The 70816-nt window shown below is 47.0% G+C and overlaps 3 protein-coding genes across 4 annotated transcripts; 2 read left to right on the forward strand and 1 right to left on the reverse strand.

Moving 5' to 3' along the window:
* Nucleotides 1-16541: 16541 nt before the first annotated feature.
* Nucleotides 16542-20517, reverse strand: CFAP97D1 (CFAP97 domain containing 1). 2 transcript variants are annotated; one of them, XM_008012516.3, is made up of 5 exons: nucleotides 20394-20517; nucleotides 19786-19856; nucleotides 19072-19190; nucleotides 17059-17115; nucleotides 16542-16605 (listed from the first exon to the last, which is right to left on the reverse strand). In XM_008012516.3, exons 1-5 carry the CDS (start codon nucleotides 20515-20517, stop codon nucleotides 16542-16544), a joined length of 435 nt encoding a protein of 144 aa, XP_008010707.2. The 2 variants fall into 2 exon arrangements, with proteins under 2 accessions (XP_008010707.2, XP_008010706.2); XM_008012515.3 differs by lacking the exon at nucleotides 16542-16605 and adding an exon at nucleotides 17651-17774.
* Nucleotides 20518-21755: 1238 nt separating this feature from the next.
* On the forward strand, nucleotides 21756-36248 carry DUSP3 (dual specificity phosphatase 3). The gene is made up of 3 exons (XM_008012514.3): nucleotides 21756-21955; nucleotides 26094-26320; nucleotides 32567-36248. Exons 1-3 carry the CDS (start codon nucleotides 21831-21833, stop codon nucleotides 32770-32772), a joined length of 558 nt encoding a protein of 185 aa, XP_008010705.1. The 5' UTR covers nucleotides 21756-21830; the 3' UTR covers nucleotides 32773-36248.
* Nucleotides 36249-44160: 7912 nt separating this feature from the next.
* SOST (sclerostin) lies at nucleotides 44161-49229 on the forward strand. The gene is made up of 2 exons (XM_008012517.3): nucleotides 44161-44408; nucleotides 47193-49229. Exons 1-2 carry the CDS (start codon nucleotides 44189-44191, stop codon nucleotides 47612-47614), a joined length of 642 nt encoding a protein of 213 aa, XP_008010708.2. The 5' UTR covers nucleotides 44161-44188; the 3' UTR covers nucleotides 47615-49229.
* The last annotated feature ends 21587 nt before the right edge of the window (nucleotides 49230-70816 follow it).

The following is a 70816-nucleotide window of genomic DNA, read 5'->3' on the forward strand; positions in this document are numbered from 1 at the left end:
GAGGCTGAGGCACAAGAAACGCTTGAACCTCAGAGACAGAGGTTGCAGTGAGCCAAGATCATGCCATTGCACTCCAACCTGGGCAACAGAGCAAGACTGTGTCTTAAATAAATAAATAAATAAATATAAATAAAAATAAAAATTTAAAAATTAGCTCAGAGGGGAGGTTCCAAGATGGCTGAATAGGAACAGCTCCAGTCTGCAGCTCCCAGTATGAGCGACACAGAAGATGGGTGATTTCTACATTTCCAGCTGAGGTACTGGCTTCATCTCACTGGGGCTTGTCAGACAGTGGGTGCAGCCCATGGAGCAGGGCAGGGCATCACCTCACCCGGGAAGCACAAGGGGTCAGGGAATTCCCTTTCCTAGCAAAGGGAAGCCGTGACAGATGGTACCTGGAAAATCAGACACTCCCACCCTAATACTGTGCTTTTCCAAGGCCTTAGCAAATGGCACACCAGAAGATTATATCCCATGCCTGGCTTGGAGGGTCCAACACCCATGGAGCCTCACTCACTGCTAGCACAGCAGTCTGAGATTGAACTGCAAGGTGGCAGCGAAGCTGGGAGAGGGGCATCCACCATTGCTGAGGCTTGAGTAGGTAAACAAAGTGGCCTGGAAGCTCGAACCCGGTGGAGCCCACCGCAGCTCAAGGAGGCCTGCCTGCATCTGTAGACTCTACCTCTGGGGGCAGAGCATAGCTGAACAAAAGGCAGCAGAAACTTCTGCAGACTTAAACGTCCCTGTCTGACAGCTTTGAAGAGAGTAGTGCTTTTCCCAGCACAGAGTTTGAGATCTGAGAACGGACAGACTGCCTCCTCAAGTGGGTCCCTGACCCCCAAGTAGCCTAACTGGACAACACCTCCCAGTAGGGGCCGACTGACACCTCTCAGCCGGGTGCCCCTCTGAGAGAAGCTTCCAGAAGGACCAGACAGCAACATTTGCCGTTCTGCAATATTTGCTGTTCTGCAGCCTCTGCTGGTGATATCCAGGCAAATAACGTCTGGAATGGACCTCCAGCAAACTCCAACAGACCTGCAGCTGACGGTCCTGACTGTTAGAAGGAAAACTAACAAACAGAAAGGACACCCACACCAAAACTACATCTGTACGTCACCATCATCAAAGATCAAAGGTAGATAAAACCACAAAGATGGGGAGAAACCAGAGCAGAAAAGCTGAAAATTCTAAAAATCAGAGCACCTCTTCTCCTCCAAAGGAACACAGTTCCTCGCCAGCAACGGAACAAAGCTGGATGGAGAATGACTTTGACGAGTTGAGAAAAGAAGGCTTCAGACGATCAGTAATAACAAACCTCTCTGAGCTAAAGGAGGATGTTCGAACCCATCGGAAAGAAGCTAAAAACCTTGAAAAAAGATTAGATGAATGGCTAACTAGAATAAACGGTGTAGAGAAGTCCTTAAATGAACTGATGGAGCTGAAAACCATGGCACAAGAACTACGTGAGCACAAGCTTCAGTAGCCGATTTGATCAAGTGGAAGAAAGGGTATCAGTGATTGAAGATCAAATGAATGAAATGAAGTGAGAAGTTTAGAGAAAAAAGAGTGAAAAGAAATGAACAAAGCCTCTAAGAAATATGGGACTATGTGAAAAGACCAAATCTACGTCTGATTGGTGTACCTGAAAGTGACGGGGAGAATGGAACCAAGTTGGAAAACACTCTTCAGGATATTATCCAGGAGAACTTCCCCAACCTAGCCAGGCAGGCCAATGTTCAAATTCAGGAAATACAGAGAACGCCACAAAGGTACTCCTCAAGAAGAGCAACTCCAAGACACATAATTGTCAAATTCACCAAAGTTGAAATGAAGGAAAAAATGTTAAGGGCAGCCAGAGAGAAAGGCCAGGTTACCCACAAAGGGAAGCCCATCAGACTAACAGCAGATCTCGCGGCAGAAACTCTACAAGCCAGAAGAGAGTGGGGGCCAATATTCAACATTCTTAAAAAAAATAATTTTTAAACCAGAATTTCATATCCAGCCAAACTAAGCTTCATAAATGAAGGAGAAATAAAATCCTTTACAGACAAACAAATGCTGAGAGATTTTGTCACCACCAGGCCTGCCTTACAAGAGCTCCGGAAGGAAGCACTAAACATGGAAAGGAACAACTGGTACCAGCCACTGCAAAAACATGCCAAATTGTAAAGACCATCAATGCTAGGAAGAAACTGCATCAACTAACGAGCAAAATAACCAGCTAACATCATAATGACAGGATCAAATTCACACATAACAATATTAACCTTAAATGTAAATGGGCTAAATGCTCCAATTAAAAGACACAGACTGGCAAATTGAATAAAGAGTCAAGACCCATCAGTGTGCTGTATTCAGGAGACCCATCTCACGTGCAGACACACACATAGGCTCAAAATAAAGGGATGGAGGAAGATCTACCAAGCAAATGGAAAACAAAAAGATGCAGGGGTTGCAATTCCCATCTCTGATAAAACAGACTTTAAACAATAAAGATCAAAAGAGACAAAGAAGGCCATTACATAGTGGTAAAGGGATCAATTCAACAAGAAGACCTAACTGTCCTAAATATATATGCACCCAATACAGGAGCACCCAGATTCATAAAGCAAGTCCTTAGAGACCTACCAAGAGACTTAGACTCCCACACAATAATAATGGGAGACTTGAACACCCCACTGTCAACATTAGACAGATCAACAAGACAAAAAGTTAACAAGTATATCCGGGAATTGAACTCAGCTCTGCACCAAGCAGACCTAATAGACATCTACAGAACTCTCCACCCCAAATCAACAGAATATACATTCTTGGCCGGGCGCGGTGGCTCAAGCCTGTAATCCCAGCACTTTGGGAGGCCGAGACGGGCGGATCATGAGGTCAGAAGATCGAGACCATCCTGGCTAACATGGTGAAACCCCGTCTCTACTAAAACTACAAAAAAAACTAGTCGGGTGAGGTGGCGGGCGCCTGTAGTCCCAGCTACTCGGGAGGCTGAGGCAGGAGAATGGCATGAACCCGGGAGGCGGAGCTTGCAGTGAGCTGAGATCCAGCCACTGCACTCCAGCCTGGGCGACAGAGCGAGACTCCGTCTCAAAAAAAAAAAAAAAAAAAAAAAAAAAAAAAAAAAAAACAGAATATACATTCTTCTCAGCACCACATCACACTTATTCCAAAATTGACCACATAGTTGGAATTAAAGCACTCTTCAGCAAATGTGAAAGAACAGAAATTATAACAAACTGTCTCTCAGACCACAGTGCAATCAAACTAGAACTCAGGATTAAGAAACTCACTCAAAACCGCTCAACTACATGGAAACTGAACAACCTGCTCCTGAATGACTACCGGGTACATAATGAAATGAAGGCAGAAATAAAGATGTTCTTTGAAACCAATGACAACAAAGACACAACATACCAGAATCTCTGGGACACATTTAAAGCAGTGTATAGAGGGAAATTTATAGCACGAAATGCCCACAAGAGAAAGCAGGAAAGATCTAAAATTGACACCCTAACATCACAATTAAAAGAACTAGAGAAGCAAGAGCAAACACATTCAAAAGCTAGCAGAAGGCAAGAAATAACTAAGATCAGAGCAGAACTAAGGAGTTCAAAAAACCATTCAAAAAAATCAGTGAATCCAGGAGCTGGTTCTTTGAAAAGATCAACAAAATTGATAGACTGCTAGCAAGACTAATAAAGAAGAAAAGAGAGAAGAATCAAATAGATGCAATAAAAAATGATAAAGGGGATATCACCACCGATCCCACAGAAATACAAACTACCATCAGAGAATACTGTAAACACCTCTATGCAAATAAACTAGAAAATCTAGAAGAAATGGATAAATTCCTGGACACACACCTCCCCAAGACTAAACCAGGAAGTTGAATCCCTGAATAGACCAATAACAGGTTCTGAAATTGAGGCAATAATTAATAGCCTACCAACCAAAAAAAATCCAGGACCAGATGGATTCATAGCTGAATTCTACCAGAGGTACAAAGAGGAGCTGGTACCATTCCTTCTGAAGCTATTCCAGTCAATAGAAAAAGAGGGAATCCTCCCTAATTCATTTTATGAGGCCAGCATCATCCTGATACCAAAGCCTGACAGAGACACACACAAAAAAGAGAATTTTAGATCAGTATCCCTGATGAACATTGATGCAAAAATCCTCAATAAAATACTGGCAAACTGAATCCAGCAGCACCTCAAAAAGCTTATCCACCACAATCAAGTTGGCTTCATCCCTGGGATGCAAGACTGATTCAACATATGCAAATCAATAAACATAATCCATCATATAAACAGAACCAAAGACAAAAACCACGTGATTATCTCAATAGATGCAGAAAAGACCTTTGACAAAATTCAGCCCTTCATGCTAAAAACTCTCAATAAATTAGGTATTGATGCAGCATATCTCAAAATAATAAGAGCTATTTATGAGAAACCCACAGCCAGTATCATACTGAATGGGCAAAAACTGGAAGCATTCCCTTTGAAAACTGGCACAAGACAAGGATGCCCTCTCTCACCACTCCTATTCAACATGGTGTTGGAAGTTCTGGCCAGGGCAATCAGGCAAGAGAAAGAAATAAAGGGTATTCCATTAGGAAAAGAGAAAGTCAAATTGTCCCCATTTGCGGATGACATGATTGTGTATTTAGAAAACCACACTGTCTCAGCCCAAAATCTCCTTAAGCTGATAAGCAACTTCAGCAAAGTCCCAGGATACAAAATCAATGTACAAAAATCACAAAGCATTCCTATACACCAATAACAGACAGAGTGCCAAATCATGAGTGAACTCCCATTCACAATTGCTTCAAAGAGAATAAAATACCTAGGAATCCAACTTACAAGGGATGTGAAGGACCTCTTCAAGGAGAACTACAAACCACTGCTCAATGAAATAAAAGAGGACACAAACAAATGAAAAAACATTCCATGCTCATGGATAGGAAGAATCAATATTGTGAAAATGGCCACACTGCCCAAGGTAATTTATAGATTCAATGCCATCCCCATCAAGCTACCAATGACTTTCTTCACAGAATTGGAAAAAGCTACTTTAAAGTTCATATGGAACCAAAAAAGAGCCCGCATTGCCAAGACAATCCTAAGCCAAAAGAACAAAGCTGGAGGCATCACGCTACCTGACTTCAAACTATACTACAAGGCTACAGTAAACAAAACAGCATGGTACTGGTACCAAAACAGAGATATAGACCAATGAAACAGAATAGAGCCCCCAGAAATAATATCACACACCTACAACCATCTGATCCTTGACAAACCTGACAAAAATAAGAAATGGGGAAAGGATTCCCTATTTAATAAATGGTGCTGGGAAAACTGGCTAGCCATATGTAGAAAGCTGAAACTGGATCCCTTCCTTATATCTTATACAAAAATTAATTCAAGATGGATTAAAGACTTAAATGTTAGACCTTAAACCATACAAACCCTAGAAGAAAACCTAGGCAATACTATTCAGGTCATAGGCATGGGCAAGGACTTCATGACTAAAACACCAAAAGCAGTGGCAACAAAAGCCAAAACTGACAAATGGGATCTAATTAAACTAAAGAGTACAGCAAAGGAAACTACCATCAGAGTGAATGGGCAACCTACAGAATGGGAGAAAATTTTTGCAATCTACCCATCTGACAAAGGGCTAATATTCAGAATCTACAAAGAACTTAAACAAATTTACAAGAAAAAAATCAAACAACCACATCAAAAACTGGGCAAAGGATATGAACAGACACTTCTCAAAATAAGACATTTATGCAGCCAACAGACACATGAAAAAATGCTCATCATCACTGGCCATCAGAGAAATGCAAATCAAAACCACAATGAGATACCATCTCATACCAGTTAGAATGACGATCATTAAAAAGTCACAAAACAACAGGTGCTGGAGAGGATGTGGAGAAATAGGAACACTTTACACTGTTGGTGGGACTGTAAACTAGTTTAACCATTGTGGAGACAGTGTGGCGATTCCTCAAGGATCTAGAACTAGAAATACCATTTGACCTAGCCATCCCATTGTTGGGCATATACCCAAAGGATTATAAATCATGCTGCTATAAAGACACATGCACACGTATGTTTATTGTGGCACTATTCACAATAGCAGAGACTTGGAACCAACCCAGGTGTCCATCAATGATAGACTGGATTAAGAAAATATGACACATATACACCATGGAATACTATGCAGCCATAAGAAAAGGATGAGTTCATGTCCTTTGTAGAGACATGGATGAAGCTGGAAACCATCATTCTGAGGAAACTATTGCAAGGACAGAAAACCAAACACCGCATGTTCTCACTCATAGGTGGGAACTGAACAATAGAACACTTGGACACAGGAAGGGGAACATCACACACTGGGGCCTGTCACGGGGTGGGGGGAGGGAAGAGGGATAGCATTGTATACCTAATGTAAATGACGAGTTAACAGGTGCAGCATACCAACATGGCACATGTATACATATGTAACAAACCTGCACGTTGTGCACATGTACCCTGGAACTTAAGGTAAAAAAAAAAAAAAAAATTAGCTGGACATGGTGCCATGCCCCTGTGGTCCCAGCTACTCGGGAAGCTGAGGTGGGAGAATTGCTTGAGCCCAGGAAATGGAGGCTTCAGTGAGCTCTGATTGCACCACTGCACTCCAACCTGAGCAACAAAGTGAGACCCTGTCTCAAAAAAAAAAAAAAAAAAGTGATCCTTGCTTTATTTCCTGTCAAGGCAGCCCCTAATCCCCAAGACAAGCTGTGTCTACAGCTGTTTGTTGGCTACCAGATTTATGGGAGTAGGAAGGGTAGGGCCCCAGAGACAGAGGTCATTTGGAAGGCATTTTTGCAGTTCATGCAGAAAACTTGTTAAAAAATGCACCTGTGTTCAAATATTTATTGGTGGAATGTGTGTAAATGTAATTCCAAGCCCCATTTCAACTAGCAGTCCATATGTTCTGAGCCCCTGGGCAAAATTTTGGAAAAAGTCCATCACTCTGGGCCCAACACTAATAAATCTCCTTACTACAAACCCCTCAAGATGGACCTTTTTTAATCCTTTGGTCTTCAAACAGATAAGTTGGCTGCCTGTATCTACAGCCAGAGAGGATGTGCTCTCTAGAGGAATTTTCTAGGTCAGAAGTGTTAAATAGGTGGCATATGTGCAGCCAATGCCCATTCCTGCACCTGTGGAAAACATTACTAATTGATCACAGCACTCTCCTATTGTGATCACAGCACTCTCCTGTTGAATTTAATTAAATTCAACAGGAGAGTGCTGTGATCAATTAGTAATGTCTTTGGCTCTTTCAGGACAGTGTTCAGTATCAGTTGGGCAGAATTAGTGAGTTTTTCCTGTTTGCCATTCTCAATCCACTGATTTGTAACCTTCCCTGCTATCCACTTCATTCCCTGTGAATGGGTTTGAGAAAGTTAGAACCACCTGTCATTTACAGGCAGTGCTCAGATATATTACCCAATTGTATGTTGAAATACGTGCTTTAAAACATGTGGCCAATCAAATTGTGTATCCACTTATCCAGTATCATATCATTTATGCTACCAATCACAGGACCATGCATCCAGACAATAACACTTGATGATTTCTTTAATAACTGCAGAGTTCAGCATTATGCACAAAGCCCATTTTTAATCAGATAGTTAAGAACCAATAAGCAGCATTTCTCTATTTAGTGGAGTTAATATTAATCGATTTCTTTCTTTCTTTCTTTTTTTTTTTTTTGAGACAGAGTGTCTGTCGCCCAGGCTGGAGTGCAATGGCGTGATCTCGGCTGACTGCAACCTCCGCCTCCCAGGTTCAAACAATTCTCCTGCCTCAGCCTCCTGTGTAGCTAGGACTACAGTAGGATTACAGGCACCTGCCACCACGCCTGGCTAATTTTTTTTATTTTTAGTAGAGACGGGGTTTCACCATGTTGGTCAGGCTGGTCTTGAACACCGACCTCAAGCAATCCACCTGCTTTGGCCTCCCAAAGTGCTGGGATTACAGGTGTGGGCCACCGCGCCTAGCCACTGATCAGTTTCTTACTCCATTTTTCCTGCCTTTTGAATACAGTCACCAACCACTGCTTCCTTTAAAAGCCAGGCTTATGGTTTCAGAACAAGATGGTATAGAACCACTTTTTCCTCCTCTTCTCCTCTAAATACAACAAAATACTTGGAAACTATTCGACAAACAATGATAAAAGGACTCTGAAAGCTGGAAAGAAGATGATGAGCTGACTGGGGACCTCAGGACTTGAGGAAAAGCAATGTCGTGAGTTCGCTGGGTTTTCTTTATCTCTGTATACCCCAGACTGGACAATGGAGGGGGTTCTGCCAACAGGCCTAGACAGAAAAAACAAACAACATACAAAACAAAGCAAAAAAACAAGCTTGCTTTCTCTGGCCAAAGGGTGGGAAGGAGGAAGCCCAATGGAGACCCACATAGGGATTCTCAACCCTACCTCCATACTGGGTCACTAGCAGGTTTCTCAATTCATTAGTAGCAGCAGTGGGATCCTGTGTCTCTCTACCCTCCAAACCAGTGGCAAAAGGAGACCCAAGTTCAGCAGAAGGTGGCGAAGTGACACCATGCACCCCAAGGAAGCACCTTCTGAATCAGTAGAAGACATCAGCAGGGATTGGGTGGGAGTCCCAGCAGCTCCCCAAGAACAAAGCAGACCAAAATAGCACTGCGAGGGCTCTGAAAATAACTTTCATTGGAACTAAAAACAACAAAAGGCAAGAACCTCCACACTGCACCTTAACAGGACTACTGCTTGCTATAATAGAAGATTTAAATAGGAAAAATAACATCATAACTCGAATATTTGGAATGCAATAGGAAATCACTATACCAAAAACCAGAAGAATCACAGTCTACACATGATCTAAGGCAAAAGGCCAAGAAGCAATAGAGAACCACAGTCTAAACAGCTGGTAGCAATACCAATGTGATTCAGATGCTGGAATTTATCTGTTAAGGATTTTAAAGTAGTTGTAATAACAATGCTTCAATGATTAATTGTAACTTCTTTTGAAACAAATTTAAAAATGGAAAATCTTAGCAATGAAATAGAAGATATGAAAAAGAACCAAATGGAAATTATGGGAATGAAAAATACAATAAGCAAAAGAAAAAGCTCAAATGAACTCAGTAGTAGAGTGAAGATAATAAAAGGTAAAATCAGTGTACTTGAGGACAGATCAATATAATTTACTCGAGGTTTACCTTGGCCGGGCGCGGTGGCTCAAGCCTGTAATCCCAGCACTTTGGGAGGCCGAGACGGGCGGATCACGAGGTCAGGAGATCGAGACCATCCTGGCTAACCCGGTGAAACCCCCTCTCTACTAAAAAATACAAAAAACTAGCCGGGCGAGGTGACGGGCGTCTGTAGTCCCAGCTACTCGGGAGGCTGAGGCAGGAGAATGGCGTAAACCCAGGAGGCGGAGCTTGCAGCGAGCTAAGATCCGGCCACTGCACTCCAGCCTGGGCGACAGAGCGAGACTCCATCTCAAAACAAAAACAAAAACAAAAAGAGCCTCAGAGACCTGTGAGACAGTAACAAAATATCTGTCTCAGGCTCCTAGGGTGTCGCTTTTCTAGCTGCCCAGCTGCAACTGCAGACCCAGGCATCCCTGTGCTCTCAGGGGCCCGGGGTCCGGGTCCCCCTGCCCCTTCAGGCTTGGAAGTGCTGAGTCCCACTGCCTGGCCTCTCCCCACTTCCAGTGCCTGCTCTGATTTTGCAGCAAAGTTGTGACTGAGCCTGGGTGTTGTGACCCAGCCAGGTGTGAGCACACTTGGGGCAGCGCTGACATGCCAGCCCCCTGCCACCTCGGCCCCCTCCAGACCTTGGGCACTGAAGACCAGGGACAGCCTGAAGCATGGGGACTGGGCTGTTAGTTCCAGGTGGAGTCCACACCACAGAGTGTGAACTTATGGTGCTTTTTCCAGGCTCACCTATGGCCGCCCATGGACCAATCAGCACATACTTCCTCCCTTCTGAAGCCTATAAAATCTCCAGACTCAGCCAGACTCATGGATATGGCAGGATGACCTGCCTATGGATAGGAGTTGCCCACTCCAGGTCTCCTCTCCACTGAGGGCTGCAGGCATTGGGACGATCTGCCTGCAGATAGAAGCTACCCACTTCGGGTCTCCTGCGAGCTATACTGCCACTCAATAAAGCACCTCTTTGTCTTGCTCATCTTTCAGCTGTCCTTGCATGTACCTTGTTCTTCCTGGACGCAGGACAAGAACTTGGGGGTCTGCCAAATGGCAGGGCTAAAAGAGCCGTAACCCAAATAGGGCTGAAACACTGCCCCGTCACCACCCCTGCTCTCCATGTTGTGGGTGACGAGAAGGAGAGAAGAGCTGCAGCTCCCTGAGCTAGGGCTGTGACACCCTCTTTGGGGCTCTGCGATTTCTGGCATCTCCAAGCTTCCGAGTGCCACTGCATTCCCCTCATCCAGACGTGGATGCCTGCAGTGGAAGCCGTGTGCAGTACAGCCTCGCATGGAGCTGGCACCTGTGCCAGCACCTGAGCTCCCCACCCCACCACAGCAGCCAGCATGCCTGGCTGTGCATAGTGGCCAGACCCTGAACTCACTTGCCCACACACGCCTTGCCACTCCATGCCTGGCTCAGCCCGGCAGGTGTGGGATCTGGGCCTGTAGTGTGAGCCGAGCGCAGCCTGCTGGGCTGAGTGGGTGGAACAAGCCCAGCGGGCACAAGCAATACTCAGGCAGAAGGTGCCACTAGCCACAGAGGTTTCTGGCTGGCGAAGTGACACCCTAAGGATCCCGTGATAGAGCTACTAACATTTGTATCATCAGAGTCTTTGCAGGAAAGGAGAAAGTGTGAGACTGAAAAGTATTCAGAGAAATAATGGCTGAAAACTTCCCAAATCTGGTGAAAGACAAACACAGATTCAAGAAGTTGATTGAGCTCCAAATAGAGAAAACAGTCCAAAGCCATACTGGCACATCATAACTAATCTTCTAAAAACTGGAGATTAAGAAAAAAGAAATCTTTAAAACAGTCAGAGAGAAACAATCAGGAAGGAATGCTAATTCAAACTATTTTTGCAGTACCTATAAAAGAAATGATAGAGGCCATCTAGAAGTGGTCCAACATTTATCAAGTGCTGAAAACAAAACCGTCAACCTTGAATCCTGTATCAGGTGAAACTAGCCTTCAGGAATAAAGGGAAAAATGAAGACATTCTCAGATGAAGAGAAACAGTTTGTTGAGACCTACCCTTAAAAAATGGCTAAAGGAAGCTCTCCAAACAGAAATAAATTAACAGAAAGAGGCTGGGACCTAAGAAAGAGAAAGAAGGTAGAAGGAAGGGAAGGGGAGAGGAGGGGAGGGGAGGGGAGAGGAGAAGAGGGGACGGAAGGGGGAGGAGGAGAGGAGGGTTATGCATGCAAACACTGATTTTAAGAATGCAGTACTGAGTATGTTAATATCAGATAAAGTAAGTTCAGAGAAAGAAAATTACTAGGGACAAAGAGGGACATTATATAATAATAAAGAGATCTCATGTCTATAATCTCAGCACTTTGGGAGGCCAATGTGGGCAGATCACTTGAGCCCAGGAGTTCGAGACCAGCCTCGGCAATATGATGAAACCCCATCTCTACTAACAAAAAACACAAAAATGAGCTGGGCGCGGTGGTGCATGCCTGTAGTCCCAGCCACTCAGGAGACTGAGGTGGGAGGATTGCTTGAGCCTAGGAGGTGGAAGTTGCAGTGAACTGAGATCACACCGCTGGGAACTTCAGCTTGGGTGACAGAGTGAGACCCTGTCTCAAAAAAAAAAAAAAAAAAAAAATTCAATAACTCAATCCACCAAAAATATATATCAGTCTTTAATGTGTATGTGCCAAACACCAGAGTTTCGAAATATATGAAACAAAAACAGAGTTAAAAAGAGAAATAGACAAATCCACAATTACAGTTGGGGATTTCAACACCCCACCCTTAGCAATTGATAGAACTACTAGATAGAAAATCATCAGGATGTAGAAGAACTGAACACCATCAACCAACGGGACCTAACTGATATTTATAGAACACTTCGCCCATTAACAGCACAATACACATTCTTTTCAAATGTCCATAAAATATTCACCTTGATTAAAACAAAAAAACCTTAACAAGTTTAAAAGAATTGAAATGATGAAGTATGTTCTCTGGACATAATGGGATCAAATTAAAAATTAATAACAGAAAGATAACCAGAAAATCTCCAAACCTTTGAAACTATAACTAATATAACCTGAGCAGTTAATGGGCTGGATCATGAAAAGCCTTGTATACTCTATTTAAAGCTCCAGCCCATTATGCAAGAATGGCAAATCACTGAAGCCATTAAGCTAGAAAGTAATATGGGCATATTTTTGCATTAGTAATACAAGTTATAAATCACAAATGCCTGAGATATGGGCAGTAACTCATATAGAGATTGAGACATAAGCCTTGTAGCTTTTAGACCATAGCCTGGGCAACAGAGTGACTCTGTCTTAAAAAAAAAAAAAAAGAAAGAAAAAAGAAAAGAAAAGATATGTAGGGAGGGGGATAGGAGGAAAGAGAAGGAATGAAGTAAAAGATGACCTCAGGTTTCTACCCTGGGTGTCTAGAAGAATGGTTGTTAGTTAATAATGAATTTGTATTTAGACATGTTGTTTTTTTAAAGCTTTTTATTTTGAGATAACCGTAGGTTCACATGCATGTAGGAAATAATACAGAGAGATCCTGTAAACTCCTTACCAGATTCCCCCAGTGGTAGCATATTGCAAAACTATATGGTACAGTATCACAACAAGGATATTGACATTGATACAGTCAAGATATAGAACAGTTTCATCACTGATATATTGGATGTCATCAAAAATATTTTGCTCTGTCAAAGACCCTGAGGATGAAAAGACAAATTATAGACTGGGAGAAAAATACATGCAAAGTGCATAGCAGGCGAAGGACTTATATCTAGAATATGTAAATAACTTTCAAAATTTGCTATTTAAAAAATCAGGCCAGGTGTGGTGGCTCATGCCTGTAATCCCAGCACTTTGGGAGGCCGAGGCAGGTGGATCACCTGAGGTCAGGAATTTGAGACCAGCCTGGCCAACATGGTGAAACCCTATCTCTACCAAAAATATAAAAATTAGCCGGGCTTGGTGGTACATGCTTGTAATCCCAGCTACTCAGGAGGCTGAGGCAGGACAATTGCTTGAACCCGGGAGGCGGAGGTTGCAGTGAGCCAAGATCGTGCCACTGCACTCCAGCCTGGGTGACAGAGCGAGACTCTGTCTCGAAAAAAATAAATAAATAAAAAATTAAAAAAATTTAAAAATCAGATTAGGAAATGAGCAAAAGACATGCACAGACATTTCACTGAAGAGGATATACAGATGAGATTTCACTACACACATATCAGAATGGCTAAAGTAAAAAAAGTGATAACATCAAATGTTGATGAGGATATGGAGAAACTGGATCACTCATCCATTGTTGGTGGGAATATAAAATGGTATCATAGCTGCTCTGGAAAATTGTTTTGTAATTCCTTTTAAAACTAAAATTGGACTTGCCATACAACCCAGCAATTGTACTCTTGGGCATTTATTCCAGAGAAAATATATTTTTGTGCAGAAACTTGCACACAAATGTTCACAGCAGTTTCACATGTAATATTCAGGCCAGGCACAGTGGCTCATGCCTGTAATTCCAGCACTTTAGGAGGCTGAGACAGGTGGATCACGAGGTCAGGAGTTCAAGACCAGCCTGTCCAATATGGTGACACCCCTTCTCTACTAAAAATACAAAAATTAGCCAGGTGTGATGGCATGTGCCTGTAGTCCCAGCTACTCGGGAGGCTGAGACAGGAGAATTGCTTCAGCCTGGGTGGTGGAGGTTGCAGTGAGCCGAGATCGTGCCACTGTACTCCAGCCTGGGCGACAGAACGAGACTCCATCTCAAAATAAAAATAATAATAATAATAATAATAATAATAATGTTTGAAAATCTAGAAACTACCCCAATGTCCTTTGATGGATGTGTGGTTAAATAAATTGTAGTACGTCCATACCATGGAATACTACTCAGCAATAAAAAGGCACACACAACTTGGATGAACATCCAGGAAATTATCCTGAGTGAAAAAAGCCAGTCTCAAAAGGATAGACATATACTGCATGATGCCATTTATGTAATACCATGAACTAACAGAGAGGTGGAAAACAGATTGTGATTGCCAAGAGTTAGGCTTGAGGGTCTGAGGTGACTGTGGCTAAAGGGTAACACAAGAGTGTCTTTTGATAATAGTGCTTTTAAGTATCTCGAATGTGGTTGTGGTTACACAAAGCTATACATGTGAGAAAAACTGCATAGAGCTATACACATATGTACAAAAATGAGTGCATGTATAACTGATGAAGCCTGCATAGGTTCTGTGCATCATCCCAATGTCAGTTTCCTGGTTTTGATATTGTACTCCAGTTATGCAAGATGCTAACATTGGTGGAGACTGGGTGAAGGTTGCAGGAGGCCTCCCTGTTCCTTTATTTTCAACTACCTGTGAATTTTCATTATTTCAAAATAGAAAGTTTAAAAAATCAGTGCGATGGTTAATTTTAGGTGCCAACTTGACTGAATAGAAAGCTGGTAAAGCATTATTTTTGGGTGTGTCTGTGAGAGTGTTTCCAGGGGAGATTAGCATGTAAGTCTGAGTGAACTATGTGGGAAGATCCACTCTCAATGTGGAGAGGCATCAGTCAACTTGCTGTGGGTTCAGAGAGAACAAAAACAGACAAGAGGTGAATATGTCAATCTATCTGCTGGAACTAGAATACACTCTTCCACTCCTGTCCTGGGACAACAACTCCAGGCTCCTTGGCCTTTGGACTCCAAGACACATACCAGTACCCTTGTCCCCCCTGGTGGGTTCTCAGGCCTTTGACCTTGAACTGAGAGTTACACCACCTTCTTCTTTGTTCTGAGGCTTTCAGGCTTGGACCAAGCCTTGCCACCAGCATCCCAGTGAGGTGGGAGGCAGAACTTGACTCCAGAGGCGGGGCTTGGACACAGGATCCAATTGAGGACTAGCTAAAACAGGGAAGGGGTGGAAGCAGCTTTCCATAAGACACTCCCACTAGTGTGTCCATGTCAGTTTACCATTACCATGGCAACACCTAGGAGTTACCACCCCTTTCCACAGCAATGATCTAAGGACCCAAAAATTACTACCTATAGGCTGGACACGGTGGCTCACGCCTGTAAACCCAGCACTTTGGGAGGCCGAGGCGGGGTGGATCACCTGAGGTCAGGAGTTCGAGACCAGCCTGACCAATATGGTGAAACCCTGTCTCGACTAAAAATACAAAAATTAGCTGGGTGTGTTGGCGTGTGATTGTAGTTCCAGCTACTTGGGAGGCTGAGGCAGGAAAATCGCTTGAAGCCGGGAGGTGGAGGTTGCAGTGAGCTGAGATCGTGCCATTGTACTCCAGCCTGGGCGACAGAGTGAGACTCCATCTCAAAAAAAAAACAAAAACAAAAAAAAAAACCTACCCTTTTCCTAGAATTTCTGCACAAACTGCCCCTTAATCTACATGTAATTAAAAGTAAGTATAACTATGACTGCAAAGCTCTCTGCCTATGGGGTAGCCCTGTTCTGCAGGAGCAGTCATGGAGCTGTAACACTGCTGCTTCATTAAAACTGTGTTCTTCTACCCTACCACTGGTTCACCCTTAAATTCTTTCCTGGGTGAAGCCAAGAACACTTGCAGGCTAAGTCCCACTTTGGGGGTTATCTGCCCTGCTGCATCAGGGTCTGCAGCTTGCAGATGGCCTGTGGTGGGACTTCTTCAGCTTCCATGATCCTGTGAGCCAATTCCCCAAATAAATCCTCTCTCTGTCTCTCTCTCTCTCTCTCTCTCCTATTGAATCTGTCTCTTTGGAAAATGCTGACTAATATAATTGGGCTAAAAACTAGCACGACCAGTCATAGCAGGCCTGCAACATTGTCACACCATATGTTTTGAGACATTTTCACTGCTGCTGCTCCCTATAAATGAACAGAGTCCCTGGAAACTTCAATGAGGCATTCTTTTCCAATTGTGTATATTCACAGAGGGACTAAAGGCACTTGTTCCTTGTGTTTTCTGAACCTTGATGTTGTCATGTGATTTTGTTTTCCATTTTGACAGTGCTGTACTTGTGGCTGGATGATCTCACCCCAGCTTTTCTTCTTCCGTGGGATGGTGATGATGGTGTATGTTTTAAAGAGTTCTCTGATTTCTCTCTCTCTTTCTCTCGTTAAAACTTCTTTTCATAGCCCCAAATAAAAATGCTCATTGCATCTTTCCTTCTGCCTGCCCCATTTTGGAATGAGAACGTAAAGCCTTTGGGTCCCCTAAATGTAACTTACACATTTTATGTTCCAGGCTTTATTGAAGCGTCTGAAGATTGAGCATTCAGCCACTCAGGAGTGTCTCACGATTCTAAGCAGCCAGGAAATCCTAGGGCCTTCTTTTGTACCTTTTCCATGGTGAATAACCTTGTATTCAATGGAGAAGAGAGGAGACACATCAATTACACAGAACTATTCTTTGGGACACCTGAGTGTCCATTTAGTCATTACTAATAATGTTAAATAATACAAAATGACAACATGCAGGTACTTTTGAATACTGAGAGACCTGGAATGTAACTTTGGCACAACTTCAAAGCCACAAGTGCTCCAGTTTATGTCTTATTGGAACAAATCACTTCCCCTTAGACTCCCACAAAGCCTCAAAGATGATGACAAAAAGCAATATCATTTCCTTCTTGTCTGGAGAGAAGAAATAAAGTCAGAGAGCCCCATGTTTCCCGAATGGATGACTAGTCAATATTACATGAGAAGAGCAAAATCCGTCTCCTTAACTGAGCCCCTCATTCGCCATTTATGGGGTTCTCAGTGCTTTGGTATCAGCTCTGGTCACAATGTTTGATAGTGAGAGAGACATACCTATTCATTTTGGGAGAGAAGATATCTCGTAGTATTTCTGATATAGCGCCTTGAATTCTTGAAGGAAAAAAAAATTGGTTTATGTCAATGCCAGGGCATTGGTGCTATTACTGAAGTTCTAAATCCTAGGGATGACTTAGAGAAGATTTAAAGACCAAAGTCAGTAAGTGGAGGTTTTTTAAAACACCACAGATGGCTTCCCCTCCCCTGACCTTTTTAAGGGTCATTCCTAAATGAAGCAAACTAACCACATACTGAGTGATTCTTATACCCTAATCCCTGTACATTCAGCCTTTCTTAATGAATTAAGGGATGAGAGAAGATGCTACTAGATTATTTTTCTGGAACTGACACATAATTGTTATGTTATGAAACTGATACATAATAGCTTTGTTACCAAGATGTTTTAGCTGTTTGTTTGATGGTTTGTGCCTGTTAGTTTTGTTTGCTTTGGATGGTTTTTCCTTTAATGATTGTTACATTTCAAGTGATCTGACTCTAGCTGTTTAGGGATCTTTCTGAGACTCTCTCTAGGCTGAACAGGGACAAACTCTTGTGTGTGTCTGGGAGTATAACATAAGTGCCCACGTGCCTGCCAGTCTATCTCAGATGCCCTGCGGTCATAGTGGGGTTTGCGATCAACAAGCCTCTTCAGAATGCCCTGGTTTTCCATGGTGATTCTCACTAGCTCGCGGTTCCTCGTTTCTCTATTTAAGCTGAAAAACACAAAACCCTGAGACGGGTGAAGAAGAAAATGCTCATCTTAACAAGTGGGGGAGATGAAGTCATGAGATCATAAATGCCAGGCTGTCTAAGTGCAGGGAGTAACCTGTCCTGCTGAGCCCACAGGCCACTGGGGCAGCCTGTTGATCCGCACTGCACTCCGGGAAATGTACACAGCATTTGGAGGTTTATATCAGTGGTCCTCAACCCTGTTGCCCATGAGAAGATTCTACTTCATTGATCTGAGGTGAACCACGCACACTGGCATTTTGTTAAAATTCCCCAAGGATTATAATGTAAAACCAGGATTGAGAACTTCTGGTTGGGGGAAGGTCTCCCTGTGGATAAATCCCTGGCGACAAGTTTTGGGTCACCTCGCTTGCTCCTCTCAGCTTTCAACTTATACCAGAATATAGCAGGATATAGGAATGGCATCTTGACCATCTCCTCCCCCCACACCAAGTTCTTTCTCTTGCATGTGCTTCTTTTGTATCCTAATCACACTGCATTGTCATTATTTCCATAAATAGCTCTCCTACAAGACCTTGAGTTCTTTGAGGTTAGGAAATATACATCTCATTTCATCTCTGTTATTCCTGGTGCCTAGCACATAGTAGTTGCTCAGGAAAGATTTCTGGAACCAGTTTTAAGAATGTCACATCATAGCCCCAGCCATGGTGCTATGGTCCAGATGTCTGTGTCCCCAAAATTCTTATGTCCAAATCCTAACCACTAAGGTGATGGTTAGGGGGTGCGCCTTTGAGAGATGATTAGGTCACCCTAATGGAATTAGTGTCCTTATGAAAGACGCCTGAGAGAAACCCCTTGCTCCTTCTGCCGCATGAGGTTACAGTGAAAAGATGGCTGTTTGTGAAGCAGGCCCTCATCAGATGCCGAATTTACTGGCACCTTGATCTTTGGACTTCCTTGCCTTTAGAATTATGAGAAATAAATTTTTGTTGTTTATAAGCCACCAGTTTATACCATTTTGCTATAACACCCTATAATGGACTAAGACACATGGCCACCATCTTATAAAAGTGGGCAGTACATTCTTGTGACAAACTGAATAGGACTCTGAAAAGTCTCTTAGATGAAATAAAAGCTCTTTAATGCTAGAGAAAGGTCCCCATTTTTAAAGTTTTCATTCTGTGTAACATGGTCTGTTTGGTTCTCCCTCAAGATAACTTTCCTTAAGTACTCCTCTGGCTTGGGAAAACCTCACACTAAAACCCAAGAGGAAAGTCAATTTTGACTTTTCAAAACTGAAATGAAGACAAAGAACATTACCTCTTGGAAAAATATTCATTCCAGCAATCCACCTTGGCAGGGCCACGATGGGCATTTGCGATTTTCTGACACAGTTGCTTGTTTTCATACTCGATTTTGTTGATTTTCTTTTGTTCACCCTGGTAAGAAACCACACCTCACCGTGGTGACACCATCAGTACACTGCTCCCACACACAATGACTTAGTGTCCCCCTCCTCTGAGATCGTGGGAAAGGGGTGCATTGAGGGCCACAGGGGAGACTGGGAGCAGAACTTAAAAGACTGGGACACTGGGTGCGGTGGCTCACTCCTGTAATCCCAGCACTTTGGGAGGCTGAGGCAGGCGGATCACGAGGTCAGAAGACTAAGACCATCCTGGCCAACATGGTGAAACTCTGTCTCCACTAAAAATATGAAAAATTAGCTGGGTATGGTGGCATGCGCCTGTAATCCCAGCTACTCGGGAGGCTGAGGCAGGAGAAACGCTTGAATCTGGGAGGCGAAGTTTACAGTGAGCTGAAATCATGCCTCTGCACTCCAGCCTGGGCGACAGAGTGAGACTCCACCTGGAGGGTGGGGGGGGAAGACTAGGGGTGACGTGTGTGGGAAGGAGTGTTAACAAATCTTTGAGTAGATGGGTATTTAGAAGGCTCTGAGAAATTGAAACTCTTTAGGAAATGGACTGGAAGTCAATAAAATACATCTGCACATCTGCAAGCAGCGAGAACAAATACCTGTAGTTTGCTCAATTTTAAAATGTGATGTGTGTGCGCCACTGGAGGTTTGGTATCAACAGTAGGCTTCACTGGAGAAGGGGGATAAAAGGGAACAATGTTACATCACAGGAATTCCAGTAGCGGCCTCAGAAAACCAGCACTAGACAGTGTCCTTGACTAATGAACACTTTTGAATTAGGACCTTAATGCGACTCAGAAAGTTTGGTTTGGTTTAATTTATCAAATGGACATCTCTGGAGACTTTTGAGCAGAAACAAAAGAATAGTGAAAGTAAAATTTACAGAGATAAATATCCTTTTAATCCAATGAAGAAGCCTCTCTTCCAATCCTTTTCCAATATTTTTAGCCTGTCTATTGGCTTCTGAAGTCCTATCCTCTTTCTAACGTACTTTGGCTTTAAAGAGTTGAAGGGAGTATTTCCATCCAGTGAACTCCCTGGTGGAAGATACATTTTATTATTGGTGCTAATGCCCTCTTGCCCAAATTCAGCAGTTAAGGCCATATCATCCCAAAGCTGTGACCTGGTCTGGTTTACTGTCGATCTCTTTATGGGTTACCATTCCAAAATCCCTGATAGCGGTGTCCAGCCCAAAGTGCCCACATACCTATTTGTATTCTATTCTTGTGAGATATGTAGTGGTCAAAGTCCAGTTTCTTTCTGAAGGTTGTGCTTTGCCTGTGATTAGAGACGATAACAGGGTAGGCCAGATAATCCAGGGAATTGTTCATCTTCTCTTCCTAGTCTCACTTCAGAAATGAGGTACCCAGACTCCTCTGTGAGGTGCCTAGCTGTCCCCATGACAAGCTGTCATAGTTACCCAGTTATGACATCAGGGACAGGTCCCGGGAAGGGAGTAGGAGCAGCGGAGCATGGCTGGCTGCCTCTGGGCTTGTGTTTTTAATGCTAACCTAGGCTCAAGTCAAGGAACTCGAAAGCTTTCTCCCCTGCTTAGAATGCAGATGCTGCCAGCCGACACCAGAAGGAAAGGAGTGGTGTGCTGGGAGGGGTGGCCAGGGATGGGGTGGGGTGAGGGATACAGAAATTCCAGCCTCGGTTACACATCTTGGGCTATCAGCTAAGTAGTCTCCACTGCAATAGCTTGCCTGAAGGTGCAAGACCACAAGTTTTGGGGGAGGAGAAAGTTGACCCTAATGATAATCTGATCCAATTCCTTTTGCAAATGAGGAAACTGAAGACCACAACAGCAGCAATGTTACTCAAGAACCAAATTAGTGGCAGGGCTGGGCTCAGGATGTGGGGTTCCTGAATTCAAGGCCAAATTTGCTCTTTGCAGGAAGGGAACTGCCAGTCTTTCATGGCAGTAGGGGAGGGCGGCTTTCCTCCAGTACAGACTATCTTTTGTACTTAGTGGGAGTTCAGGAAATGCTGAGTGGCTTATGGTGGGCTGGCATCTGCTCCAGGAAGGGCTGCAGGAGTCTGATTGATCTCCACCCCAGCACAGGGTGTAGCACCCACTGGGTGCTCAACGCATTTGTTGATGAAGGACCAACACTTATTGAGTGCTCGCCATGCAGTGCTGGGTGCCTTCCTTGAATGTCACATTTAACCCTTCCAGCAATCACCTGGGCGCTTGATTCTGTCAAGCGCCCAGGTGATGCCTCCACAGCAGGGAGCCGCTCACGAGCCGAACCCCGCGGTCCCTGTAATCCTGAAAGACTGAAGGAACCTCTAGGTGTACCCCCGCCACAGAAACGTTTATTGGGCCCTGCATTTAATTCAGGGAAGGAAGTTACGGCGCTTCCCAGTGTACAAAGATACACAAAGATACACAAACGGCCTGGACCGGGATGGGGCGAGGATTCCCGAGACTCGAGGGCGGTGGCGTCTCCCCCCGGGGACGCGCCCAGCAGTGGCGCGCTGGGCCCCCGCGTCACGGCGCCCGCGCTCCGCAGCTCCCGGAGCCCGGCGGGCCCGCCCCTGGGGCGGGACTGGGCGGCTCCCGGCGCGAGGCCCCGCCCAGCTGACCCGCCGCTCTCCGCCTCGCTTGCTCCTGCCGGGCGTGCTGGGCCCCGCCGCCGCCATGTCGGGCTCGTTCGAGCTCTCGGTGCAGGATCTCAACGACCTGCTCTCGGACGGCAGCGGCTGCTATAGCCTCCCGAGCCAACCCTGCAACGAGGTCACCCCGCGGATCTACGTGGGCAACGCGTGAGTCCCCCCAGTGAGCCGGCCGCGCCGTCCCTCTCGGGACGCCCCGCCCACTCGAGGCCGGGGTCGGGGTGTCGCGAGTCTTGGGTTGGGGGAGCCCGGGCGCGATCACCCCTCCGGGAGCCACAGCGGGGGCTTGGGAGGTGGCTGGAGTCGACGCCTACCCCCGCGCGTGGGGCCAAGTAACTGGAACCCTGCCTGGCCGGGCGCGGCCATTCCCCGTCGCGGGGTGCACGGAGCCCGGGGGGCGCCTGCCCGGGTCCTCAGCCGCCACCCCCGTGGGGCTTGGCCTTGGGCGGGGTCGGGGCTACCATGTTCACTTAACAGGTGGCCCTCGGTCGCCCGGCCGGTCTCCTGCCAGCGCGTCATGTGACAGCTGCCTGGTTCTGCAGTGAGGTCACCGCGGAATGTCTGCCTTCGCCGCCATGGCAACGGGCCGACGTCACAATTCGGGCATGGAATTTTCCTGGCCCGGCAGTCCCGGATCAGGGAACCTAAACACCCCAACGAGCGAGTCCGGGGAGCTGGGCCGGGATTTCCAGGCCCCCACCTTCCAGATGTGGTTTGATTTACAGGAGATTCCAGAACGGTCCACTGATAATCCCCCTAAGGACCTGAGCCACTACCTAGAAAAGGCTCTTGACCTTTCACTCCCAGGCTCTGTCACCCTGGCTGGAGGGCGCGATCTCGGCTCACTGCAACCTCTGCCTCCTGGGTTCAAGCAATTTTCCTGCCTCAGCCTCCCGAGTAGCTGGGATTACAGGTGCCCACCACCATGCCTGGCTAATTTTTGTATTTTTAGTAGAGACGGGGTTTCGCCATATTGGTCAGGCTGGTCTCTTGGCCAGGCTGGTCTCAAACTCCTGCCCGCCTCAGCCTCCAAAAGTGCTGGGGTTACAGGCGTTAGCCACTGCGCCTGGCCAGTAAGAATTTTTTTTAAATTTAAATTTAAAAATTTTTTGTAGTAAGAATGTCTAATCAGCAGGAGAGAACTAGTGTTAGAATTCTCAGATGTGAAATTGGAGCCACAAGAAAGAATAGATTAGCATGCCTGTACAGCCTTGGACAGGCTCAGGTTGGATTTTCATGAGACTCTGAGGACCCAGTTACCAAAATCCTAAGCTCCATGGCTCAGCCCAAGGATGGCATGTTGAAAATTCAAAACTAACCCTCCTCCCATTTTACAGAGGAGGAAATGGTGGCTCAGAGTGTGTGAGGGACTACAAGGACAGGGTCAATGTCTTGTTCATGTATGTATTTCCTGACCTCTGCTAGGACCTGCTGTTCAGCCTGCCAAGGACTGCCACAGAAATGGGGTTCATCGTGGAACTAGAAGGGGTCCATCAGGCCCTAGCCTCATGGGGACAGTTCTCATCCATTCCATCATTCATTCACCAGTCTGAGTGCCTACTTTATGTCAGGCACTGTACAATGTTCATTCATAGTAGAGATAGTAATAATGATAATGGTAAATTTTTTGAATATTGAATTATTAATAGTATTAGAGGCCTGGCGCGGTGGCTCACACCTGTGATCCCAGCACTTTGGGAGGCTGAGGCAGGCGGATCACCTGAGGTCAGCAGTTCAAGACCAGTCTGACCAACATGGTGAAACCCCGTCTCTACTGAAAATACAAAAATTAGCTGGGCGTGGTGGCTGACGCCTGTAATCCCAGCTACTTGGGAGGCTGAGGCAGGAAAATTGCTTGAACCCGGGAGGTGGAGGTTGCAGTGAGCCGAGATTGTGCCATTGCACTCCAGCTGGGCAACAAGAGTGAAACTCCATCTAAAAAAAAAAAAAAGGCCGGGCGCGGTGATCTCAGCACTTTGGGAGGCCGAGACGGGCGGATCACGAGGTCAGGAGATCGAGACCATCCTGGCTAATGCGGTGAAACCCCATCTCTACTAAAAAAAAAGAAATACAAAAAACTAGCCGGGCGTGGTGGTGGCGCCTGTAGTCCCAGCTACTCGGGAGCCTGAGGCAGGAGAATGGCGTTAACCCGGGAGGCGGAGCTTGCAGTGAGCTGAGATCTGGCCACTACACTCCAGCCTGGGTGACAGAGCAAGACTCCGTCTCAAAAAAAAAAAAAAAAAAAAAAAAAAGTATTAGAGAAGGGAGATGAATGGGAGTGACTCTTCAAAGGATTTTTTTCTATCAGCCACTGCTTTACAGTCTTGTGCAGTGTCCTAAGCAGGAATAAACAGAATCCCACAGTGTCAGCCAAAGGCTTCAGGAATTGCAAAGCTCTAGAGACACCCTTCCTCTTGCTCCAAGCAGCAAGCAGGCCTTGTTAGCCTCAGGAACGCCGCTTGCTTGGGCAGCTTGGCCATTCAGCTGTCATCACTTCCCAAGTGGAAACCAAGGTTGTGCACGTCTGGTGTAGCCAGAGTGGCAATTGCTGATGGCCCCTGTAGAAAATACATCCCTTGCCCTCTAAGCACATCTGACTTTGTCTTGGCCAGGGGTGTGGAGGTTCCTCAACAGGGAGGATCAATGAGCACCGAGCACCAAGAGGACGTGGGCTCCATCCCCTTAACAAAATCAGGGCTGCAGCCATGTCCTCACAAGGCAGAGACAGAGCCTGTGTGAGCCACATTTGCCAGGCCTTGGGGGTTTTGCAGCAGATGTGGGCATGAGAGGCAGAGTGAGGTGGAAGATAGAGCAGGGCTGGATGTCAGGAGAAAGGAGGTCTTCTCCCAGCTCTGCCACCAGCAGCACATGGGGCCTGTGCTCATCCCTCTGCCCATCCTGTTGGCCCTGAGTTCAAGCTCTGTTAAGCAGGGATATTGCCATCCTTGTTCCTCACAGGGCTGCTCGCAGTGAGCAAACAAGATCACATAGGAGGTGACATTTTATAAAGTATAAACTGCCATTTGGGCTGGGATGTTTTGTGAGATGAAATAAAAGGGCCTTTTCACCATTCAAACCAATTATGATTTTTATTTTTATTATTTTATTTTATTTTTCAAGACAGAGTTTCACTCTGTCACCCAGGCTAGAGTGCAATGGCATAATCTCGGCTCACTGCAACCTCCAACTCCCGGGTTCAAGTGATTCTCTTGTCTCAGCCTCCTGAGTAGCTGGGATTACAGGCCTGTACCACCACACCTGGCTAATTTGTGTATTTTTAGTAGAAACGGGGTTTCGCCATGTTGGCCAGGCTGGTCCCGAACTCCCGACCTCAGGTGATCCACATGCCTCGGCTTCCCAGAGTGCTGGGATTACAAGTGTGAGCCACCGCACCCGGCCTTAGATCAATTATTTTGTAACCTCCCATAGTTCTGTTGGGGCCACTTACTCCCCAAGTACTAAATCACCTAAAAGAGCTTTGGAAACGTAGCTAGTGGAATGTGGTAGGTAGGATCCCTCTAGGGGGCAGGGAGGGGGCTGCCTGGCGCATGACAAATTTATTTTTCTGCACTCATTCACCGCTTATTTATTCAGCACCTACTATGTGGCAGGTACTATAGCAGGTGGTGGGGAAACAGACTTAAAGCAGACATGGTTCCTCTCTCAAGGAGCTCAAAGCCTGGATATCTAAACACAGAAGCACAATCAAGCATTAGAATCGTAGTGCTCACTACCATGTCCGGCTCTGTCAACGGAATAGCCCATTTAATACTCATAACAACCTCAGGGAGAAGGCACTGTTATCCCCATTTTACAGAGAGGGAAACTGAGGCACAGAAAGGTTAAATGGCTTCTTAACGTTGCCTGGCTAGTACCTGGGCTGGGTGCAGACCCAGTTAGTCTGGTTCCAGAGCCCATTTGTAACCAGTTGGCTATGTACACCCCCACCACAGCTTAGGGAGCATGGGGCCAAATGGAATGGAGGGGAGACAAACCCTGCAGAGGGTGTGAAAGATGAGAGGGCACATTTCTCCAGAAAAGGTGGGAAAGAGCATTCCAGAGGGAACAGCATGGCTATGAAACCACCAGTCTATTTGGGGAAGCTGCTGGCAATTCGATATGGCCAGAGTCAGGGGGGAGGTCATAAGTTGAGGCAGGAGAAGCCGGCAGGGGCCAGAGCATGGAGGGGTTCCTTGCTTTGCCAAGAGGTTTAAATCCTTCTTCATCTTCCTCCCCCTGGGGCTGCCATTTGGTTGGTTAATCATCCCCACCATTGTCTCCCATCCAGGTCTGTGGCTCAGGATATCCCCAAGCTGCAGAAACTAGGCATCACCCATGTTCTGAACGCGGCTGAGGGCAGGTCCTTCATGCACGTCAACACCAATGCCAACTTCTACAAGGACTCCGGCATCACATACCTGGGCATCAAGGCCAACGACACACAGGAGTTCAACCTCAGCGCTTACTTTGAAAGGGCTGCTGACTTCATCGACCAGGCTTTGGCTCAAAAGAATGGTAAGGGACCTCCTGCCAGGGAAAGATGGGAGGCAGCTTTGACTGGACTGTCCCTCTGGAAAACAGGCCCGCAACAGGTCTCTTCTTGGAAACCTCCTTGTTTCCCATCTTCTGGGGTAAATGACAGAGCTGTAGGTCTTTCTCTGCTCACCTGGCTGCCTGTCAAGTGGCCCCGTGTGTCACAGGATGTGCAACTCATTCACACCATGGCAGCCCCAGGGTCCTTCCATTTGATTGCACTTTGGCTGGAGGTTGGTTTCCAGTTGCTTACACATCCCCCATTCAAACAGCTGTAACGATGAGGAAGATGTGTTAATGTGTTCATGTGCATGGCAGGAAGTCCTGAGGTGAAGGAGCATGGGGGCTGGTTGATTCAGCAGTTCCGTGGTGGCATCTGGACCAGGCCCTTTCCCTTTCTCTCTTCTGCCACCTCAGTGTTGGGTGCTCCCATCGTGGTCCCAAGATGGGATCCGGTCACCACATCCAAGCAGGACAAAGTACAGCAGATGAGGCACTGCAGCCATCTCTTCCCACCTTTTTTTTCTCTCTCTCTCTCTCTCTCTCTTTTTTTCTGAGACGGAGTCACACTCTTGTTGCACAGGCTGAAGTGCAATAGCGCGATCTTGGCTCACCGCAACCTCCACCTCCTGGGTTCGAGTGATTCTCCTGCCTCAGCCTCTTGAGTAGCTGGGATTACAGGCATGTGCCACCACGCCCGGCTAATTTTGTATTTGTAGTAGAGATGGGGTTTCACCATGTTGATCAGGCTGGTCTCGAACTCCTGACCTCAGATGATCCGCCCACCTCGGCCTCCCAAAGTGCTGGGATTACAGGCATGAGCCACCGGACCCAGCCACTCTCTCTTTTTTAAAGAGACAGGGTCTTGCTATGTTTTCTAGACTGGTCTCCAACTCCTGGCCTCAAGCAATCCTCTCACCTCAGCCTCCTGAATAGCTGGGACTGCAAGCCTGTGCCACCATGCCTGGTCTCTCTCTTTTTTTAAGAACAAGTAAAACATTTCCCAGAAATTCCCCTCACATCTCATTGGCTAGAGATTCATGTGACTGCCTGGCAAGGGGAAAAGGGGTAGCTGTGGTTGGCTTAGGTTGGCAGTCAGCAAACCACAGCCCCCCCAGCCAAATCTTCCAGCCACTTAAAAAACACTTCCTGCAGCCCCCAAAGATAAGGTAAGACTGAAGGAGAACTACCAAGGTGCTGGCAGTCACCAAGGCGTTACAGCAAGAAGCCTTAGAAGGCCACAAAGCAGACATCAGCTGAGCAGGCTGGGCCACTTGCCCTTTCTCCCTTTCTGCTTTTAGCTATTTCTCTCAGCTCCTCCCTTAGCCTCTTCCTCCCTCCCCACCCCAAACCCTCCCAGCGGAGGGGACCCCCATGAGGTGTGGTCAGCCTCGGCTCTACTACTCTGATGATTCTTGGGCCCAGCAACCTCACCGTCTGAATTATTTCCAGTAAACACAATTTTCTAGACCACTGGACAGCGCACGCTCAGGGCTCAGAGAGAAGCTTTACTGTGGGAGTATCTGCAGACTTTGCTGACAGGCCCCTCATGGTCCTTCCCGGTCACTGTCGCCCTCCACCCTGCCCACCCCCTCCACTCCAGCTATACTGAGCTCCTCACCCTGTGTAGACATAGGCTGGGTGAAGGGGCAGGATTTTGTTGTTCTCATGTAATATCAATTGGTCATTCATTCAGGGAATTTCAAGCTCTCTGACTTTGTTTCCTCTTCCCAAAACCTGGGAACATTCTCTTTTTTTGACCTCCTGTCTCAGTCCAGGTGTGCTGGGTCTTCAGTCTGAAAAGTTCTCTCTGCCTCTCCCTACCCGGTCCTCTGGCAAAGTCCACCTCGTCCTTGGCATGGTGTCCTCTCTTCCATGAAGCCTGCCCTCAGGCTGGGTCCACTTTGTTCCTTATCCGTCTCCTTAGCACATAGTAGGTACACCACAAATGATTAATGAGCAAGTGATGAAGAATTCCATGGGCTCTAATGCCAAGTATAAATGCTTCCAAGAATGAGTGGCTAAGTGAGTCAACAGAAACATGCTGGCCTCCGACAGGGTGTGGGGTCCAGGGACCCATCACTGAGAGCTGGGTGGGATGGCTGAGGATGCTCAAGAGGGAGCAGTCACTTCCAGCTGGCAAAACCAAGAGAGGCTTCATGGAGGAGGTGGCATCTGGGCTGGGCTTAGAGGAATGGGAGGTTGAACTGGCCCCTTTCCCAGTAGGCTCTGTGTGCACTGGGCGTACAAAGTATGTTCTAGATGGTGAGGTGGCTGCTCTGCAGAGGGTCTCATTCCTAGGGTGGGGCAGGGGAAGCCCCATTCTGAATATTTTGGGCATACAGGCCAGAGGGTGAATGGGCAAGAAAGTGGAGGACTCCTGCTTCCTGATTTGGAAGGCATTGAGAAAATAGAGTGGTGTTTTGCAGGTAGGGTGATGGGAGCAGAAGAGACTCTGTTGGACTCTGGGCTAGCAGATCCCTTGCCAAACAATGTCCTTACAGAGCTGTTAGTAGGTAATAATTCACTCAGCTAGTCAGGAAATATTTATTGAGCACATGGTGTATGCTAGAGATTGTAACACATCCAAAAATCAATGCCCCACATTTCTTGCCTTTGTTTTTTTTTCTTTTTTCTTTTTTTTTTTTTTTTTTGATGGAGTCTGGCTCTTGTCACCCAGGCTGGAGTGCAGCGGCGCAATCTAAGCTCACTGCAACCTCCACCTCCCAGGTTCAAGTGATTCTCCTGCCTCAGTCTCCTGAGTAACTGGGATTACAGGCATGTGCCACCATGCCCAGCTAATTTTTGTATTTTTAGTAGAGACGGGGTTTTGCCTTGTTGGCCAGGATGGTCTCGAACTCCTGACCTCAGGTGATCCACCCACCTCGGCCTCCCAAAGTGCTGGGATTACAGGTGTGAGCCACCGTACCCAGCCATTTCTTGCTCTTAAGGAATTCGTCCTCTGGGAGAGAAAAGTCGATCTGCGCATGTCTGGCAATGACACGGGACCAGGGCTGCTGTAGCTGAGGGTGTACCAGGTGCCACCAGAGGATGCCCAGTATTGGGTAACATTTATTGAGTGCTCATGGATGCCAGGTGCTAACCTAGAGGATTCATGTGTCATCTCTTTTAATCTTCTAACCACCTTGCACAATGGGTACTGTTGGCCAGATAAGAAAACCGAGGCACCTTGAGGTAGGTAGGTCATGAGTTAATAACCAGTGTATTGGTCAGGATTCTCTAGAAAAAACAGGACCAATAGAATATACAGTGGTCCTCCGCATCTATGTATGGGAACTGGTCTGGGTGCTGTGGCTTTACAGGTTACCTTGTGCCATACGTGTGAAACAAGGGCCTTCTGATGGCCAACCCACCCTTAATGCTGGCCAGTCTATTTTACACAAAGTTTTAAGTTTTCCTGGCGTCAGAGTACTCCATAGTCTCCCTTATATCCTGTCTTGAAAATTTTCAACATAGTTCCTAGTAGGGTGGGCTTATTTGTGCCTGACCCATGCTTCTTCGAGACAAAACACCACGCTGACACCACACACACACCACGAAACAAAGAACAGGTAAAAGGGCACACACACACTTTTGCAGTGTATGTGCACAGTGTATGTGGGTTCCACATCTGTGGATTCAACCAACCGCAGACTGAAAATATTAAAAACAACATAAAAAAATGTTATGTCTGTACTGAACATGTGCAGACTTTTTTTCTTGTTATTCTCTAGATGATATAGTCTAATAACTGTTTACATTGTCTTGGGTATCATAAGTCATCTGGAGATGATTTAAAGTATAGGGGAGGATGTGCAGAGGTTATTTGCATATATGATGTCATTTTATAATCAGGGACTTGAGCATCTGTGGAGTTGGGTATCTGCAGGAGGTCCTGGAACCAATCTCCCCTGTGGATATTGACAGATGGTGTCTATTTTTTATATATATATATACACACACACACAAAATATTAAAATATGTTATATATATTTTTTAATAAAAATAAACCTGTATATAAATACATAATATATAATATATATTATAAATATAGAAATACATAATTATATGTAATCTATTTTACATAATTATGTTTTAAATTTAAATTTAATTGTATATAATATTAATATATTTTATATAATATAAATATATAATTATATTAAATATTTTATTTAATATAATTATATCTAATATATGATATAATTTTATCATTCATAATTTTATATAATATATAATTATATAATTATATTATATAGTTATGTGTTATATATTTACATATAAGATATATGTTATATGTAGTCTCTATATATTACATATATTTTTTTTTAGGACAGAGTATTGCTCTGTCACCCAGGCTGGAGTGTAGCGGCGCAATCTTGGCTCACTGCAGCCTTGACCTCCCAGGCTCAAGGGATCCTCCTGCCTTGGCCTCCAGGTAGCTGGGACTACAAGCATGCATCACCACCCCTGGCTATTTCTTTCTTTTTTTTTTTTTTGAGAGATGGCATCTTACTATATTGACCAGGTTTGTCTTGAACTCCTGGCCTCAAGTGATTCTCCAGCCTCTGCCTCCCAAAGCGTTGGGATTACAGGTGTGAGCCACTGCACCTGGCCATATATTATTTTATATATATTTATTATATTGATTTTTATATATATATGATTTATTTTAAGGGATTGACTCATGTGCTTCTCAGAGCTGGGAAGTCTGAAGTGAGGCAAGCTAGCAGGCTGGAAACTTTGGCAGGATTTCTGTGTAACAGTCGAGGTGTAATATGTCTTCTCAAGGACACCTCAATCTTTGTCCATTAGGTTTTCAACTGTTTTGACGAGGCCCACCCACATTATCAAGGGTGGTCCCCTTTTACTTAAAGTCAACTGTCTGTAGATGCTAATTACAGCTACAGAATACCTTCACAGCAATATCTAGATGAGTGTTTGATCAAGTGACTGGGCATTGTGCATTAGCCAAATGGATGCATTTAACCATTACAATCAGTCAGTCAAATTTAAACCTGGGTTCATATGGCTTCAACAATGTGGGTTTTTTTTCTTTTTTCTTTTTTTTTTTTTTTGAGACAGAGTCTCACTTTGTTGCCCAGGCTGGAGTGCAGTGGTGCAATCTCGGCTCACCTCAACCTCCGCCTCCTGGGTTAAAGCAATTCTCCTGCCTCAGCCTCCCAAGTAGCTGGGACTACAGGCGCACGCTGCCATGCCTGGCCAATTTTTTGTATTTCAGTAAAGATGGGGTTTCACCGTGTTGCCTAGGCTGGTCGTGAACTCCTGAGTTCAGGCACTCCACCTGCCTCAGCCTCCCAAAGTGTTGGGATTACAGGCGTAAGCCACCACGCCTGGCCTTTTTTTTTTTTTTTTTTTTTTTTGGTGAGACGGAGTCTCGCCCTGTCACCCAGGCTGGAGTGCAATGGCTCAATCTGAGTTCACTGCAACCTCCGCCTCCTGGGTTCAAGCAATTATCCTGCCTCATTCTTCCGAGTAGCTGGGATTATAGGCGCACGCCACCATGCCTGGCTAATTTTTTTGTATCTTTAGTAGAGATGGGGTTTCACTATGTTGGCCAGGTTGGTCTCGAACTCCTGACCTCGTGATCCACTTGCCTCGGCCTCCCAAAGTGCTGGGATTACAGGCATAAGCTACCGCACCCGGCCCCTTGCAGGCTTCTGACAGCACAAATGGGTTTCACCCACTTTCCTACTCTGTAGGCTCATCCACCTCATATCTGTGTGCTGCCTCCATGTTGCTTCTGCTAAGTGGTGGGCTGGTCATTCTTTGTATTTATCCTTTCTACTGTGGATGGGCCTTTGGGGGTTTCTAGATGGGGTCCATGATGTACAGTGCTGCCTATGAACATTCTGACCCATGTTCGTGAAAGTGAATATATATCTCTATTGGACCTGGGCCTGGGAGTGGGATTGCTGGGCCAGAGGGGATGCACGTGTTCAGTTTGAGGAGAGACCGCCTTGCCACACAACTTTCCAAAGTGGTGGTTCCAATTCACACCCCACCTCCCCCAGCCATGCAGAAGAGTTCCAGTTGCCCCGTATCTTCACCAGCACTTTGGGTTTTCCATCCTTTTCATTTTAGCCATTCTGGCGGGCACACAGTGGCGTGACATTGTGGTTTTAAGTGGCACTTCACGGAAGAGTCTTGACTGATGCCATGGTGTGATGGGACGCCCCCAGCTCACCGCGTCTCCCCTGTTTCTTACAGGCCGGGTGCTCGTCCACTGCCGGGAAGGTTACAGCCGCTCTCCAACGCTAGTTATTGCCTACCTCATGATGCGGCAGAAGATGGATGTCAAGTCTGCCCTGAGCATCGTGAGGCAGAACCGTGAGATTGGCCCCAACGATGGCTTCCTGGCCCAGCTGTGCCAGCTCAATGACAGACTAGCCAAGGAGGGGAAGTTGAAACCCTAGGGCATCCCCGCTGCCTCTGCTTAGAGGTCTGCGGGGGAGGCCGTGGGCAACGATGTCCCGAGCTGCCATGTTTAGGAAACACACTGTACCCTGCTCCCAACATCACAAGGCACTTGTCTACAAGTCTGTCTCCACACAGTCCTGGGCCACTTTCCCCACCCTGGGGAGTACACAAAGAAGCTTGCCAAGGGGTGCGTCCTCGCTCCCCAGTTGTCCTGTTTCTGTAACTTATGATGTCTTTTCCCTAGGATGGGGGCTCAGAGGGGGAAGGCCTGTGGCCTGCATGCTTCCCGATGGCCCAGGGCAGGAGGTGTGTGGAAGTGTAAGGCCTAGGATGCTCATAGAGGTCCCTCATGACCTCCCTTCCCCTACTCCCAAATCCTCTCTTGAGTGGGGACCTCAACACCTTGAGCCCTAGTAAAGGAACTATGCAAATGCAGGCCACTCTCCCCGCCACGTCTGTGCTCCCCACTGTCCCCACAGCCTTCCACACCCTGTACATAGGCAGAGCTCTCACGTCTTGAGGTCCGGAGCTGGGGCGGGGGTGTCTGTCAGTCATTAGTGGATGGAGATTCCCATAGCAAGGCTGCATTGAATGATTTCCTTAGGAAGAATGGTCCCTACACAAAGAGGCCTTGTGTGGGCAAACCTGGAGAACCCTCCTAAATCCATAGAGTTTTCAAAATGTGAATCTTTGGAAGCCTTGAGTTCAGAATCTGCTGCTCTGGAATATTTCGCTTTGACCTTATCTCAGTCACTTCATTTTTGAGAAGAGTGATGCCTTGGGCATGCTTCTTTTTTTTTTTTCTTTTTTAGAAAACAGGGTGTTGAAGTCCAACCTATTTAAAAACCCCACCATTTGGAGAATTACAAGGGTTTTGTCCTGAATTACAGCGCTGGCAAGCCCAAGCCACTCGTGCTAACTACTTTTTGTCTCGGTTGCTATTCCAAGAACAGAAGGAGGAAGTTGGCCAATTACAGCGTGTGTGCATGGGTGTGTGTGGGGGGGTGCCTCTCAGAAATGCGGCCAGAAGACGAGCAGGGAAGTGAAAAGTCCCAGGCACACACCCTGCCCATTGCAGGTGGCTCTTAGAGCTCTCTGGTGCCAGCATGGGATTCCTGAAGTGACTCAGCCAGGCAGACACGAGACATGGCGGAGTATCCAAATGGATCCTTTCCTGGTGGTAGAGCAAAAAAACCCAAACACAGTCAGCCTTTCAAAAGACTTTCTAAGGATGATATTGGAATGCACTAGCCCTCACATGTGTACGCACATTTGCCAGAATATAAGAGTTTTGTTTTAAACACAGTCTTGTTAGGATTTTACATTATTGTTATTATGGAAAGTGATTGTGATGCTATTTATCTTCAGGGTCACTCTGGAAAAAGAGAAGGTCCTCAGCCATGCCCCCAGCACCTTGCACATAGTTGTCTGATAAAAGTTTAAGAAATTAAACGCTTTTTGAGCACCAAATATACATAGGGCATTGTTCTGGTGGGTGTTTCACGCTCCCAGAAGCCTGAATTCATGGTAGGATCACTTGCAAGGCCTTGTGAAGGAATCTTACCTAAAATGAAATATCAGGGACTTTTGTTGACTATTTACAACTCAGTTTTACATTTAAATTCAGGCAGTGTTAATATGCCAAGGTGGGGAATGTGTCTTTTTCAGAGTTGGCCAGGAGCTCCTGGCTGGGACACGGAGAAGCAGGTGTGGTGTAAGGCCTCACTCCCGGCTATGAAAGTCTCTGATCACACAGGAGCAGTCCTGCCCAGCCTGGTCATTTGCTGTCCACTTTTCTCTGTGACCACAGCAGCCCTGAACAACTAGGATGTGTCTTCTTCTCCAGATAGTGAAAAAGGTGTCCAGATAAACCCACCTAAGTGAAATGGCCATCCTCTAAACTGGGTACCTCACTGCACAGCTTCCAGGTAGCCTTCCAACTTAATCTAACTTGAGCCTCACAATAACCCTGTAAAGTCAGTAGAGCTTGTTCTTGTATTGTGGCCTTTATTAAAAAAGGAATTGAGGTTCAGAATGATGAAGGGCATGGCCCCCAGGGTTGTCCAGCTCTATAAGGTGGAGCTGGGTAAGATTTTGGGTTTGCTGCTCCTTGAAGCTGGATTCTTTCATATGATACTCTTTTGCAAGAAAAGGGCTCCCTGGGATTTCCAGGTGTACTACACATGCCCTCGATCCAGCCCCGGAGAAGCAAGTAAAAAGGGTGGGTCCCTCATAGGCTAGAACGTGCAGCTCTTTCTCCAGGTGGGATGTAGTACCCCTAAGTAGAGCTTTCTGCTCTGCTCCTGGAAGAGGCTAGGGAGCTGGGGCTGGGGCTCCCCTCCCATGCCCAGGCAGTGGTCACCCCATGGGACAGGCACAGCTACTTACGTGAACACAGCAGGTTGGTGTGGCTGGCTAACTAGGACCTCTCAAAAGCCTCTGTGGGGGCATGAGGGAGAAAAGGCATGAGGGAGAATTACTGCCTTTACTTTGGAACTACTTTTATGCTGATAACTTGGGATTTCTTGATAGTCCTTCACCCCCAAAACCCCGTATTTACTTAACGAGGTTTAGCTCCTAGTTTTTCAAGTAAAATAAAAGTCTCTTGTGTAAGAGCCAACATATGCCCAGTTGTGGATGGGAGCTGTTCCTGGACAGCCTTCTACCGCCTGGGAAGTGTTGGAACAGGAACTCAGGGTGCCCTTACCCCTTCCCCAGACCTGATCCCTTTCTTTGACAGACAGAGCACCATCCAGGCAAAATTAGAGCGCCAAATGGTTTTCTTCTCAATCTTAAAGCAGTATACCGTTCCACAGGTGGTCTGTGTCCCTGCCACTCTGAGTTATCCAGAAACCACCACCTACAAATGAGGGGACTCATCTAGAAGACCTCTAAGGTCCCTTTTGGCTCTGAGGGGTCTCAAATAATCCCCACTTGGAATTAAGCACCACAAGGAAATTATGGGTATGTGAGTCATAATGTGATGGCCAGCAGGTGGCGCTGCCTTCCACCCATGGTGATGGATGGTTCGGAAAGGGAATGTTGGGGCCTTTTGTGCCACAAGTTAAGATGCTACTGTTTTAATAAAAATAAATAAATAAAGCAGTGATCTTCAATATGAAGACATGAGCTTTTCTCGCAGGAAATTTTCTTTTTCACAGAACTGGTGTCAGGAATCACTGAAGGGCTAACAGTGATGGTCCTTCCAAGTCAAGGTTTTAACCTAATTGGAAATAGAAGACATTTCAGGTTGAGAGAACAGATTGGTTGGAAGCTTAAATTTTGTTGCCTCTTAACTCCGCCAGATTTTAGGGTAATTTGATTGTGAAAGAGTGAATTTTCTGGACAGAAAAGGGAGAGCTACCAAATTGTTTTTTTCTTTTTTAAAGGAAGTTTAATGTCCATTGTATCACAAATCAGTGTTAAAACACCAAAACTGTAACCAAAATAAATGTCTTATATTACAAAGGTATCTTTTTTTTTTTTTTTTTGTCCTTCTTATCACAGTTGATTTTCTTTTATGTTTTTATGCTTAGCTTTTTTCGTGAGGGCTTAGCTTTTATATTTGCTTTTTCTAACTTTTAAAAAATAATCATCTTTAAAACATAGCTGTTCTGAGCTAGTTATAGGTTCCATGATGGTCCTGTTTATGCAGTAGATATTGATGAACATCTCTCCAGTACCAGAAATGTTCTGTTAGGAATATTCTTAGGTAGAATAGCCCACCTGGATGAAGGAGGTAAGATTTGTACTCCTAAGACAGTAGGGGACTAGGGTGTGCATCTCAAGGTAGCCTCATGTGATGACTGGGTGGCATTTTGGGATTTGAGTGATCCTGCAAATGAACAGTCCCTAAACATATCCCCTTCCCCCAGATGCCTTAAATTCCACTATTGGTGTTATGTTCCTTTGAATAAAAAACCTTAGAGAAAGTGGGTGCCTTTTCTCCCAGACAGAAGTCTGGGCAGAGAAAGCCCCTTGAAGTTCCTGTTTCCTCTATCATATGAAGCAATTGGACTCGTTCACTATTTGTCAAACCTCTGACAACATAATCTTTATGGTTCTACACAAAATCTAAAGGCAGAGCACTAAAATATAAATCAGGTAAAAGTGTTTTTAAGTATAATTTTAAAAATTTTTCATTAAAAATAATATGATATGTATATAGTAATACACTTAAACAATGCAAAAGGCTTATGTGGAAAAGTAAGTCACTTGCTCCTTCAATTTCTCTCTCCATAAGCATATCCTTACAGGAAAATCTCAAGCATATATAAGCACACACATGTGCATACATGTGTATATACAGAGATATCTCTGCTTTGTTGTTTGTTTTGCTTAGCTTACATTTTAGTTATTGTTTTTATCGTTCTATCCCATTCATCTTAACAGCTACATGGCCTCCATTGTGTATGGATGTGCAAATAAAGACAAGGTGATTTGGACATCCCTCAATGCAGGCTACTGCCTAAAAGCAGAAGTTTTCCCTCCCAATCCAGATATTTCCTTTTTACCACCTACCAGTGGGAGCAAAATCTGTTTTAAAATGCAGCCAATAAGGAGAATCCTCAGTTTCCATTAATTAGAGATAGGGGCCTCCTCCAGAACCAAGTAGAGAATTAAACAAGATGACCTTTGAGATTCCTTCCAGATCAAAGATTCTATGATCCCAAGGAGTCAAAGGAACGTAATATACTTTCCAAATTTGGCCTGTCATTCAAAGTCTGGTCCAAATGTCACATTTTTTTTTTTTTTGAGACGGAGTCTCGCTCTGTCGCCCAGGCTGGAGTGCAGTGGCCGGATCTCAGCTCACTGAAAGCTCCGCCTCCCGGGTTTATGCCATTCTCCTGCCTCAGCCTCCCGAGTAGCTGGGACTACAGGTGCCCGCCACCTCGCCTGGCTAGTTTTTTTGTATTTTTTAGTAGAGATGGGGTTTCACCAGGTTAGCCAGGATGGTCTCAATCTCCTGACCTCGTGATCCACCCGTCTCGGCCACCCAAAGTGCTGGGATTACAGGGTTGAGCCACCGCGCCCGGCCCAAATGTCACATCTTACCATAAGGATCCCAGACCCTCCCCAGGGAAAGAGATTGTTCTCTCCTTTGAAAGCCCATAAGAAAATTGTCCTTTTAAAAAAATGCATCTGGTGAGGATGTGGAGCAACAGGAACTCTTTGTTTCAATGGGGAATGCAAAATGGTACAGCCACTTTGGAGGACGGTTTGCAGTTTAGTTTCTTGCAAAACTACACATACTTTTATTGCACAATCCAGCAGTCATGCTCCTTGGTATTTATTCAAATGATTTGAAAACTTATGTTCATATAAAAACCTGCACACAGCTGCATGTGGTGGCTCGTGCCTGTAATCCCAGCACTTTGGGAGGCTGAGGTGGGCAGATTATTTGAGGTTAGGAGTTTGAGAACACCCAGGCCAACATGGGGAAACCCCTTCTCTACTAAAAATACAAAAATTAGCCAGGTGTGGTGGTGCTTACCTGTAATCCCACCTACTCGGAGGCTGAGGCAGGAGAATCACTTGAACTCAGGAGGCGGAGATTGCAGTGAGCTGAGATCACGGCACTGTCCTCCAGCCTGGGAGACAGAGTGAGACTCCGTCTTAAAACAAAAAACCTGTACAAAATATTAATACCACCTTTATTAATAATTGCCAGAACTTGAAAGCAACCAAGATGTCCTTCAGTAGGTGACAATAGGTGACTAGATAAACCGTGGTAAATCAAGGCGATGGAGTATTACTCAGTGCTAAAAAGAAATAAGCTGTTCATGCCATGAAAAGACATGGAGGGCCGGGTGCGGTGGCTCATGCCTGTAATCCCAGCACTTTGGGAGGCCAAGGCGGGCGGATCACCTGAGGTCAGGAGTTTGTGCCCAGCCTGACCAACATGGAGAAACCCCGTCTGTACTAAAAAAAAAAAAAAAAAAAATTAGCCGGCATGGTGATGTACGCCTGTAATCCCAGCTACTTGGGAGGCTGAGGTAGGAAAATTGTTTGAACCTGGGAGGTGGAGGTTGCAGTGAGCTGAGATCGTGTCATTGCACTCTAGCCTGGGAAAAAAAAAAAAAAAAAAAAAAAAAAAAAAAAAACATGGAGGAACCCCAAATGAATATTTGTGAAATAAGTGAAAGAAGCCAATCTGAAAAGACTATGTATGGGTATATTCCAACTCTACAGGACATCCTGGAAAAGGCAAAAATAAAGGTACAGTAAAAAGATCAGTCATTGCCAGGGGTTGGGGAAAGTTGGGGAGGGATGAATAGGCAGAGCACATAGTTTTTTTGGACGATGAAAATACTGCTAATCTATGTGATACTATAATGGTAGATGTATGTCATTATACATTTGTCCAAAGCCATAGGATGTACAACACTAATGCTGTGATGTAAACCATAGACTTCAGGTAATGATGTGTCATGTAGGCTCATCAATCATAGCAAATGCACTACTCTGGTGGCGGGATGTTGGTAACGGGGGCGGCTGTACATGTGTGGGCACAGGAGGCACATGATAAATCTCTGTGCCATCCACTCAGTTTTGCTGTGAACCTAAAACTGCTCCAGAAAAATAAAGTCTTTTTTTTAGAAAAAAGCATCCAAACCTTTTTTCAGTGGCACTGATCACCTTCCATCAGGTACTGGAGTTGTTTGGATGCAGAAATTATTTCTTCCTTGGTATGCAAGCTCTTGGAGAGGGAGTGCATGTCCTCTTTGCTTTATTCAATGTTTGGCAAGTGAACATTGGAAGAAGCAACTCGACAGAAACAAAAGCTAGTAAATCATCACATGGAAAAACAGTTTTTCTAGAAATTAAGGTTCAACTATTAAATTTAATTTTTTAAAAAATCGGCTGGGTACCACTGGTGGCTCCCACCTACAATCCCAGCACTTAGTGGGATTGTGGGAACACCTGAGGTCAGGAGTTCAAGACCGGCCTGGCCAACATGGTGAAACCCCATCTCTACCAAAAAAAAAAAAAAAAAATTAGCTGGGTGTGGTGGCTGGAGCCTGTAGTCCCAGCTACTTGGGAGGCTGAGGCAGGAGAATTGCTTGAACCCAGGAGATGGAGGTTATATAAGCTGAGATCGCGCCACTGCACTCCCACCTGGGCAACAAAGCAAGACTCTGTCTTTAAAAAAAAAAAAAAAAAAAATCAACAGCCCAAACCCAGTGTCGACGATCTTGTTTATGGGTTGAACTGCATTTCTCCCAAATGTGTATATTGAAGTCCTAAGTTGCAGTACCTGAGAATGTGGCCTTATTTGGAAATGGGGCTATTACAGATGCAATTCGTTAAGATGAGATCATTAGGTAGGGCCTAATCTAATATGCCTGACATCCTCAGGAAAAGGGGAAAACTCGAACACAGAGAGAACATCATGTGAAGATAAAGGCAGGGATTGGGGGGTGGCGCTTCTGCAAGCCAGTGAATGCCAAAGCTTGTCAGCAGTCAGCAGAAGGCAGGTAAAAGGCCTTTGTCACTGTCCTCGAAGGAACCAACTTGGCCAGCGTCTTGAACTTGCACTCCTAACCTCCAGCGCTGTGAGACGACTTCTGTTGTTTATGCCACCCAGTTTGTGGTACTCAGTTACGGCAGCCTCAGCAAAGTGCCGTCTATGAGAGACTCTATTTTGTGGGTGAGGGCAGGGACCAGGCTGGGTTTTCTGGAAAACAGTCGTGTAATACCCTCATCAGACCCACCAAACTCTTCACACTCCCTCAGACACAGCATTCACTGCCAGAAATAACTCTGAAGTTTGTTTGTTTGTTTTAACTTTGTAGAATACTACTCAGCCAAAAAGAAAAAGAAAAAAAGGAACACGTTACTGATACGTACAACTTTGATAACGGAAATAATGCTGAGTGAAAAAAGAAAAATCCCCAAAGGCTAAAAACTAATTGATTCCATTTATATAACTTTTTTTTTTTTGAGACAGTCTCACTCTGTCACCCAGGCTGGAGCACAGTGGTGCGATCTCGGCTCATTGCAACTTCCACCTCCTGGGTTCAAGCGATTCTCTTGCCTTAGCTTCCCAAGTAGCTGGGATTACAGGTGTGTGCCACCATGCCCAGCTAATTTTTGTATTTTTAGTAGAGACAGGGTTTTGCCATGTTGGCCAGGCTGGTCTCGAACTCCTAACCTCAAGTGATCTGCCTGCCTCGGCCTCCCAAAGTGCTGGGATTACATGAGTGAGCCACTGCACCTGGCTGCATTTATGTGACAATTTTGAAGTGGAAAAAAAAAGAAAGACAGAAATGGAGATTAGATGAGTAGTTGCCAGGGGTTAGTTGTGGGAGGGAGGGCAAAGGAGGGAAGGAGGTGGGCAACAGGAGAAAGACTTGTGGTCACAGAGCTGTGCTTTATCTTGACTGTGGTGGATCCCCAAATTTACACGTGACAAGATTGCACAGAACTAAGTATACACACACGTGAATGTGTGTGCCCACAGAGAGTACAGGTTAAACCACAGGAGATGTGGGTAAGATTGGTAAATTGTGCCAATATCAATATCCTAGTTGTGCTATTGTCCTATAGTTTCTCAAGGTATTATTGTTGGGGGAAACTGGATAAAGGATACATGGAGTCTGTATTTTTTATTTTTTTATTTTTTTAATTTTTTGAGACAGGGTCTCACTCCGTCATCCAGGCTGGAGTGCAGTGGCACAAGTATGGCTCACTGCAGCCTCAACCTCAACCTCAAGTGATCCTCCCACCTTAGCTTCCCGAGTAGCTGAGACCACAGGCGTGCGACACCATATGCCCAGCTAATTTTTAAATTTTTTGTAGAGACTAGGTCTCATCATGTTGCCCAGGCTTTTATTTATTTCTTATAAGTATATTTAAATTTATAATTATATCCTAATTTAAAAATTTTAATTTAAAAAATTACTCCGAGGCCAGGTGTGGTGGCTCAAGCCTCTAATCCCAGCACCTTGGGAGGCTGAGTTGGGCAGATCACCTGAGGTCAGAAGTTTGAGACCAGCCTGACTAACATGGAGAAACCCGTCTCTACTAAAAATACAAAATTAGGCGGGCGTGGTGGTGCATGCCTGTAATCCCAGCTACTTGGGAGGCTGAGGCAGGAGAATTACTTGAACCTGGGAGGTGGAGGTTGTATTGAGCCAAGATTGTGCCACTGCACTCTAGCCTGGGCCACAGAGAGACTCTGAAAAAAAAAAAAAAATTCAGTCGTACAAGGATGTTCATAGCAGCCTTGCTGAAAATAGGAAAAAAACTGGAAATAACCTAAACTACTCACAATAGGAGTCAGCTAAAACCCTGGGGGTTTAATTCCAGGGAATACTGTGAACAATGACAAGTTTGTGGACTGAGTAAAAATAAAGAGCTGTCAATGACTTAACATTAAATGAAATGGCAGATGTCACAGCAGGTTCTCACTGAGCCATTGGGAGGGGTGGAGATCATTTAGAGGTTCAAGTCCACTGGATTCTTCTTTTTCCGTTTAATATTACTTCACTTCCGAATAAGGAAAGCACAGGAAATCACGTCCGGTCCTGAGCCTTGCCATCCTGCAGTCACCCGCAGGTGGCAGACGTGTTCCAGGGATGAACCCTGCTGCCTCTTTAATGCAGATGGTCCAGCCACTCCCAACAGCAGGTGGGGCTATAAGCATCCATCCTACCTGCTCAAGGAACCCAGGCATCAGAACTGCTCTCTCCCAAGTCCATTGTGAGAAGGCAGTCGTCTGGCCATGAGAGGGTTAACAGTCCACATTCCAGATCGAGGGAAAAGGAGGCTGGAGGGTCATAGACAAGGGGAGGGGGCGCGGAAGGCCAGCTTCTCACAACACTACCGGCTCTGCTGGGAGAGATAGATCACCCCCAACAATGGCCACAGCTGTTTTCATCTGCCCTGAAGGAAACTGACTTAGGAAGCAAGTATTAGAGAGGGCCCTTCCTGAGGGGGCTTCTGTCTGGCTTGTAAAACTGTCAAAGCAGCTGCATTCATGTGTCAGATGATGGATGATGGAAAGGAGGACAGTGGGCTGCAGATGGACACAGTGACTTGCAAGTTGAGGCAGGTGGCAAAGGGCTTGCAGAGGCTCTGCAGGTGGGGTATACTGATTCATTACCCAGTTAAAATACCAGGAAGATATGGGCAGCCTGTTCACAGGAGCTGCTTGTCCTCAAACAATCTGTCTTCAATGAAAGCTTCCTCTGGCCCTCCTTTCTCTTCTGGCACCTCAGGTGTGAACCTTTCTCCCCCATGTCTCTACCGGCCCTCCCCTCCCTGCCGCTCCTGGCCCTGTGCCACTTATTATATGTAGGGCCAAGAAGGCAATTTCTTCTAGCTTCTTTGTGACCAGTCGGTCCTGGGATGGCTTCATGGAACACATCCTGTGCTGTGCACCAATGAAGCTCTCCATATAGGACTCAAAAATGTTTTTGAAAAATGTAACCAGCTGGAAGACAAGAAAATAAAATGTCAGCACTAAAAACGCTGGCTGTGGCTTTTGCTAAGGAAAGGAATTTGGTGTTGTCTGCTTGCACGCACAGCCTGGTTGGGGAAATGACTGTCTTCAGTACATCATCCTGCGAGCCACAGTGAGTGCCCTGGCTCAGAAGTGCCTGTCACGGTACACAGGATCCCCGAGGAGCATGAGCTGGGATTTCCTCTGTGCTCTCCATCACAGGAGCCTGAGTGACCAGCGCATCCTCGATTTGTAACCAGAATCCTGCCCCATCTCCCAAGTGGGCACCCTTGCTCTGGCCCTCTAGTTCTCTCTCTTGCCTTCCAGAGAATGCCAAGAGAGGCTTTCTTAGTCAGGTCAATCAATGCTGAGACTTGTGGAGTTAGGACGAATGGGATCTTTAAAAGCATCATTTTGCCTCTAGCTGGGTCTATGGGGGTCAGACACCCCTTGGGCCATTTGTTAGTGGGGTGACAAATGAACTTGGCCTGAGAAATGGAGTAGGCTGGGCTCAGCCCCACGAAGCACTCGGAACTGCACATTCTCTTTGTTGAGCGGGTCCACAGTTTGTTTTGAGAATGCCTGAGGGCCCAGGGAGACAGACAATTAAAAGCCGGAGCTCATTTTGATATCTGAAAACCACAGCCGCCAGCACATGGGAGGTGCCAGAGAGCAGGCTTGGGCCCTGTCTCACACGCCCCCTCTCTCTGGGTCACCTGGGAGTGCCAGCAGCAATTTGGAAGTTTGCTGAGCTAGAGGGGAAGTCTTTGGCGAGGGTTTGCTCTGAGCACACCCCTTTCCCTCCCCCCCGGGGGGGCTGAGGGAAACATGGGACCAGCCCTGCCCCAGACTGTCCTCATTGGCTGGCATGAGGCAGAGGGGGGCTTTAAAAAGGCGACCATGTCTCTGCTGGAGACCAGAGCCTGTGCTACTGGAAGGCTGCGTGCCCTCCTCTGGCTGGCACCATGCAGCTCCCACTAGCCCTGTGTCTTGTCTGCCTGCTGGTACACGCAGCCTTCCGTGTAGTGGAGGGCCAGGGGTGGCAGGCCTTCAAGAATGATGCCACGGAAATCATCCCCGAGCTCGGAGAGTACCCCGAGCCTCCACCGGAGCTGGAGAACAACAAGACCATGAACCGGGCGGAGAATGGAGGGCGGCCTCCCCACCACCCCTTTGAGACCAAAGGTATGGGGTGGTGGAGAGAATTCTTAGTAAAAGGTCCTGGGGAGGTTTTAGAAACTTATCTTTGGGAGGCTTTGGGAAGACTGGGTAGACCCAGTGAAGACTGTTGGCCTCTGCCAGCACTGGTCAAGGAACAGTCTTGCCTGGAGATGGGGGAAGGATGGCTCACTGGTGCAGCCTTCTAATTCAGGTGCAGGGGCATGAGGCAACAGACACTGGTGAGAGCCCAGGGCAGGGAGGAGGCTGGGGTGGTGAAGGTATGGCATCAGGTTATCAGAACAGGCTCCGGGGCTTAGAAAAGAAAAGGTTTCAAAGAATCTCCTCCTGGGAACATAGGAGCCACGTCCAGCTGCTGGTACCATTGGGGAGGGAACAAGGTAAGGGAGCCTCCCATCCACAGAACAGCACCTGCAGGGTGCCAGACACTCTATGCTGGCGGTGGCTGTCCCCATGACACAGACCCACGTCATGGAAGCCCCAGGAGGTGAACCCCCAGCTCGAAGGGGAAGAAACAGGCTCCACGCACTCAGTAACTTGGTAGTGAGGAGAAGAGCTGAGGTTTGAATCTGGTTTGATCAACTGCAAGATAGCCCTGGTGTGTGTGGGGGGTGTTGGGGATAGATCTCCACAAAGTAGTGGGAGAGGAAGGCCAGAGAGGCACCCCGGCAGTGTGCATTGCCCATGGCCTGCCCAGGGAGCTGGCACTTGAAGGAATGAGAGTTTTCCGCAGTTTTAGCCCCTGACATGGGTGCAGCTGAGTTCAGGCCCTGGAGGGGAAGACAGCATCCTCTGCGCAGGAGTAGGCACATCCGTCCTCAGCGGCCACCCCATTCCCAGCCTTGCCTCATTCCAGAGGAGGGAGAAGGAAGAGGGACCCTGGGTTCCTGGTCAGGCCTGCACAGAGAAGCCCAGGTGACAGTGTGCATCTGGCTCTATGGTTGGCAGGAATCACGAGGCCGTGGGTGGGGGCTGGAATGACACTTCAGACTAAGGGCTTCCCTGCCCTCTGGCCATTATCCAGGTGGCAGAGAAGTCCACTGCCCAGGCTCCTGGACCCCAGCCCTCCCTGCCTCATAACCTGTTGGGGCTATGGGGTGCTAAAAAGGGCAACTGTATGGGAGGCCAGCCAGGACCCTGTGTCTTCCAAATGGAGGACAAGGGTGCCTCCTCCCACAGCTCCCCTTCTAGGCAAGGTCAGCTGGGCTCCCGTGACTGCCTGAAGGGCTGTAAGGAACCCAAACACGAAATGTCCACCCTGATGGACTCCCATGAGAGGCCACAGCCCCCGAGGAAGCCACGTGCTCAAAACAAAGTCACAGTCTGCAAAGAAGTGCCTGACTTGGGGCACTATTCTTGGAAAGCCCCAAAATGCCCCCTTCCCTGGGCACATGTCCCCCCGACCACACACACACCCCAGCCCTGCAGAGGTGAGGATGCAAACCAGACCACAAACCAGAAAGCAGCCCCAGACAATGGCAATGGCCACATCTCTCCTGCTGTGCTTGCTCTCCAGAGTGGGGGTGGGGAGCGGCCTTCACTGTCCCCTCTCTGGTTTGGTCTTAAGACTATTTTTCATTCTTTCGTGTCACATTGGAACTATCCCCATGAAAGCTTTGGGGGGTGGACTGGTACTCACACGACCAGCTATTTAAAAAGCTCCCACCTATCTAAGTCCACCATAGGAGACATGGTCAAGGTGTGTGCAGGGGATCAGGCCAGGCCTGGGAGCCCCATCTCTGCCTGCCTAGGAAGTATCACCATGAGGTGCCCATTCAGATAACACAGAACAAGAAATGTGCCCAGCAGAGAGCCAGGTAAATGTTTGTGGCAGCTGAACCTGTAGGTTTTGGGTCAGAGCTCAGTCCCCCTATGGTAGGAAAGTAACTAGAGTAAAAAACAGCCCTCGGCTCCATCCCCCAGCCCAGCCTCCCATGGGTGCTCGAACACAGAGCCTCCACTCTTGTGGGAGCCAAAAGGTGCTGGGACCCCAGGGAAGTGGAGTCTGGAGATGCAGCCCAGCCTTTTGGGCAAGTTCTTTTCTCTGGCCGGGCCTCAGTACTCTCATTGATAATGAGGGGGTTGGACACACTGCCTTTGATTCCTTTCAAGTCTAATGAATTCCTGTCCTGATCACCTCCCCTTCGGTCCCTCGCCACCGCAGCAGCTGCCCTGATTTATTACCTTCAATTAACCTCTACTCCTTTCTCCATCTCCTGTCCACCCCTCCCAAGTGGCTGGAAAAGGAATTTGGGAGAAGCCAGAGCCAGGCAGAAGGTGTGCCGAGCACTTACCCTGCCCAGGCCAGGGACCCTGCGGCACAAGTGTGGCTTAAATCATAAGAGGACCCCAGGAGAGAAATGATAATAGTAATACATAACAGCCGACGATAATAGTAATACATAACAGCCGACGCTTTCAGCTATATCTACCAAATGGTATTCTCTGCATTGCGTGTGGAATGGATTAACTCACAGTGCTTGGGGCGGCCCATTTTACAGACTGGAAGATGAGAGAGATTAAGGAACTTGTCCAAGATGACACCAGCAGTGAGCGATGGAGCCCTGGTGTTTGAACCCCAACAGTCATTTGGCTCCGAGGGGACAGGGTGCGCAGGAGAGCTTTCCACGAGCTCTAGAGCATCTGGGACCTTCCTGCAATAGGTGTTCAGGGGAAAAAGCCTCTGGAGACAGGCTTGGCAAAAGCAGGGCTGGGGTGGAGGGAGTTGGGCCGGGCCAGGGCAGGGGTGGCCAGGCGGGCGGCCACCCTCACGCGCGCCTCTCTCTTCAGACGTGTCCGAGTACAGCTGCCGAGAGCTGCACTTCACCCGCTACGTGACCGACGGGCCGTGCCGCAGCGCCAAGCCAGTCACCGAGTTGGTGTGCTCCGGCCAGTGCGGCCCGGCACGCCTGCTGCCCAACGCCATCGGCCGCGGCAAGTGGTGGCGCCCGAGTGGGCCCGACTTCCGCTGCATCCCCGACCGCTACCGCGCGCAGCGTGTGCAGCTGCTGTGTCCCGGTGGTGCCGCGCCGCGCGCGCGCAAGGTGCGCCTGGTGGCCTCGTGCAAGTGCAAGCGCCTCACCCGCTTCCACAACCAGTCGGAGCTCAAGGACTTCGGTCCCGAGGCCGCTCGGCCGCAGAAGGGCCGGAAGCCGCGGCCCCGCGCCCGGGGGGCCAAAGCCAATCAGGCCGAGCTGGAGAACGCCTACTAGAGCCCGCCCGCGCCCCTCCCCACCGGCTGGCGACCTGGCCCTGGCCCCGGCCCCGCGCCCCACATTTCTGTCCTCTGCGCGTGGTTTGATTGTTTATATTTCATTGTAAATGCCTGCAACCCAGGGCAGGGGGCTGAGACCTTCCAGGCCCTGAGGAATCCCGGGCGCCGGGAAGGCCCCCCCTCAGTCCGCCAGCTGAGGGGCCCCGCGGGGCGGGGGAGGGAGTTGAGAGTCACACACACTGAGCCACGTAGCCCCACCTCTGGGGCCGCCGACCTTTGCTGGTCCCACTTCAGAGGAGGCAGAAATGGAAGCATTTTCACCGCCCTGGGGTTTTAAGGGAGCGGTATGGGAGTGTGAAAAGTCCAGGGACTGGTTAAGAAAGCTGGATAAGATTCCCCCTTGCACCTCACTGCCCATCAGAAAGCTTGCGGCGTGCCCAGAGCACAAGACTGGGGGCATCTGTAGATGTGGTTTCTAGGCCTGGTTCTGCCACTAACTTGCTGTGTAACCTTGAACTGCACAATTCTCTTTCGGGATCTCAATTTCCACTTTGTAAAATGAGGGTGGATGTGGGAATAGGATCTCGAGGAGACTACTGGCATATGATTCCAAGGACTCCAGTGCCTTTTGAATGGGCAGAAGTGTGTGTGAGAGAGAAAGAGACAGAGAGAGAGAGAATGAATGAGGTTGCATTGACTCAGTGCCAAGGTCCCTTCCAGAATTCAGTTGTGATGCTCTCATCTGACAGCCAAAGATGAAAAACAAACAGGAAAAAAAAAAAAAAAGTAAAGAGTCTATTTATGGCTGACGTGTTTATGGCTGACAAACTCCTGGAAGAAGCTATGCTGCTTTCCAGCCTGGCTTCCCCAGATGTTTGGCTACCTCCACCCCTCCATCTCAAAGAAATAACATCACCCGTTGGGGCAGAAAAGGAGAGGGTCCAAGGGTGGTGAGAGGGATAGAAATTACATCCATCTCAACTTCCCAAAGAGCAGCATCCCTACCCCAACCCATAGCCATATGTTAAAGTCACCTTCCGAAGAGAAGTGCAAAGTCCCAGGACACCAGGCTCAAGGGAGCAGCCATCACGAACTCACAGACCAGCACATCCCTTTTGAGACACCGCCTTCTGCCCACCACTCACAGACACATTTCTGCCTAGAAAATAGCTTCTTACTGCTCTTACATGTGATGGCATGTCTTACACTAAAAGAATATTATTGGGGGGAAAACGACAAGTGCTGTACATATGCTGAGAAGCTGCAGAGCATAATAGCTGCCATCCAAAAATCTTTTTGAAAATCTTTTCCAGACAACCTCTTACTTTCTGTGTAGTTTTAATTGTTAAAAAAAAAATGTTTTAAACAGAAGCACATGCCATATGAAAGCCTGCAGGACTGGTCGTTTTTTTGCAATCCTTCCACGTGGGACTTGTCCACAAGAATGAAAGTACTGGTTTTTAAAGAGTTAAGTTACATATTTATTTTCTCACTTAAGTTATTTATGCAAAAGTTTTTCTTGTAGAGAATGACAATGTTAATATTGCTTTATGAATTAACAGTCTGTTCTTCCGGAGTCCAGAGACATTCTTAATAAAGACAATGAATCATGACCGAAAGGATGTGGTCTCATTTTGTCAACCACACACGATGTCATTTCTGTCAAAGTTGATACCCTTCTCTTGGTCACTAGAGTTCAAACCTTGGACACACCTTTGAGTGCTCTCTGGTGGCCCTTGCAGCAATTATGTCTTCCTTTGAAAAGTCATGTCTGTCCCTTCCTTTCCAAACCCAGACCACATTTCTTCACCCAGGGCATAGTAATAACCTCAACCCTGTATCCTTTTAGCAGCCTCCTCTCCATGCTGGCTTCCAAAAACGCTGTTCTCATTGTATCACTCACCTGCTCAAGAGCCTTCCATAGCTCCCCCTTGCCCAGGATCAAGTACAGGTTTCCCAATCTGACATGGGAGGGCTTCTCTGCTTGACTCCCACCTCCTACTCCGCCAAGCTTCCTACTGACTCCAAATAGTCACGCAGATCCCTGCTTCCTTAGTTTGCCATCCACACTTAGCCCATCCAATAACTTATCTTCTTTCTTTAGGATTCACGTTACTTGTCACCTCTTCCCCCAACCTTCCAGAGATGTTCCAATCTCCCATAATCCCTCTCTCCTCTGAGGTTCCAGCCCCTTTAGTCCACACCTCTACTTTGGTTCCTAATTCTGTTTTCCATTTGACAGTCATTCATGGAGGACCAGCCTGGCCAAGCTCTGCTTAGTACTGGCATAGACAACACAAAGCCAAGTACAAGTCAGGACCAGTTCACGGGAAACTTCGTCTTCTTCGAAGTGGGGATTTTATGTCTCCCAGGTAGAAATGTAGGATCTTCAAAAGTGGGCCAGCCTCCTGCACTTTTCTCAAAGTCTCACCTCCCCGGGATGTCTAATAGTGCTGGATGCTAGCTGAGTTAGCATCTTCAGATGAAGAGTAACCCTAAAGTTACTCTTCAGTGGCCCTAAGGTGTGATGGTCAACTGGAAAGCTTTAAATTAAGTCCAGCCTACCTTGCGGGAACCCAACCCCACAAAGAAAGCTGAGGTCCCTCCTGATGACTTGTCAGTTTAACTACCAATAACTCACTTGAATTAATCATTATCATCAAGTCTTTGATAAATGTGAGTGGGTATCAGTGGCTGGTCCCTTCCTGTGGCTCCAGCCCCTGAGGAGGCCTCAGTGAGCCCCCGCAGAAAACCCATGCTTCATGAGTGTCTCAGGGCCCAGAATATGCGAGCAGGTAGGAAACAGAGATGTCCTCCATCCCTGAGAGGCAGTGTGGTCCAGTGGGTGGGGATATGGGCTCTGGGCCAGGTTTGTGTTTTTGGTTTGTTTGTTTGTTTGTTTTGAGACAGAATCTTGCTCTGTTGCCCAGGCTGGAGTGCAGTGTCACAATCTTGGCTCACTGCAACTTCTGCCTTCCCGGGTTCAAGTGATTCTCCTGCCTCAGCCTCCAGAGTAGCTGGGATTACAGGTGCACACCACCACGCCTGGCTAATTTTTGTATTTTTAGTAGAGACAGGGTTTCACCGTGTTGGCCAGACTAGTCTCGAGCTCCTGACCTCAAGTGATCTGCCCGCCTCGGCCTTCCAAAGTGCTGGGATTACAGGCGTGAGCCACCGCACCCAGCCCCAGGTTGGTGTTTGAATCTGAGGAGACTGAAGCACCAAGGGGTTAAATGTTTTGCCCACAGCCATACTGAGCTCAGTTCCTGGCCCTACCCCTCACTTGAGCTGCTCAGAGCCTGGTGGGCACATGGGTAATAATCAGGTCACACTGTTCTGTACGAAGTGTTATGGGAACCCAAGATAGGAGTAATTTGCTCTGTGGAGGGGATGAGGGATAGGGGTTAGGGAAGGCTTCACAGAGTGGGTGCTGCTTAGAGATATTCCGGGTGGAGGAGGGGGCTTCTAGGCAGAAGGCATAGCCTAAGCAAAGACTGCAAGTACACGGCTGCTCATGGGTAGAAGAGAATCCACCATTCCTCAACAGGTACCGAGTCCTTGCCATGTGCAAGGCAACATGGGGACACCAGGAATTCCAAGCAATGCCCAAACCTAGGGTCTGCTTTCTGGGACCTGAAGATACAGGATGGATCAGCCCAGGCTGCAATCCCATTACCACGAGGGGAAAAAAAACCTGAAGCCTAAATTGTAGGTCGGGTTAGAGGTTATTTATGGAAAGTTATATTCTACCTACATGGGGTCTATGAGCCTGGCGCCAATCAGAAAAGGAACAAAAAACAGACCTAGCTGGGAGGGGCAGCATTTTGTTGTAGGGGGCGGGGCACATGTTCTGGGGGTACAGCCAGACTCAGGGCTTGTATTAATAGCCTGAGAGTAAGACAGACAGAGGGATAGAAGGAAATACGTCTCTCTCTCTCTCTCTCTCTCTCTCTCACACACACACACACACACACACACACACACACACACACAGGTTCTGTAGCGGTGTACTTAGGCTCCAAGTACAAATCAGGCCACGTTTACACAAGGAGGTAAAGGAAAGGAAACTTGGAGAAGCCACAGGACCCCAAAATTCCCTGTTTTCCTTGAATCAGGCAGGACTTACACAGCTGGGAGGGTGGAGAGCCTGCAGAAGCCACCTGTGAGTAAGCCAAGTTCAGAGTCACAGACACCAGATGCTGGGGCCATGTCCCACACCCGCCCACCTCCCACCTGCTCCTTGACACAGCTCTGTGCTCCACAACCTGGTTCCAAGATCATTGGTTATAGCTCTGGGGCCTGCATCGTCCTTCCTGCCACGCCCCCACCCCATTCTTGGAACGTGCCCTCTGTCTTCTCTCTTGTCCAAGGGCAGTCAAGGGCTCAGTTATTGGGCAGCTTTGACCAACAGCTGAGGTTCCTTTTGTGGCTGGAGATGCAGGAGGCAGGGGAATATTCCTCTTAGTCAGTGCGACCACATGCCTGGTTTGCCCAGGGTGGTCTCGTTTACACCTGTAGGCCGAGCGTAATTATTAACAGCTCCCACTTTTACTCTAAAAAATGACCTGATTTGGGCAGTAAATTTTATGGTGCCCATGCTATTAAGAGCTGCAACTTGCTGGGCACGGTGGCTTACACCTGTAATCCCAGCACTTTGGGAGGCCAAGGCGGGTGGATCACCTGAGGTCAGGAGTTAGAGACCAGCCTGGCCAGCATGGCGAAACCCCATCTTTACTAAAAATACAAAAATTAGCAGGGCATGGTGGCATGCACCTGTAATCCCAGGTACTTGGGAGGCTGAGACAGGAGAATGGCTGGAACCCAGGAGGCAGAGGTTGGAGTGAGACAAGATCATGCCACTGCCCTTCAGCCCTGGCAACAGAGCAAGACTTCATCTCAAAAAAAAAAAAAAAAAAAAAAGATACTGTCAATCACTGCAGGAAGAACCCAGGAACGAATCAAGAGAAGAGAGGGGCTGAGTCCCCATAGTGGCAGCACCGACTCCTGCAGGAAAGGCGAGACACTGGGTCATGGGTACTGAAGGGTACCCTGAATGACCTTCTGCTTTAGAGACCAAACCCGAGCCCTGCAAGTGCATCCCTGTTCATGGGTGAGACACTCAATTCATCATTCCTCGGCATGTACTGGATCCTTTCTTTTTTTTTTTTTTTTTTTTTTGAGACGGAGTCTCGCTCTGTCGCCCGGGCTGGGGTACAGTGGCCGGATCTCAGCTCACTGCAAGCTCCGCCTCCCGGGTTCACGCCATTCTCCTGCCTCAGCCTCCCGAGTAGCTGGGACTACAGGCGCCCGCCACCTCGCCCGGCTAGTTTTTTGTATTTTTTAGTAGAGACGGGGTTTCACCGAGTTCGCCAGGATGGTCTGGATCTCCTGACCTCGTGATCCGCCCGTCTCGGCCTCCCAAAGTGCTGGGATTACAGGCTTGAGCCACCGCGCCCGGCTGGATCCTTTCTTATCGCCACCCTCCAATGCCCAATTTCCCTACAATTGTCTGAGGCGCCTAAGCTTCTGCCCACCAAGAGAGCCAGAGCTGGCAGTGAGCAGCTGCAGGTAGGAGAGATAGGTACCCATGAGGGAGGTGGGAAAGAGAGATGGAAGGAGAGGGGTGCAGAGCACACACCTCCCCTGCCTGACAACTTCCTGAGGGCTGGTCCTGCCAGCAGATTTCAGGCGGAGGCAGGGGAGATGCGGCGGGAGAGGAAGTGAAAAAGGAGAGGGTGGGGATGGAGAAGAAGAGAGGGTGATCATTCATTCATTCCATTGCTACTTGACCGGATGCCAGCTGTGAGCCAGGCACCACCCTAGCTCTGGGCGTGTGGTTGTGATCTTGGAGCCTCATGGAGCTCACAGCGAGTGCAGTGCTGTAAGGAGATGGATAATGGACGGATAACAAATAAATGTTTAGCACAATGCCCGGGAATGGAAAGTTTTCCAAAGAAAAATAAAGTTGGTGAGCATATAGACAGCCCTGAAGGCGGCCAGGCCAGGCATTTCTGAGGAGGTGGCATTTGAACTAAGACCAAAACGTGATGGGAGACAGAGCCACACGAGGATCGGGGGGGGGGGGGCGGTGTGCACTGGGAGGGGGAGCAGCAAGTGCAAAGGGCCTGAAGGTATGTAGGGGGTGGAGAAGGGACACCACTAATTGCCTTGGGTGCCTTTCAGGCGTCTCCATGCCAAGGCTCTAACCCCTGATCTGGAAACCAACATAGTAATTATAATTACAGTGGAGAGGGGTGTGTGTGTGTGTGTGTGTGTGTGTGTGTGTGTGTGTGATTGAAAGAGAGAGAGAATGAGTCTCTGTACATTCTCTTGGCTCCATATGTTGAAGACCAGTGACTCTAAAGAAGAATATTTGCATATTATTAATTATGTAGCTATACACATTTTTCTTTTGAGACAAAGTCTTGCTTTGTCACCCAGACTGGAGTACAGTGGCAGCGATCATGGCTCACTGCAGCCTCTGCCTCCCAGGCTCAAGCCATCCTCCTCTCTCACCCTCCTGAGTACCTGGGCTATAGGCAGTTGCCACCACATCTGGCTAAGTTTTGTATTTTTTGTAGAGATGGGGCTTCACCTTGTTGCCCAAGCTGGTGCACATCTTTATTCTTTTTTTTTTTTGAGACAGAGTCTCACTCTGTCGCCCAGGCTGGAGTGCAGTGGCACAATCTCGGCTCACTGCAACCTCCGTCTCCTGGCTTCAAGTGACTCTCCTGCCTCAGCCTCCTGAGTAGCTGGGATTATAGGCATGTGTCACCATGCCCGGCTAATTTGTTTTTGTATTTTTAGTAGAGACAGGGTTTCACTGTGTTAGCCAGGATGGTCTCAGTCTCCTAACCTCGTGATTCCCCCGCCTTGGCCTCCCAAAGTGCTGGGATTACAGGTGGAAGCCACCGCGCCCGGCCACATCTTTATTCTTTAGGCTCTTGATAGGTTTGCTTAAGTAATGCTGCTAGCACTGGGCAGATGTATTACAATAGGAATATTGATGCCCTTGAACTCCTTCTAGCACATGCAGATGTGATACAATTCATATTTAGTTGCAGAAATGCCTGAAGCTTTCATTAATGGATGCCTATAAGATCCAGGCTGGGCTGGAGGCAAAGGATTATCTTGGCCTGGGAAAGTGCAAGCACTTTCCTGCTGTGAATTCTTCCCTGCTGTGGCTCTAAGCCAGATGTATAAATATATGTGGATGGATACAGGTTTAGGCTACTCAGCTGAGACTCTAGGTCAGGTGATGGAGATCTGAAGGGTAAGAAGGAGGCTAGAAATGAATTTCTTCTGGAAAGATTCATGATTCATTCTTACTTGTCTGAACTGTAAGAGCATCCTCATCGGTGAATGTATTTGTCACAGCATCCACTGCAAACCCCCTTGGGGAAGACTTGCTTTCACTGTGCTTCTGGATTTGCACATTTGCTTGCATGTGCACACACACACATTCACACCATCTTTACTCTGAATATACAATGTCAAGCTTTCCCAGGTATTCTAAAAATCCTCCTGTTTCTGCCTCTTGGTTGGCAGGTGTCCAAAAATGGTGCTGACATCCCAGGTCAGAATGGTGGCCAGTTCCGATCAAGACAGAGCCCCATATCTTCCAGGGACACCAGACAAGATGCCAGGACCACACCTCCACTTTGCCCAGAGGCCAAAAGCAGCCCAAGAAGATGAGGTGTTCTCTGTATGCATTACTCCCAGGTCCCCCAGGATTGGCCTCCAGCTGTCCTCCACCCAGGAGGAGCTGTGTGGAGACAGAGACTGGCTTGGGGTCCCATTCCCCAATCCCCTCCCTTCCATCTGCTATGCCACTGCCAGATGGACTTTGCTTTCTGTTTTTTAAAAAAGCAAAGTTCAAAAAATATTTTAAACACAGGAAATTGAATATGTTAGCATTTTAGCTCCATCTACAGTATTTCTTTATATTTTACACAGGGTTTCACTCTGTTGCCCAGACTGCAATGCAGTGGCACAATCATAGCTCACTGCAGTCTCTATCTCCTGGGCTCAAGTGATCCTCCCACCTCAGCCTCCCAAGAAGCTGAGACTACAGGTGTGCACTACTACACCTAGCTAATGTTTTTTTATTTTTATTAGAGGCGAGGGCTCACTATGTTTCCTAGGCTGGTCTTGAACTCCTGAGCTCCCAAGGCAACAACCCATGTTTCCATACAGTCCTACATACATTATTTATAATCAATATACAAATGTGTGTTTTTAAATTTCACATGCATTTTATCATATCATACATATTCTGAAACTCACCTTTTTTTTTTTTACTCAAAATTATGCTTTTAAGATCTAGCCATGTTGGATTATTTTAAAATCTTGAATGGTATTATATTTTATGACTATACCACTATTTGCTTATCTATTTTTCTTTTCTTTTCTTTTTTTTTTTTTTTTTTTGAGACAGTCTCGCTCTGTCACCCAGGCTGGAATGCAATGGCGCGATGTCAGCTTACTGTAACTTCTGTCTCCTAAGTTCAAGCAATTCTTCTGCCTCAGCCTCCCGAGGAGTTGGAACTACAGGTGTGCGCCACCATGCCCAGTTAATTTTTTGTATTTTTAGTAGAAACGGGGTTTCACCATGTTGGCCAGGCTGGTCTCGAACTCCTGGCCTCAAGTGATCTGCCTGCCTCGGCCTCCCAAAGTGCTAAGATTACAGGCATGAGCCACCGCGCCCGGCCTGCTTATCTATTTTTCTACTGATTTAGTTTGTTTCCAGTGTTTTCACTATCAAAACCAATGCACTAAGGAAGATGCCTGAATTTGTCTCCTGATGTGACATATGCTAGAGTTTCCTCAGGACAGAGAGGAGTGAGTGTTCTAATACAAAAATCTAATCATGCCATTTCCCTGCTCAAATTCCTCCATGGAATTTGTTACCTAAAAGGTCAACTCTAAACTCCTTAGCTTACGAGTACATGATCTGGTATCTGCCTACCTGTCCAGCCACGCATTTGACTGCTGACTTCCTTAGCACTTTGTTCCTTGCAATATTGTATTTCTCTTAATTTCTAAATCGCCCAGGAGGTTTCAAGCCTCTGCTTTTGCACATTCTCCTTAGTCTGCCTAGGATCCCATCCTCCAACTCCTCTGGCCTGGAAATTCCCCTTCAAGTCTCCTTTTGAGGAGACTGCCTCCTCCACAGAGCTGACCACACCACATCCACGCTGTGTTACAAGATTGCCACACAGGCTGAACTTGGCTGTCTCCCCTCTGGACTATGAGGCTACTGAGGACAGGACCCCGGACTTTGCACATTTGTAGCCTCAGTGCTTTTGCACAGGGCTTGGCCAGAATCTGGGCTCCATAAATATTTGTTGAATTAATGGATGTTTGGCTGCTGGAGCATGATTTGAGCAGCAGGAATGAAAAGCCCAGCTTCCTCCCAGCTCAGCAGCAGGCAAGAGCTTTGGACAACTTTTCCAAAGCATTTCTTTCATTCAAGTCCCTCTGTAGCTTTGCGACCATAGCAGGGAACAGGGCCCTTCCCAAGAAACCAAGTCCATGGTTGTTTGCCCTGGACATTATTAAGTGCCCACATTACAGATATCTCTGTCATTTGGCCAACAATTTGGTGTTGTGATGTTAAGTTATTTCTATGTCTGAAGAAAACAGCTCAGCTCTGACTAAATAAATAAATGATATCATTTTTCATTCAGGCAACCAGATTCCTTGGTACAAAAGGCTCCCGGGGTAGAAATGCCGGGACAGTGTGGCCCCTCTGAGGTTATTTACATCTGTCAGCTTCTCTAATCTCTTGCCTTCCTTCCTGTCTGTTTCCTTCCCTTTGCACAGAGCCCAGCATTGAGCCTGGTACTTACAGGGAGGGTGGTGGAGCCATCGTCCTCACGTATGCACTGGGGATTGGGGCTTGTGGGGGGTGGCCCAGTGGCATTTAGTGTTGTTGTTGTTTTTTTCCTTAGAAACCAGCCTCAATTTAAGATAATAACTCTCCATGTTTGCCAGTGATCGCTATTTGTAGGCACTTATTTTCCCTGGTCAATTTGGCTAAGACAAATCGAATCTAAAAGGGAACATTTTCTAAAAATGCTGCGGGGCAGTTTGCAGAAACTGGGCCAAGGAACATCTTCCAGGTCATCTGCTCCATGATGGCCTGGATGCCCCCCTTCTTAAATGAGATGGGGGGTGGAAACAGACTCCCCAGCCTTTTATGACAGCACCTTTCAGGTACCATTGAAACCTGGGGGAACAAGGACCCTGAAGAATCATTTGGTCTGGCCTTTACTGAAAGATTCCAATTCCTGCATGGTCAGCCCCCGTCCCCTTCTGCAGCTAGTCTTTTGTCAGTGTCCTCACACCCCCAGCCCGGCCCGGGCTCCCACCCTACACCCACCCTGCCTATCTGTTAGTTCCTCGAAAGCACCGGCTCCCGATTGTGACGACACTGTTCCCTCTGCCAGGGACACTCTTCTTGCATTCTCTGCCATCCATCCGATGTCGGCTCAAATGTCACCTCCTCAGAGGCCTTCCCTGACCATCCCATCTAAAACAGGATCCCACTATTTTTTTTTCCTAACCCTTGTCACAAGTTGTCATTTTATATTTGTCTTATGGCAGGTCTGCCTCCGCTGCCCAGTTGTAAGCTCTATTAGGCAGGGACAGAGCTGGCTTGTTCTTGAGATCGGAGACCACAGAGCCTGGCCTGCAGCAGGTGCTTCGTATATGTTGGCAAGTGAGTGAACCAGCAAAGGGCCAGTGGGCCCTGGCACACTTGCTCTGCTACCACTACCACCACCACTAAGAATGTCATTTAAATATCGGATCACAAACACCAGCTTTAGTCCCAGGCAGTCCTCCTGGAGTGGGAGTAACAGACTCTCTCCACTTCATCCCCCAGGCCTGGAAAAATGTTTTGAGCTTTTCGGTTGCTTGTTCTTTGCTTCTTTATGCGCAAGATGTTTTCCTTTCCTCAATCACTTTATTTCCCTTTTTTCTAATAGTCACATCTTCATTAGAGATTTTACATTACATTATCATTCATAGACTCCCTTTTGAATTTTCCCCGGTCCTTCCGTTGCTGTCTGGGGAGACAGAGGTGCACACTTTGAAGTCGGTACAGGACCCATTCACACTGCCTAGCTTCTGCGTGGCTGACCAACTGGGTGTCTCCAACCCCTCAGGGGCTCCACCAGGCCCTTGGAATCAACCCCCACGGTTCTCCCTTGCTCCCCTATCTCCTGCATGCATTCAACTCACCAACCACCACGTGCATGGTTTCTGTTTTCTGTCCATCTGCCTAATGTCTCTTGAATCCATCCATTTCTCTCCAGTGCCACTTCCCTGGTTTGGCCGCTGTCTCCCTTGTCCCAGCCTCTGATGCTCTCCTGGCCTCTGGACTCACCTCCTCTAAGCCAGTCTTCCTGTGGGCACAGAATCTGATCCTGTCCCTCCTGTGCTTCCTGTGGTCTCAGGATGGAGAGCACTCACCTCAGCCAGGCCCCCAGGCTAAAACCGATCTGATGCTCCCAGCTCTCCAGGCCCTTCTCTTCTCAGATGCCTCTCTGGGCTCCTCCTTAGTTCCTGCAAGTCCCGCACTCTCTCCCACCTCCAGCCTTTGGGCAGCGGGTCTTTCAGCCAAGTGCTTTTCCTGTGCCACCTGCTACTCCTGCCTCAGCTCTCATACATCCTCCTGGATGTCCCGCTGAGCCTCCAGGCCAGTTAGGGCCTTCCCCTGTGTTTTCCTGACAGACTGTAATTTCCCTCATATTGCCTTGGCAAAGTGCCCTCTAATTGCCAATTTATTATTATTATTATTTTGAGATGATAATAATCTCAGTCTTGCTCTGTCGCCCAGGCTGGAGGGCAGTGGCGCGATCTCGGCTCACTGCAACCTCTGCCTCCCAGGTTCCAGCGATTCTCCTGCCTCAACCTCCTGAGTAGCTGGGACTACAGCCACATGCCACCACACCTGGCTAATTTTTGTATTGTTAGTAGTGATAGGGTTTCACCATGTTGTCCAGGCTGGTCTCAAACTCCTGACTTCAAGTGTTCTGCCCACCTCGGCCTCCCAAAGTGCTGGGATTATAGGCGTGAGCTGCCATGCCCAGCCACCAATTTATTATTTCTTCCCTTAGACTGGGAGTTTCATGAGGGCAGGGGCTGGCTGTCATACTCGGGGATGCAGAGAAGATCCTGACTTAAAGTTCCTGTGACTTGAACATGCAGGAGAAGCCAGATATGAAGGATATAAATTGAATCAACTTGGCCTGAAGATCCCAGCCAGGAGGATCTGGTCCCCCAGGAAGGGAACTGATTTGCCCTTGAGGCCCCTGGGACAGGAGAAGCCACAGCATCCTGTTGTTTGATCCTCTTATCTTCAAGCAGGCATGACTGGGTTCCAGAAATACAAACCGTAAAATAGACCTCCAGACTCCTAGAGAGGATGTGAAGCTGCAGAAGCCCTCCACTGAAAGACTGGACCCACTACCTACTCCTCCTGGCAGGTGCCCTGGACAAGGGCACGGCCCTCACAGCATTCAAGTGTGAAGGGATTGTCCTTCTCCAGCCCTGGACATTAAAAGGTCTACCCCTGATGAGCCATAGAGGGACTGTGAGCGTGTGTGTGTGTGTGTGTGTGTGTGTGTGCACGCGCGCGCGCGTGTGTGTGTGTTGGAGGAGTTGCTTATGGAAAATATTTCTCCTGCTCTTAAAAAGGGACTCCTGCTGAGTGCGGTGGCTCATGCCTGTAATCCTAGCACTTTAGGAGGCCGAGACAGGTGGATCACCTGAGGTCAGGAATTCGAGACCAGCCTGACCAACATGGAGAAACCCTGTCTCTAATAAAAATACAAAAATTAGCCAGGCATGGTGGCACATGCCTGTAATCCCAGCTACTCCAGAGGTTGAGGCAGGAGAATTACTTGAACCCAGGAGGCGGAGGTTGTAGTGAGCCGAGATTGTGCCACTGCCCTCCAACCGGGGCAACAAGTGTGAAACTCTGTCTAAAAGGAAAAAAAAAGGGGGGACTCCTGTCTGGGCGTGATGGCTCATGCCTGTAATCCCAATACTTTAGGAGGCTGAGTCAGATGAATCATTTTAGCCCAGGAGTTCAAGACCAGCCCAAGCAACGTGGCAAAAAACACACAAAAAAATTAGCCAGGAATGGTGGTGTGCACCTGTAGCGCCAGCTACTAGGGAGGCTGAGGTGGGAGGATCATCTGAGCCTGGGAGGTCAAGGCTGCAGTGAGCTGTGGTTGCACCACTGCACCCCAGCCTGGGTGACAGAGTAAGATCCTGTCTAAGAACAAAAAGCGTGTAGCACCTCCCTCCTCTCCCCCATTCTCTCCCTTGCTCCCCTCTCCATGTGAGGTGCTGGCTTCCCCCTTTGCCTTTTGACATGATTGGAAGCTTCCTGAGGCCTCCCCAGAAACCCAGCAGATGCCCAGTACCATGCTTCCTCTACTGCCTGCAGGATCACAAGCCAATTTAACTTCTTTTCTTTATAAATTACCCAGACTCAGGTCAGTCAGCCTTCCTTCCTTCCTTCCTTCCTTTTTTAAAATTTTTTTATTTTGAGACAGAGTTTTGCTCTGTTTCCCAGGCTGGAGTGTAGTAGTGCAATCTTGGCTCACTGCAACTTCCTCCTCCTAGGCTTAAGTGATCCTCCTGATTTGGGTTCCCAAACTGCTGGGATCACAGGCATGAGCCACCACACCTGGCCTCAGATATTTCTTTATAGCAATGCAAGAATGGCCTAATACAGGTGACAAGTCAGAGTTTGCAGGGAAGCCCAAGAAACCAAGCACATTTGCTGCCTGAGTGAGGCCGTGAAGGGAGCCAGTGGACAGGTCTGCGGGCAGCTGTGGCTCAGCAAGGCCAGCTGGCCAGAACACAGGCCAACTCTACCCTAGACCTCTCTGGAGAAGGGGATTCTGGGAGGTATTATTCCCAGATTAGCCAAATGGACAAAACACAAAACAGCAGGAAGACCAGCCCCACTCATCTCTCTGGCCTCCTCCCCTCTACTCCCTACCTGTGCCCGGGTGCTAAACTCTTTACAGCTCCCCCTTGTGCCTCTGCCCATGCTATGCCCTCAATTTTGGATACCTTTGCTCTCTTCTTTAGCTAGTCAACGCTACAGTGAGCCCTCAGGATCTAGCCCCAAAGACTCATTCCCTAAGACATCTTCCCTCTCCAAGAACTCCCCTCTCCTCCGTGCTCCTCGAGGACTGGGTACAAATCCATATTGCAACTCCTGTTACCCATCGAGTCTTCCTCCTCGCCAGGTCTAGTAATCTCTTGGGAAGGAGGACTATGTCTGTGCTGGCCGGTCTCCCAGCAGCCAGTGCTAGGGAGGCAGGGTTCCCAGGGAGGGCGCAATGCTTTCCTGGCATGGAAACCACTAAACCACTGGTGCAGTGTGCTTCAGAATCACCTAGGGAACATGTTACACATTCAGATTCCCAGTCCTCACCTCCCCAAGATTTTGATTTGGTAGTTCTGGAGCTAGGCTCAGGAACTTGCTTTTTTTTTTTTTTTTTTTTTTAAATTGGGCAGCCTCTCGAGCCAGAGTAGGCTCAGAGACTCCTAGGAACCTGCATTTTTTAGCAAACACCATGAGTAATTCATGAGCAATTTTTCTACCACATCAGGCTGACTCTGACAGTACTGAATCTTTTTTATTTTTTTTTAAGAGTTTAAGTCTAACTCTTTTCATTTTTTTTTTAACCTTAGTTTCTAGTTAGATTAGACGGTCGTCTTTTTTATAGATAAAAGCTCTATTAAGTCTCTATAGGTCATATTCTGCTTTTATTGGAGGCCCTGAAGCCTGGACTATGGGATTTAAATGTCTCTGAAGGTGACAGAGAGGACCAGAGAGAAGGCAGTAGAGTTGAGGCATGGAGCCTGCCGAGGGCCTAGCCAGGACAGAGAGACCCAGCAACGCCTTGTCCCCAAGAAAATCTCCTTGTCTTTCTGGAATGCCGAGAAGCCCTGAGGAGGTCCTGGGTGGGAAGAGCTAAGCCACAGTGGGTGGGCTCAGGCCCACGGGAGTGGACTCAGAGCATGTGCCACAGTAGCCCGTGACGCGGGACCTCCCACGCAGGTCTCCTGAGGAGATGGAGAGAAGCAGATTATTCCCCCAACATATCAGTGAGGGCACCTTGGGCCCAATTGGCTGGAGAGGTGGGGATGAGTGGGGTGGGAACGGGATGACAGCAGAGGAGCTGGCACTAGGACAGGAGCCACAGCAGGCTCGGTACCACAAAGCGGGTCCTTGCCAATTTTGACATCTGCCCCCAGTCCCTGCCTGGTCACCCAGGGAATGTGGCTTTAGATTTGTGGCTTGGGACCCCAGAAGAGGGAGAGGGAGCCTCTCAGCCTCTCTAGATCTTCTTGGCCAGGTGGTGGGAGGTGGCTTCTCCCAGGGGCCCCGGCGGTTGCTGGATGAGATGCTGACTCAGTTGTCTTCTGAGTTGAGCCATTGTTTTATTTAAAAATACAGAGGAAATAAACCCACAACATCACTCCACCCCTGAACACAAGCACTGCTTATATTTAGGTGTAACCCCTTCCAGTCTTGTTTCCTCTGTGTATGTGTGTGTGTATGTGTGTGTGTGCAGGTACATGCATGTGTGTGTTTGTACCATAGGTCCATAAAGTTCTGTATTCTGTATGACACCATTAGCATTTTCTATGTTGCTACAGAGTCTTTGTGACCATCATTCCCAAAGGCTGCCTGGTCTACTGAGATGATGGGCCATAGTTTCCTTAAGGATCCTTTGTTGTCCTCTGACCCACACAATAACACTAAGTTTTACTTGGGGCCAGACTCGTGGTCCCTAAAGTCAGCCCTCTTCAGACCCCAAATCTTGGCCCTCTCAATCCAGTCCCTCACTCCCTGACCTCTTCCTACATTCTTCTGCCTGCTCCAGACTTTTCCATTTACCTCCCAATTTATATATCACACTCACCACCACCCTAGATCTGACAACTTAGATAATGCCTTCTCGAATACTGGAAAAACCTGAATTGCCATCAATTTTTGAGGTTCCTAGTATACTATAAAATGTACATATGCCTAAAGAGGGTTATAAAGATTGTCAGCTATTTTAGGCTGGGTGTGGTGGCTCACACCTGTAATCCCAGAACTTTGGGAGGCCAAGGGGGGTAGATTTCTTTTTTTTTTTTTTTTTTTTTTTTTTGAGACAGAGTCTCGCTCTGTTGTCCAGGCTGGAGTGCAGTGGCGCGATCTTATCTCACTGCAAGCTCTGCCTCCCGGGTTCACGCCATTCTCCTGCCTCAGCCTCCCGAGTAACTGGGACTACAGGCACCCGCCACTTTGCCTGGCTAATTTTTTGTATTTTTAGTAGAGATGGGGTTTCACCGTGTTAGCCAGGATGGTCTCGATCTCCTGACCTCGTGATTTGCCCGCCTCGGCCTCCCAAAGTGCTGGGATTACAGATGTGAGCCACCGTGCCCGGCCAATTTCTTGAGCCCAAGAGATCAGGACCAACCTTGGCAACATGGTAAAATCCCATCTCTACCCAAAATACAAATATTAGCCAGTCTCATAACCCAGTCTCAAAACAAATAAAGAGATTAAAATTAAAAATAAAAGATTGTCAGCTATTTCAATGTTTACACTGAACAAATTAATATTCCTTTCACCAGTAATGTGGTATAACATTGTTATGAAACTCACGAGAAATGTACAAATAAGGTACCACAGGTGATACCAACTCTCCAGAGGTGGAGACAAGGTCAAGGCCAAAAGACAAATGTTCTCTTTGGGTCTTGTCAGAGTCACTCTCTGGGACTAAATATGCAATTGCACTTGAAGAAAAAAATAGCAGAAGTCTAAATTTGAGACCCATTGAGACCTGAGCCAATGGCTCTCCATATTCCCCTTGTGTCTACAACCAATTAAAAACAAAATAAAACAGCTTATCCAGGCTGCTTCTCTAGAACTGGGCTTTGGCCTACCTTCTTAGGCTGAGTCTGGCACCCATACTCAGATCTGATGTTTTGTTGCCTGGAGTGCCTCCCCCATCCACTCAACCCTAGCTCCTGGGATCCTGCCTTGGGTCAGCCCCTTGGCTGGTACAAGAGGTGTTTGGAACATCTGATGGCTTCTAATATTTTCACTATCATAAATGTGGTGGATGGGATTCTCTGGTCCTATCAGCCCATTTTCCCTCTCTATGCTCATCCCTACTGAGGAGGGAATCTTTTAACCTCACCCCTACTGAGAAGGGAGCCTTTTAACCTCATAAATCATTAGAGTGATACATCAAGAATCCACTGTAAGAGAAATGGATTATCTCAAGGCCCCTCCACTCAGAGGATGGGAGGATGTGGAGCAGATGGTTCTATCTACCTTGTGCACAAGGGCCATGGGGAGCAATCCAGATTTGCTGGCTACTGACCAAAAGGGATGAAGCTCCTTTTCTAAGATAAGAAACTTAGACAAGGAAGGAGAAGAGAGAGATTAAGGGAAACAGATTACTGGGCATCATGGAAGCTGTTTTCTGGAAGGCAACCCAATGGTGGGGCAACCCAATGGTGGGGACCCTCTGCATCCTGAATGGGTGGAGGTGGTGGTACTTGCTGGCAGTAGATTCAGTTTTTATCCATTTCTGGACATGGAAGGGCAGAATGCAGTCACGAACAACTTTGCTCAAATACATTTTTCTCTACTTAGGATTATTTCTTTTCCCCAGGGGGGACATTTCTGTGGCTCTTCTCATATATTGCTGGATTGCTTTCTAGAAGATGGGTACCACTTTACAATTTCATGACCCAAATAGGGCAAGAGAGGATCCCATTTTGGGCACATATAAGTATGCAATAAATAAGTGATTAATAACAAACAGAACAGAAAATCCCCAGGCTGTGGGGCAGTGGAGCTGTTGCTGGAGGGAGAACATCCAGATCTTTAACCTCTGGGGCCACTTCAAGTATACCTGCCCAGGATTTAAGCATCATTAGTCGATGTTGCTGAGCCAGATCGATAAATGGATATGGCAAAGGCTGTGTAGATTTTACAGCAGGGGCAGATGGGATGCAATTCTCAGGAATCCCACAAGGCTTAGAAGTAACAGTGTAATCCTCAGGGCAGGCCTTAATTCAGGGCCCTGCCATCAGAAGTGAAATGAAGCACTAATATATCCCATGACATGGATGAACCTTGAAAACATGCTAAGTGAAAGAAGCCAGCCCAAAAGACCACATATTATATGACTCCACTTATACGAAGATTCCTGCAGCCTCTACTCTCCACCACTGATAACTCCCTCCAGATTCAAATTCCTGCAGGCCTGCCTGTTCTAGCTGGGGCCGGGATGGGAGATGCCAGAACCCCACAACTGACACCCCCAACCAGACTGTCAGGAGAGGTAATTTGCTCAAAGAAAAATTGAGATGGAGGCAAAAGCCACAGCTCTCCACTAACCATGCTGCTAAAACTTTGGGGGCTGCTATGCACCAGAACTAGTTGACACCGTAGAGTCACAGGCCAAATCTGGCCCACGGCTTATTACTTTACAGCCCATGAGGGAAGAATGGGTTTTGTTGCTGCTGTTGTTTTGGGACAGAGTTTTGTTCTTGTTGCCCAGGCTGGAGTGCAATGGCGCAATCTCAGCTCACTGCAACCTCTACCTCCCGGGTTCAAACGATTCTCCTGCCTCAGCTCCCGAGTAGCTGGGATTACAGGCATGCACCACAATGCCCAGCTAATTTTGTATTTTAGTAGAAACAGGGTTTCTCCTTGTTGGTCAGGCTGGTCTCGAACTCTCTGCCTTAGGTGATCCGCCCGCCTTGGCCTCCCAAAGTGCTGGGATTACAGGCATGAGCCACCGAGTCGGCCAGAAGAATGGTTTTTACAGATGAATATCTGCAATTGATTTGACAACAGGGAACACCAACTATGAATCCCAATTAAGTAAAATGTTGCCCTCCCAACCCTGCAAAAAAACAAAACAAAGCAAAACAGAAAACCAAACACATTCTTCTCATTAGTAAACCTGCATTACAAAAAACTGTTCCTGGCAGGACGCAGTGACTCAAGCCTATAATCCCAGCACTTTGGGAAGCTGAAGTGGGAGGATCACATGAGCCCAGGAGTTTGAGACCAGCCTGGGCAACATAGGGAGACCTCATCTCTACAAAAACATTTTAAAAGTAGCCAGTGTGCTGGTGCATGTCTGTAGCTCCAAGTTACTTAGGAGGATCACTTGAGCCCAGGAGGTCAAGATGGCAGTGAGCTATGCATTTAAGCCTGGGAGAAAGAGCAAGACCCTGTCTCAAAAAATCAAAAACCAACAAACAGAAACAACCCTGTTACCAATTATTATGATCATATTTTTCAATTTGTCAATAAAAAATTTTGGAAATTTGTTTACACTCATCAAATAAGTGCCTACCTAACATCCTCAGTTTTGACTCTTGGCCTGCAAACCCCAATATTTACTACCTAGCTGTTTACTGCCCCTTACTCAAGGGCAGTGCCTCTCAAATTGTGGTGATCATAGAATTACCTGGAGAGCTGTTAAAACAGATTGCTGGGCTCTAGTCCCAGATACTCTAATTCAGTAGGTTAAACATAGAGTTTACTATATGACACGTCAATTCCACTCCTACGTATATAGCCAAGAGATGTGAAAATATATGTCAGTACAGAAACTTGCACATGAATGTTCATAGCAGCACTATTCATAACAGCCAAAACTTGGAAACAATACAATATTCATCAATTGATGAACAGATATACACATTATGGTATATCCATATGAGGTAGGAAGTGAGACTCGACTCGAGATGAAGGTCAGACACCAAACTGAGGACTAGCTAAAACAAGGAAGGGGCAGAACCAGCTTTCCATAAGATATGCCCACCAGTGTGCCATGTCAGTTTACCATTGCCATGACAACACCCGGGAGTTACCACTTCTTTCCATGGCAATGACCCCCTGACCCAAAAGTGACCACCCCTTCCCTAGAAATTTCTGCATAAACCACCCCTTAATCTATATATAATTAAAAGTAGGTATAAATATGACTGCAAAATGCCCTGAGCTGCTACTCTCTGCCTATGGGGTAGCCTTGTTCTGCAGGAGTAGTCACAGAGCTCTAACACTGCTACTTCAATAAAGCTGTTTTCTACCTCTGGCTTGCCCTTGAGTTCTTTCCTGGGCAAAGCCAAAAACCCTCATGGGCTAAGTCCCAATTTAGGGCTCACTCACCCACTCTGCATCACATACAATAGAGTATTATGTAACTATGAAGTGAAATGAAGCACTGATCTATCTCACGACATGGATGAACCTTGAAAACATGCTAAGTAAAAGAAGCCAGACCAAAAGGCCACATATTATATGACTCCACTTAAATGAAATGTCCAGAACAGGCAAGTACATAGAGATGGAAGAGAGATTAGTTGTTATCAGGGAATATAAGACAGCAGAAGTGGAGAGTGACTGCTAATGAGGACGAATTTTCTTTTTTGTGTCATGAAAATGTTCTGGAATTAGTGATGATGGTTGTACAGTCTTTTGAATATACTAAAACCACTGAATTGTATACTTTAAAGTGGTGAATTTTACAGTATGTGAATTATATCTCAATATGAAAATAAATAAATAAAACACACAACCTGTGACATTGGATGCAATCTGGAACTAGTTCTCAGAAAATGATTTTGCTTGATGCACAATGTATATTAAAGAAAAAAGACTGCTACTTCTTTGAGGGCAATGAAATTTTTTCGCTAGCATCTCTCTAAATTTTCTTTCTCATCAACGTCAATGAGAAAACAGAATTCCTGAAAAGAAACTTTGCTGCTAACAATTAAAACCTAAAACCATCAGTAAGTTAAGGACACGACTATGGGGCTCTTGGGATCAATGACAGACTCGGACTGGCTGTTTTAACTGACTTATCATGAAATGAATGATGACAGAAACAATACAATGGAAATTATTTTTCATGGAAAGAATTCATAGCACCCTTTGTGTTTGTGACTGGAATGACCACGGATGTGGTTAAGTCCGAATGTGTATCTGCAGCCACAAAACAGATTTGAGCTTTTGTCTTGCAGAATCCATCTGAACATACTGGCTGCATTCACTCAGCCCAGAGATTAAGTCATCACCTTCGGCAGGGTTTCAGTGAAGGCTAAATCAGATCCAGTGAGAGAGAGCAAGCAGTGCCAGCGCGTATCTTGTAGGGGATGCCCCAGAAAGACTGAAATACAACGCCCCAGTGGCTAGCTGTTGCTGGAAAGAAGTAAGCTGGAGGGAACACAAGGTTTAAAAAAGGGGGTTCCTGAATGTCACCAGGTTCCCCAAACCTCCAAGAGGAAGCTGTACCCAGATTCTGCTGCCATCCCCTTATGGTGGAAAGCAAAGGCTTGGGCTGTGTATGCCTCCAGGACTCCTCCATGAGCCCATGTCTGCAGAGGGTGTGGTCCAGGAAGAAGCAACTGACCTTCTGCTTCCAGAAGTGAGGATTTCCTGTAGCTCCTGGGCCTGGTCTGCCCCGGGATGGCTCCAACCCTACCAATATATGTGAGTTCCTTTATAGCTGCTGTTTATTTTTGAAAGGAAGCATCTTTGGTGACCAGTATCACGTGTCAAAGTTGAGAGTGCATAACCAAGGGATCCTGTGACTCAGGGAGAGCTCTACATAGCCTTTATTGCTGCCCAATTATTCTTCCAGAATCTCAGTTACCAATCCTGTCATTCATCTGCTCATAAACCTTCTATGTCTCCCCATCACTAACCAAATTAAATCCAAGTCTGGAAACAGGCATTCATGAATCCAGCTCTGCAATACAGCAGTATATACTTTTATAGTGTCAACTACCTGGAGTTAGTACAGACTCCACAGGTTAAGGACATAGTCTTCAACAAGACTGCCCTCACTTCAGAGACCCTACATAATACGGGGTTTCTCAGGCCATCTGCACTTCTGATCAACTGGCTACAAATTTGGGGGTTCCCACAACCCCCTCATATTTGATAATTTGCTACAATGACTCACATAACTCAGCAAAGTGCTATACTTACCATTACAGTTTTATTATAAAGGGTACAAATCAGGACCAGCCAAATGAAGAGATCCATAGGGTGAGGTCTGGGAGGATCCCAAACACAGAGCTTCCATATCTTTTCCCCATGGAGTCGGGATGCATTACCCTCCTAGCACATTGGTGTTCACCCACCAGGAGGCTCAACTGAGCTTTGTTGTCCAGAGTTTTTATTGGTGTTTCATCAAGAGGCATGACTGATCAAATAATTGGTCATGTGATTGAACTCAATCTCTAACCTCCTTCCCTCCCTGGAGGTCAGGCTGATATCATCTGGCTCAAAACTCCAACCCTCTAATCATTTGGTTGGTTCCTAATGACTAGTCCCCATCTTGAAACTATCTAGGGGCCCACCATGAGTCACCTTGTTAGTATAAACTCAGGCATGGTCCCAGTGGCTCACTATGAATAACAAAGACATTCCTATCATTTGGGAAATTCCAAGGGTTTAGAAGCTCCCTCTCAGAAACCCAAGACAACTGGAGAAATTATTATGCAACAAATGCCAGCCTATCTTCACCACAGTGTGCCCCATGACCCTTTTTCTATGCTCTTGGCTTAGGTCAGGCAGAGCAGCTTCCTGCTCTCCATGTGTACCTGGAGACTTCTCACCTTGCTTCCTTTGCTTGCACGGATTCCTTTGTCTGGAATTGCTTCCATGAGGGTACCCATCCTTTGTGTAGATATAACTGTCCTCATTTTAGATGAGAAAGTTGAGGACTAGAAGATTAAGTCACTTTTCAAAGACAATTGGTTCTATATGATAAAACCAGGACATAAATCCAGGCCCATCTGAAGCCCCAGCCTGTGTGATCCCATATCCCTGTGGGCAGTAGGATTGGCTGATATTATTGGAATCCCTGAAAGATCATTCTGTAATTATTCTCTCATAAAAAATGGCTTAAAGAGGGCAAAACTTGCCATCACTAACAATGCCACCTTGGGGAAGCTAAACTCCCAAACTAATAGATATCCTTGACTGCAAGTAATAGAAAGGCTCACAAAAAGACCCTTAGACCAGAAGTTGGCAAACTTTTCCTGTAAAGGCCCAAGGGCCAGAGAGTAAATATTTGAGGCTTTGCAGGCCATAAGGTCTCTGTCATGACTACTCGTCCCTGCCACTGTA

This window comes from Chlorocebus sabaeus, chromosome 16 (assembly GCF_047675955.1).
Source record: "Chlorocebus sabaeus isolate Y175 chromosome 16, mChlSab1.0.hap1, whole genome shotgun sequence".
NCBI lineage: Eukaryota > Metazoa > Chordata > Mammalia > Primates > Cercopithecidae > Chlorocebus > Chlorocebus sabaeus.

What these genes read in the sequence shown, in the direction of transcription:
- SOST (XM_008012517.3), top strand. Translation starts at nt 44,189, where the DNA reads ATGCAGCTCCCACTAGCCCTGTGTCTTGTCTGCCTGCTGGTACACGCA. An exon ending in CCACCCCTTTGAGACCAAAG is followed by an intron (nt 44,409 to 47,192) that starts GTATGGGGTGGT and finishes CTCTCTCTTCAG; the next exon opens with ACGTGTCCGAGTACAGCTGC.
- DUSP3 (XM_008012514.3), top strand. Translation starts at nt 21,831, where the DNA reads ATGTCGGGCTCGTTCGAGCTCTCGGTGCAGGATCTCAACGACCTGCTC. An exon ending in CGGATCTACGTGGGCAACGC is followed by an intron (nt 21,956 to 26,093) that starts GTGAGTCCCCCC and finishes TCTCCCATCCAG; the next exon opens with GTCTGTGGCTCAGGATATCC. An exon ending in GGCTTTGGCTCAAAAGAATG is followed by an intron (nt 26,321 to 32,566) that starts GTAAGGGACCTC and finishes TGTTTCTTACAG; the next exon opens with GCCGGGTGCTCGTCCACTGC.
- CFAP97D1 (XM_008012515.3), bottom strand. Translation starts at nt 20,517, where the DNA reads ATGAACAATTCCCTGGATTATCTGGCCTACCCTGTTATCGTCTCTAAT. An exon ending in CAAGAATAGAATACAAATAG is followed by an intron (nt 19,857 to 20,393) that starts GTATGTGGGCAC and finishes CCCCTTCTCCAG; the next exon opens with TGAAGCCTACTGTTGATACC. An exon ending in AATGAATATTTTTCCAAGAG is followed by an intron (nt 17,775 to 19,071) that starts GTAATGTTCTTT and finishes TGTGTTTTTCAG; the next exon opens with CTTAAATAGAGAAACGAGGA.